The sequence below is a fragment of the Arachis hypogaea genome, chromosome 20 (genome assembly GCF_003086295.3).
Source record: "Arachis hypogaea cultivar Tifrunner chromosome 20, arahy.Tifrunner.gnm2.J5K5, whole genome shotgun sequence".
Classification (NCBI taxonomy): domain Eukaryota; kingdom Viridiplantae; phylum Streptophyta; class Magnoliopsida; order Fabales; family Fabaceae; genus Arachis; species Arachis hypogaea.
Window position 1 is genome coordinate 120,918,275 of NC_092055.1, and position 72,089 is coordinate 120,990,363.

Genomic DNA, 72,089 nt, shown 5'->3' on the forward strand with positions numbered 1-72,089 from the left:
TTAGACACTGCCTCAAAAGGAATCTGGACCTCCCGCTCAGGCTCAAACCAACATTTCAGATAACTCTCGAAACAATATCATTATGCACTCATTTGTTTGAGTTACAACTATATAAAAAATTAAACATTTTGTAAATAAGTGAAAAATCAATATTTACCAATATTAAAGATTTTATCAACAAAAAATTGAATTAATTAGCCATGTAAAACATAATATGCTCATCAGTGTGTTCCCAAGTGATTATAGTATTGCATTAAAATGTCTCGAACAGGAATTTGTTTAGTTGCGGTGGAAATGGCCTGTAACTTAAAACACCCTTTAAAGAAATTATATGAACACTACATAAACCAAAAAATATATCACAATAAAACTTTTATGCTAAGTTGCTTTATGACATTTGGATGATATTCACTTAGGAAATAGAGACTGAAAGTGACCAAGTACCGAAGCAGTGAAGGAAATATGAAACCTGTATGGATTCTTTCCCTTCTTTCGTTACCTGTTATAATAATGCCTATATAAATTTGGTGCCAGCCTGGGAATTATAATATATAGTTGGACTTGCCTCGTTAGATTACGCCTGAACCTACTGCAGTATTATTGCAGTTAATCTAATTTTAACAATTTCAGTGTCCCATAATGTCTGAGGGGTAAGTGCTACAGTTACTTCATTTAGATTCTATATTTTGCGCTGGGTTATTTTGTACTGCACAAATTTTTTAGGAAAATTTGGAAAAGTTGAATTTTGAAAAGAGATGATAGCAGTTGTGTCCTTATATACCAGAGACTAAAGAATATGTTGAGCCAGTTTAGAATATTACAAATTTGTTGCACTTCCTCAGAAATATAGCTCACCACGGAGTTGGGAATTCCAGAGTCCAATACATCAGTATAGAAATCATAGAAGGTAAATATTTTGATTCCCTCGTAACTCAGATAATAGTTTGGTTGAAATCTAGAATAATGTCGTGTTGTTCAAACCATGGTTTCAAACTGTGCAAATAGAAAACCAAATATGGAATTTGCAATATGAACTTTCAAATACCAGCTAAGGCAGCGTAACTGGATTCCCCAGATCTCTCCAGTATAAATACTTCAATGGAACAATGGTTTCAAAGATCATGCATACGATGCACTTTAACCTACATAATAGTGACAATAGTGGATCGCGGTTAACACTTTAATTTAAGATTTTTAATAGTGACAATAGTGACTAAGGGAATTTTTTCCATTTCCTTATAATTATTATCATTATTATTACTATTTGAAGACAAAACTCACTTGGAATATGGGAATTTTCAAAACTGACAATAAAGATAATAAATTGAGATTGTCAGTCACCTTGTCTTTCCAAAGGTAAAGAATCACATGCAGTAAATAGTTCCTGAATCTTCACACCCTTGAGCACTTCAAGTTTCCATTTATGGATTTTTTCCAGCAACATATTCATTTTCTACGGACAATTACAAATCCACAAGTTTCACCAGCCTCAGGTTATTGAACCATCCAGAAATCCTTAGATTAACAGCAAACCGAAACAATGAGCAAATAAGAAATAAAACAAAACATAGTCAACCAAAATGCAAGAAATTGAAATTTGGAAGCATTAGATCAAATGACCATCAAATATGTTATTCATACACATAGAACACATCAAGATCAAAATACAATATATCAATGGCATAGCATGAAAAAGATTAACAATAATAACAAAAATGATATAGCAGAATCAGATACCTGCTTATAATCGCCAAGAAATCTCAGTCATACACAAATCAATCAAGTGGTACAAACAAGTTATTCACCAAAGATGAGCTTCCAATTAGCCGACTTCTAATATCCAGATACAATCCGCATCTTTCAATGTTTGATGCACAAAGAATCAAGCAGAAGCACAGTCACATAATGACTGACCAGGGGAAGCCAATGCCAACTTTGGATACTGGAAGTAAAAAGTGGTTAGAACATATAACTTACAAATGGATAGCTATATTTTCAACAGTAACCAACTCATGGCTACTTAGTTCCCATTGGAAAATAATAATAGACACATGTCAATACTGTGAACTTTCCCAACTGAAAAAGCCATGGTATAGTATTAAATAACAAGCAAAACTGGCAGTGAAAAAATAAAAGAGTATTGAGGAATATATTTTACTTTGAAGATAATAAATAGATTAATAGAACATCCTCATCCTCGTCCTTCACTTCAATCAGAATAAACACATTTACTGATTTACATTTCATGAGATGAACCCACAAACCAAAAGAATGGTTAGAGTTCACTGATAAATATATAATTCATCACCAAAATGAAAAAAAGTAACAATAATATTGTGAATACAATGATTAAAAGTGATAATCAGATGCAAGTGTGTACAAATTTTCTGCCTTTAAAGTCAAATTCAGACATCCAGAAGCCCAGTAGGTTTAAGTTAAAAGAAGGCATAAAAAGGACCCCAGTATACAAGCCTGCACTGCATAAATTGTTCAGTTCTGACTCCTAACCCGTAGTAGCTAGCATATTTCAAAAAACCATTGCTAAAAAAAACCTAAGCTTTCCACATGCCTTCAACATACTAATTTAACTACTGTTTAGATCTATACAAGCTTTATGTCAAAAGACATGTCACAACAGGCATGAAAGACCAAGTTTTGCTCCTAAGCATTTTTTCATGCAGTTGAAATACAGTGCAAGGTATTGCATCATATGATATGTGATGGCGACGATTAAAAAAGGTTTATCATACATCCATGCCAAACTTCACTGTTCAGCAAAATTTGTGAGAGGATCTTCACTTCCATGTGGCAGACGTAAGAATAAGATGTCAAAATGATACCAGCTGAATCTCAAACAAATCTTCAGCACTTCATGAAACTGTTCTTCCATAACAAACAGACGCAATGTACAGGTTCTTTGCCCATTTTTCCTGAATACACAGAATATCAAATATAAGCACATAAGATCGGCTAAACACACTGGATTAAGTCAGGTGTACTACTAACCTTGACATGAGTACTGGGAAAAGCAGATGTGCGTAGCGTCTCTTGAGTTTCATCAGATGGTTTTCTTCTTGGGACACTAAGAATAAAAGCAGCTTGGTCCCATGTTGCAGCAGTTGAGGTGATTCGATAACCACCATCCCACCTATGGTGAATCCCTTCACTAGGATACAGGAAATCAAGCTCCACAACCTAACATTTAGTTTGGAAAGAAAAGTATATTCATCAGATGGCAATCTTCAATGTCACAGGGAATTTCAGTTTAAGATAATTTTGACAGGAGAAAAGACCTGATCTGAAAATCCAGCACCGCGGGACATTACAATTGCCCATTTACTGCCAGCAGTAGCCATAGCAGTGACATAAAATCCTTCTCTCCACTTTTTGTTGATCCACTTAAATGGAAATGAATCACTGACTTTATAGGATTGTTGCAAGTAATGGGTCCCTAAAAGGAACAAGCAAACAAGAAAAGTGAGAAAAAAGTTTATACACAATACTACTGGCTAAAATGCTAATTTATCCAAAACAAATTATCAACAAAATTCAAGCCAATATTTCCATCCCAAGCACAATCCCTAAAGAAGTTTCAACTATATTACCTTTAGACATTACAACCAAAGAACTTCCATTATTAGCTCCAGCTACAGCACTGATGTAATAATTTTTCTCCCACTGTTCCATAATCCATTCCTGTATATATTTTTTTTAAAAATTAAAAAAGAAAAATAAATTTGAAGTCTGTCAGCTTGCATCTAGCAAAAAACCAAATTCAGTACAGAACATCAGTGAGATCTCAAATTCACCAGAATCAGATGCACAATACAACAATTGGTAAGCTGTAAGAACCTGGCATCTAGTCTAACTAGAAGAATGAAACAGTAAGAGAATGGCAAAGGGGATTAGTGATATCAGTGAGATATCATCCAATTTCCCAGTATTTGTTATTATTTAGTAAAAGGAAGATAAAGCAAAGATATCAGGTATTCAAGAGACCAGATTCTCTCCTAAGAGTCTGATCCCTATCTTTTCCCTATTTTTCCATGGCCTCTCACTACTTCCCACAACCCTTTATAGTTCCTACCTCTCTCTCATAACAGAATGCTCACTCTCTCTCACTCACTTTCCAGCTAGGCAAGTTAGATACAAAACCCATAGTTCACTCAATTACAGTTAGGTCCCAAATTTCTAATCAGCTCGATACATAACGTAAGCTAACAAACCTTGTGAAGAAAATAGGGAGATAGTTCGTAAACTTGAGAAGTGAAACCAGTGCCAGCATCCATAATGAGTGCCCAGAGATTAGAACAAGAAGCTACACAACTGATATATAACCCATCCTCATTTCCCTTATCAATGTGTTGGGCAAGTCGCACATCAGCAACATTGTAATGGTACCTATACCCCAAGATTATATTTATATTAAAAAAATATGTAGAAATAAAATAAACCCAAAGCTTCTAAAATCAACCGGAAAAAACCATTCAAATCAAGTAAAAACCTTTGCTTCATTGGTCGGCGAGCATTGTAAACACTAATCCACTGCGTTGCAGGCATTCCCATTCTGACCTTCTTCTTTGGTTGTTCATCATCATCCTCTTCCATTGCCACTCGTCCTCGCTTTTGTCCAACCTGACATATAAGCTTCACACCACAGGGCCAGAGAAAAGACAACAAAGTCAAACTTTGAATCAGCAAAAATAGTCATTCTAAAGCAGTAATGGTGTTTTAAGTACCTTTTGTGCACCCTCAGTGTTTATTGGCCTGATGGCTGGATTTGGACCTACAATTCCATCAAAAAGGGATATGTATTTAGCGTAATTTGGCTCTTCATCAAACTTCAAATTCACCACATATTCAGCAAACTGCCGGAAAGGTTGAGGACAAAAGCAACATAAAGTTTCTGGAGAAGTGGCCATCTTCTTCTTGCAAACAAGAAATCCTTTGTTTTCTCCCTGCACCAACACTTTCATGACAACCATGCAATTTCACTAATTTGTAAGACTAACATGACAAAATTTGAAACCATGAAAAACCTGAAATCCTTGCCAAGGAAGCCGACCACGAAGAAGGAACACAAGTGTGTAAGCAAGAGATTCTAAGTCATCTCTCCTGCTACCAGTTCTACCAAGATGAGCATGCACACTAGCATAACGAACTGTACCCCTGTGGCAAGAATACAGTACACAAAACCAGTAAGAATGCACATGTTCACTAACACTAAGGCTTATAGTGAAACAAACAAGCAAATTACCTAAATACATCTGGACGCTGATCATACTCAACATGAAGTCCGGTAGAACTATCACGCCATCGAGTTGCTGCATAGAAAATGGATGTAAAACCAATATGAAGCTTCATGAGAAGTCAGGAATACCTTCATTTATAATGTAGTATGAAATATTCAAGGATAATGCGATATGTTTACCTAATCCAAGATCAACTAAAAACAGCTTCTTTGCATTTGACGTTCCCGGTGGGCCAAGCAAAAAGTTCTCAGGCTTTACGTCACCATGAACATACCTGCAATAATGGTAACATAATGATGACACCTTTCTTTTGGAGACAAAAACACCAGAATATGCTAGACTTGAGACTTCAGATATTTTAAATAAATCAAATTTTACTTGTCTAAAAGCACTAGCCAATTAGTTCCCCAAAAAAATGTAGACAAAAATCATAAACAGAATCAGGAAGATGGATATCACCCTCTCGAATGTATCTTCTCCAATATAGAGATAGCCTCAATCGCAATGCATGCCACCATTTCAGTGGACATCCTAAATCCAAAAGGAGTAGTCAAGGTTAGCAATCTAATATTCACGACAGTAAGAGAATTAAGACACACTATTTCAGCATTTCTGAGAAATCCTTACGTGTGTGAGTAGTTATTCCAGACATCCCATAGACTAGGGCCAAGCATATCCATAACCTGCATGCAACATCATGTTATGAACATATAAAGAAACACCACAAACTCCTAGAAGATGGGGAAACAAAAGAGAAACCTAAGAAGACATACCATAACATAGTAATCACCTTGCCGCCCTTTGTAATGAACTCGGGGAACACCATGACTGCCACCTAATGCACTACAAGATGTAATAAAACAGCAAAGTTAACACTATGATAAGCTTAGCTTTAAAATGCCAAAAATACCCTCTTGAGCATGTATCACACTCTTATTTATATCCATTCAATAATTATGTAACGCATCAGCAGAGACAGCTAACAGGATAAATTCAGGAAGAAGAAGAAGAAGAAGAAGAAGAAGAAGAAGAAGGACTTACTTGTAAACCTGCCACTCATATGGGGGTCCATAATTACAACCCTTACTGCTTCTGTGTTCAAATTTCAACGCTACCTGCAGTTATTTAAAGAACAATAAGAATAACATCATAACAAATAACTATATAACTTCATAACCGCAACAATGTCACTCGTATCAAACCTCAATAGCCCCAGCACCAGTTCGATCACCGTAGCTAGTGGCTCCAACGCGACGACCAACATAAACCTGTCCAAACCCTCCCTTCCCAAGTCTTCCTTCAACCCTGTACATCGGTGAACCACCAACCTGGACCTGTTATAAACCAAAAAAGGGGTTACTTTTTCCCAGTTCTTAGAGAAATAACAAAAACCTATTCTTAGAAAATACTAGCCCCTTTATTAATCTGAAGTTTCCTTCTTTGTATTCGCTTCTTTCTCAATATCATTCCGAAAACGAGACTCTTAAAAGAGACAATAACAGTTTCATGCATGTGTAAAAAAAACTGCAACAAACCTTCTCTGGGACTGGAGCAGTGGTTCCTTCCTCTTCAGCTCCCGGAGCCTTGTCGGCGCTTCGACCGCCGCTATCGTAATCATCCATGTCCTCCTCCCTCAAAACCCTAATACTTCCAGCGTTGTTCTTGTTCTTCTTGATTGCAACGTCGTTCACAACTTTCCCAACTTCATCGGCCGAGGCTTCAGCGGCGATCGCGTTTTTCTGCCTCCGATTCCTCCTGTTCGGTGCAGCAACAGATGTTCTCTTCCTCGGTTTGGATCCTCCGGCCACCGGCGGGTCCGGCAGAACAATCGGATTCGGATCAGCAGCGCCTAACAGTTCTTTGTTATTGTTCGTTGTGCGTTGTCGGGAACGGAGCTCAGGCATGGCAAGGATGCGGTGGTGGTGGTGGTGGTGGTTGGTGGTGGTCCATGAAGGATAAGAGAGACAAAGTTCAGGAAGGTTCTAGAACGACCGGCGTGTGTAAGAAGGTTAAAAAAATGGATGTGGTTACAAATAGCGAAAGAAAAAGTGTGTAGTTTGAAAAACAGAAATGGGTAAGATGAAGTGATAGTGAAGACGATCAAACGCCCCAAAAAAACACAAAAAAAAAAAAAATTAGGGTTGGGGATGCGAGGGAATTTTAGAGATCTGTGGAGGGAAACCGGTGAAAAATATATTAAAATAATTTTAATGAAATAATATGAAACAAAAAAAATACAATCAGAAACTAAAAGGGTAGGGAATTCTAGATTCTAGATATATCGTTCTATTTCTAGTAGGGAAATAGGGGTAAAGTTTGAGCCAAGAGAGAACTAGATACACTAGATAACTTTTTTCTACTTCTAATGGTTTTAGAATTTTCAATTTTTTTTTTTTTGTCTGAACAACGAGAAAGAAGACTAAGGAAGAGGAGGTGTTTTCTAAGGTTCTGAAAATCGAACCGATCATCAAATCGTTCTAATTATTAGTTTATTGGTTTATAAGTTCAATCGATTCGACCGTAGTTGAACTAAAAAATCGTTTTATAATAAAATAAAATATAATATAAATATATTTTGCGAAAAAATACCATCCAAAGTTCCTGTTTATGTATCTAAAACGAACATCACCAAACAAAGTCATATAAATCAATGACACCAGACATCCAAAGTTGTCTCTTGCTAAAATTTCATTTCATATTACAATATATGCAGACAACAAATCTGCAGGTGATATGGAAACTCTATAATGGTTATTGAACATGCATGCTTTCATGAACAATAATCAACTAATCAACTAATCAATGCCATCAATGCCGCAGGTGCTACTCCACACTGCACCATGGCTCCGATCTAGCAGCTTGCACTCAAAATTCTCAATTTGCATAATAGTTATATGTATGATCAATAATACTAGCTGCTAGTACCGTCCACAATGAAAAAAATTTAGGAGTCAACAATTTTAATTCATATTAACTAACACTTTTAGTCAACAGTTTAACGCCTTTAGTTTAATAGTCTAATACAATATTTTTAACTAACATTTTTAAATATTACTGACTAATTGTTCAATAATATTTTATACATAATTATATACTAGGAACTTAATTCTTACATATATATAACACAATAAAAAGTTTCCAGTAATGGTTTTTGTGAGGGTGTCTATTTAGTGATTCCAATGTAATATATACGATGAAAAATAATTTTTTGAGTCACAACAATAACCACTATTTCATTACATAGGATAGTAGCATTAGTATAAGATGTTGAAGACTCAAATTTCAACTACTCTTGACGTTAATTACTTGATTCAGCAGAATATTTTAGAAGTAGGAGAATGTGTATATATATATAGTATACCTCACAAAGCTGGACAGCAGTTATGTCTCTAATTCCCTGTTGATACCATATCACAAATGGGAAGTAATTAGGGTTGCTGCTACTCTCATCTATCTTGAATGTTATGTTCTCGTGTGGATAATTGCATGCAACCCTGCACACACAGATATAGAAAACTATAAATACTTTAATCTTAGCTTGCGTGTGTGCATATATAAGGATCTAATTAAGCAAAAATGTTAATTATTAAGGTTTAGCACCCAACAACTAATCAATTATCAATGCTTCAACAATTAATCATGCTTCAAGCAATTAACAACAAGGTTTAGACTTTAGAACCAATAATTAATCAATGCTTCAACAATTAATCATGTTTCAAGCAATCAGTTTCAACAATTAATCATTTAATCATGCTTCAAGCAATCAACAACTATATTTAGACTTTAGAACCAACAATTAATCAATACTTCAACAATTAATCATGCTTCAAGCAATCAACAGCAAGGTTTAGAACCGACAATAAATCAATGCTTCAACAATTATTATTAAAAAAAACAAAATTTATAGCTAGGGTTAGTGGAAGACACGGAAGAGTGCAGAGCTGGTGGCGACAGGGACAATGGCTGGGGTGGAAGGGTCAAACAGAGCTGGCGTCAGCGAGAAGACTGCGCGACGGCAACTGGCGCTGGCGGTGGCTGCGATTTCGACGGCTGAAAGGAAAGCTGGCTGCGCGAACGGAAAGCTGGCTGAGAGAAACTTGCGACGGTGAGTGACTTCCAAGGACCTTGCGACGGCGGCGGTGGTTGGACGGAGGTTGCGCCGGAAGCTCGCGGTGGAGACTGGACGTGGTGAAAGCAAAAGGTGAGAGTGGAGGGCTGGAGGGGAGGCTCGAGAGTGGCTCTATGCAGTGTGGGTGTCTGCGTGAAGGAGTCCTAGGGTTCACCTTTTAGGGGCCAAGTCAAAATGCGTGCGTTTTTTTGGCAAAATTCAAAAATCGGCCGGATCACGGGTCGGTTCGACCGACCGGTTCCTGGCCGGTTCAACAATCCAACTACGGTTTTTGAATTTGACGGTTTTACCTTCTGTCCGAACCGTATTTACCAACGATTCCCGGTTCGACCGGTTCAAACTGATTTTCAGAACATTGGTGTTTTCTGTTGAGTAAACTACCAACTCGACCCATGTTTATTTATCCGAATAATAATGCGATACTTGACTAAAAAATTATCCGTTTTGGACTCTGATCTTGTGCTCCGACTGCCAACACAGTCCTTCTATCACTTTTACAACGAAAGATTAACAGAAATTACTGACGTGTCTAGGTAAACGGATGAGGTGGATGGCTAGGTGGTTAGGTAGAAGATGGAAGCCCACGTGGTTTGTTGGAAAGGACAGGGGCTTATCTGTCCTCTTCCACGTCACACTAACGACGTCGTTTTGACCTCTCCAAAAGTTATTTCGTTTTGTGCTTTATATGTTTTCTCATAAAAATTTATTGACTTTCTATTACAATTACTTTCTAAACCCTAACAAAAAAACCTTCTTCTCCATCGAGGCAGTGGTGAGTGCTAACAAGGTTGCTGAGAAATTCTCTGACAATAAAGTTGCCAGTGGTTGTACGATGCTGTTGGCGGAACTTGAATGGTTCTGTAGACAGTACAGATTATTAAGGTTAGTGTCGCTATTGTCCATTTCTCTATTTTTGTGTGTGGTCCTCAGTTTGCCAAGTAACCATTGTTATCTATATTCAGCTGTGGTGTAGGGTTTAGAAAGGTTAAAATATTATTTCTGATACCATGTTCTATGAGTTTTATGTATTTAAATAACATAAAGTGTAGAGATGTGTTAAAAAATAATTTTTTTATGTAATAAATTAAAGAAAGTTGGAACATATTATTAGAATTCGGTGTTTATATTGATGTGAGATTAAAAAAATGTGTTACATGTTTAAATTTTTTAATTAGAATTTAACAAAAGTTCTTTTATTTTCCCAGATAACTAAATGTCTGGTTACCCTCGTGTTTCACCATGGGAGAAATTTTAAAAAGAATAGTGAAAATTTTTTTACCTATTTGGATGGAAAAGTCCATAAGTTTCCACCATTAGATGTTGACCTGATTAATTATTTTTATTTGGTGGCCTTGTTTAAAGAATTAGGCTACTTAGAGTATAACGCTATGTACTGGTGTAATATGACTACCTCTAATTTGGAGTCTAGACTTCATGCCATTAACGGGGATAAAGAGATTAATGAACTGAGAGAGGGTATTATTAAGAACAGGGAGACAGATGAATTTTATATCTACTTTAATCATCTTGTGAATCTACTAGAGGTAGTTGGTGATGGAGTTAGGGAGGAAGTTGTGGTTTCCAGTAAGGCCCATCCCCTGATTCATCATCATCTTCCTCTGATGGTAGATATGAAAGTGCTGAGGATGAGGCTTATAAGCCTCCTCCCCCTGGATATGAGTCTAATTATAGTAGCAGTGATGATAGTTTGAAGAAGAAAAACAAGCAGAAGAATTAGCTTAAAGAGAGGATGTCACCTAAAAGAAGCAATAATAGTGGTGTAGTTAAGAAGAAAAGGCTTAAGTCAGTAGACAGTGGGCCAAAGATATCACCTAGAACTACTAAAAAAATAGTCACTAGAAAATACTCTGGTGCTAGGAGAAAACATGTGCTGAGGGATAGGTTTAATAAGTAAGGGATGTAGAGTGAGAACAGTGGGCCTGGGTTAAATGTTGGAGGCCTAAGAAGGACTAGGAGAACTGTGCTTGTTAGAGGGGATGCAACAAATATTGTTGATAGAGCTGAAGATCATGTACCTAACTGATGAGCGGATAATTTATACGCTTTTTGACATTGTTTTTAGTATGTTTTTAGTAGGATCTAGTTACTTTTAGGGATATTTTTAATAGATTTTGTGTTAAATTCATATTTCTGGACTTTACTATGAGTTTGTGTGTTTTTCTGTGATTTCAGGTATTTTCTGGCTGAAATTGAGGGACTTGAGCAGAAATCAGATTCAGAGGTTGAAAAATGACTGCTGATGCTGTTGGATTCTGACCTCCCTGCACTCAAAGTTGATTTTCTGCAGCTACAGAACTTGAAATGGTGCGCTTCCAATTGCGTTGGAAAGTAGACATCCAGGGCTTTCCAGCAATATATAATAGTCCATACTTTGGCCAAGAATTGACGACGTAAACTGGCGTTCAACGCCAGCTTTCTACCCAAATCTGGCGTCCAGCGCCAGAAAAGGATCCAAAACCAGAGTTGAACGCCCAAACTGGCACAAAAACTGGCGTTCAACTCCACAAATAGCCTCTGCACGTGCAACACTTAAGCTCAGCCCAAACACACACCAAGTGGGTCCCGGAAGTGGATTTATACATCAAATACTTACTCATGTAAACCCTAGTAGCTAGTTTATTATAAATAGGACCTCTTACTATTGTATTAGGCATCTTTGGATTACCTTATGATCCTTTGATCACGTTTTAGGGGGCTGGCCATCTCGGCCATGCCTGGACCTTCACTTATGTATTTTTAACGGTAGAATTTCTACACTCCATAGATTAAGGTGTGGAGCTCTGCTGTTCCTCAAAGATTAATGCAAAGTACTACTGTTTTCTATTCAATTCTTCTTATTTCGCTTCTAAGATATCCATTCGCACCCAAGAACGCGATGAAGGTGATGATTATGTGTGACGCTCATCATCCTTCTCCCTTATGAACGCGTGCCTGACAAACACTTCCGTTCTACATGAATTAAGCTAGAATGAATATCTCTTAGATCTCCTAACCAAAATCTTCGTGGCGTAAGCTAGAATGATGGCGGCATTCAAGAGAATCCGGAAGGTCTAAACCTTGTCTGTGGTATTCCGAGTAGGATTCAATGATTGAATGACTGTGACGAGCTCCTAACTCGCGATTGCAGGGCGTTAGTGACAGACGCAAAAGGATAGTAAATCCTATTCCAGCATGATCGAGAACCGACAGATGAATAGCCGTGTCGTGACAGGGTGCGTGAGCATATTATTCACTGAGAGGATAAGATGAAGCCATTGACAAGGGTGATGCCTCCAGACGATTAGCTGTGCCGTGACAGGGCATTGGATCATTTTCCCGAGAGATGACCGAAAGTAGCCATTGACAGTGGTGATGTATCACATAAAGCCAGCCATGGAAAGGAGTAAGACTGATTGGATGAAGATAGCAGGAAAGCCCTGGATGTCTAGAGGAATGAAAAGCATCTCCATTCGCTTATCTGAAATTCCTACCAATGAATTACATAAGTATCTCTATCCCTATTTTATTATATAATATTCGAAAACACCATTATCACTTTATATCTGCCTAACTGAGATTTACAAGGTAACCATAGCTTGCTTCATACCAACAATCTCCGTGGGATTCGACCCTTACTCACGTAAGGTATTACTTGGACGACCCAGTGCACTTGCTGGTTAGTTGTATCGAAGTTGTGACAATTATGAATTAAGATCAGAGCACCAAGCTTTGGAGCCATTACCAGGATTTGTTCAAGCCTGGAGATCACAATTTCGTGCACCAAGTTTTTGGCGCCGTTGCCGGGGATTGTTTGAGTTTGGACAACTGACGGTTCATCTTGTTGCTCAGATTAGGTAATTTTCTTTTTTGTTTTCTTTTCTTTTTCAAAAATAATTTCAAAAATCTCTCATCTGTTTTCGAAAAAAATAAAAAAATGTTTTCAAAAATAAATTATTCTATGGCTTCAGAATTTTTAAGAATGAATTCTAGTGTTTCATGAAGCATGTTGAAGCCTGGCTGGCTGTAAAGCCATGTCTAAATTCATTTGGACTGAGGCTTGCAATTTGTTATCAAGAGCAAGATAGTGTTGCTAATCAACCTGCTGCTGATCCTCAATCACCTGCTGAAGCTTGGCTGGCCATTGGCCATGTCTAGTGTTTTGGACCGGAGCTTTCATTGAAAGCTTGGCTGGCTAGTGAGCCATGTCTAGTTCCTGGACTGAAGCTTTAGACTAAGAATGCAAGATTCCTGGAATTCATATTAAAAATTTTGGAATCCTTATTTTTTTCTTTTTCATATAATTTTCGAAAAAAATTACCAAAAAAATTAGAAAATCATAAAAATCAAAAATATTTTTCTATTTCTTGTTTGAGTCTTGAGTCATATCATAAGTTTGGTGTCACTTGCATATGCATCTTGTATTTTTTCGAAAATATCATGCATTCATAGTATTCTTCATGATCTTCAAGTTGTTCTTGGTAAGTCTTCTTGTTTGATCTTGATGATTTTTTGTTTTGTGTCTTTTCATGTTTATCATATGCATTCTTGAATTCTTAGTGCGTAAGCATTAAAGAATTCTAAGTTTGGTGTCTTGCATGTTTTCTTTGCATTAAAAATTTTTCAAAAATATGTTCTTGATGTTCATCATGACATTCAAAGTGTTCTTGGTGTTCATCTTGACATTCATAGCATTCTTGCATGCATCACATGTTTTGATCTAAAAATTTCATGCATTGCATTTTTTTTGTGTTTTTCTCTCTCATCATAAAAATTCAAAAATCAAAAAAATATCTTTCCCTTTTTCTCTCATCAAATTCGAAAATTTGGATTGACTTTTTCAAAAAATTTTAAAATCAAATTGTTTCTCATGAGTCAAATCAAATTTTCAATTTGAAAATCTTATCTTTTTCAAAATCTTTTTCAAAAATCAAATCTTTTTCAAAATTCTTAGTTATTTTCGAAAATTCCAAAAATATTTTTCAAAAATCTTTTTCTTATTTTTATACCAAATTTTCGAAAATAACATAATCAATTAATGTTTTGATTAAAAAATTTGAAGTTTGTTACTTGCTTGTTAAGAAAGATTCAAACTTTGAGTTCTAGAATCATATCTTGTGATTTCTTATGAATCAAGTCATTAATTGAGGTTTTAAAAATCAAATCTTTTTCAAAAACTAATTTCTATCATATCTTTTCAAAAATATCTTCTCATCTTATCTTTTTCAAAAATATCTTTTCAAAATATCTTTCCTAACCTCCTAACTTCCTATTTTTTCAAAATTTGTTTCAACCAACTAACTAACTTTTTGTTTGTTTCTTAACTTTTTCAAAACTACCTAACTAACTCTCTCTCTCTCTAATTTTCGAAAATATCTCCCCTCTTTTTCAAAATTTCTTTTTAATTTATTAATTATTTTAATTTTTAAATCTTAATTTTCGAAAATTACTAACACATTTTCAAAAACCAATTTTCAAAAATCACTAACTCCTTTTCAAAAATAATTTTCGAAAATTCCCTCTCTCTCTCTCATCCTATTCTATTGATTCATTCATTAACTAACATCTCTTCCTCACATCATCACCAAATTCGAACCCCCCTCTTCTATCTGTGTTCGAATTTCTTCCTCTTTTCTTCTACTAACAATAAGGATCCTCTTTACTGTGACATAGAGCATTCCTCTTCTTTTCTTTTTCTCTCCTCTTTCTTATGAGCAGGGACAGAGAAAAAGGCATTCTTGTTGAAGCTGATCCAGAACCTGAAAGGACTCTGAAGAGAAAATTAAGAGAAGCTAAATTACAACAATCCAAAGACAACTTAATTGAAAATTTCGAACAAGTAAAGGAGATGGCAGCCGAACCCAACAACAATGCAAGGAGAATGCTTGGTGACTTTACTGCACCTAATTCCAATTTACATGGAAGAAGCATCTCCATTCCTGCCATTGGAGCAAACAACTTTGAGCTGAAACCTCAATTAGTTTCTCTGATGCAGCAGAACTGCAAGTTTCATGGACTTCCATCTGAAGATCCTTTTCAGTTCTTAACTGAATTCTTGCAGATATGTGATACTGTTAAGACTAATGGAGTAGATCCTGAAGTCTACAGGCTCATGCTTTTCCCTTTTGCTGTAAGAGACAGAGCTAGATTATGGTTGGATTCTCAACCCAAAGACAGCCTGAACTCTTGGGATAAGCTGGTCACGGCTTTCTTAGCCAAGTACTTTCCTCCTCAAAAGCTGAGCAAGCTTAGAGCTGATGTTCAAACCTTCAGACAGAAAGAAGGTGAATCCCTCTATGAAGCTTGGGAAAGATACAAAAAGTTGACCAAAAAGTGTCCTTCTGACATGCTTTCAGAATGGACCATCCTGGATATATTCTATGATGGTTTATCTGAGCTATCAAAGATGTCACTGGACACTTCTGCAGGTGGATCCATTCACCTAAAGAAAACGCCTGCAGAAGCTCAAGAACTCATTGACATGGTTGCTAATAACCAGTTCATGTACACTTCTGAAAGGAATCCTGTGAATAATGGGACGCCTATGAAGAAGGGAGTTCTTGAAGTTGATACTCTGAATGCCATATTGGCTCAGAATAAAATATTGACTCAGCAAGTCAATATGATCTCTCAGAGTCTGCATGGAATGCAAGCTGCATCCAACAGTACTCAAGAGGCATCTTCTGAAGAAGAAGCCTATGATCCTGAGAACCCTGCAATAGCAGAGGTAAATTACTTAGGTGAACCTTATGGAAACACCTATAACTCAACATGGAGAAATCATCCAAATTTCTCATGGAAGGATCAAAAGCCCCAACAAGGCTTTAACAATGGTGGAAGAAATAGGTTTAGCAATAGCAAGCCTTTTCCATCATCAACTCAGCAACAGACAGAGAACTCTGAACAAAATGCTTCTAATTTAGCAAATCTAGTCTCTGATCTATCTAAGGCCACTGTAAGTTTCATGAATGAAACAAGGTCTTCCATTAGGAATCTGGAAGCACAAGTGGGCCAGCTGAGTAAAAAGATCACTGAAATTCCTCCTAGTACTCTCCCAAGCAATACAGAAGAGAACCCAAAAGGAGAGTGCAAGGCCATTGACATAAGCGCCATGGCCGAACCTGTGAGGAGAGGAGAGGACGTGCCCAAGGAGGAAAACCCCCTGGGACGTCCAGTGGTCAATAAGGAGCTTCCCTCTGAGGAACCAAAGGAATCTGAGACTCATCTAGAGACCATAGAGATTCCATTGAACCTCCTTATGCCCTTCATGAGCTCTGATGAGTATTCCTCTTCTGAAGAGAATGAGGATGTTACTGAAGAGCAAACTGCCAAGTTTCTTGGTGCAATCATGAAGCTGAATGCCAAATTATTTGGCATTGATACTTGGGAAGTTGAACCTCCCTTGTTCATCAATGAACTAAGTGATCTGGATCAACTGACATTGCCTCAGAAGAGACAGGATCCTGGAAAGTTCATAATACCCTGTATCATAGGCACCATGATCTTTAAGGCTCTGTGTGACCTTGGTTCAGGAATAAACCTCATGCCCCTCTCTGTAATAGAGAAACTGGGAATCTATGGGGTGCAAGCTGCTAAAATCTCACTAGAGATGGCAGACAGCTCAAGAAAACAGGCTTATGGACAAGTAGAAGATGTATTAGTAAAGGTTGAGGGCCTTTACATACCTACTGATTTCATAGTCCTGGATACTGGAAAGGAAGAGGATGAATCCATCATCCTAGGAAGTCCTTTCCTGGCCACAGCAAGAGCTGTGATTGATGTTGACAGAGGTGAAATATTCCTTCAATGGAATGAGAACTCCCTTGTGTTTAAAACTCAAGGATCTCCCTCTGCAACCATGGAGAGGAAGCATAAAAAGCTTCTCTCCAAGCAAGAGTCAACCAGAGCCCCCACAGTCAAACTCTAAGTTTGGTGTTGGGAGGCCACAACCAAACTCTAAGTTTGGTGTTGAACTCCCATATCCAAACTCTAAGTTTGGTGTTGGAGAGTCTCAACAAAGCTCTGCACATCTGTGAGGCTCCATGAGAGCCCACTGTCAAGCTATTGACATTAAAGAAGCGCTTGTTGGGAGGCAACCCAATGTTTATTTATCTAACTATATTTTTCTTAATTATGTGTCTTTATAGGTTCATGATCATGAGGAGTCACAAAATAAATATAAAAATTGAAAACGGAATCAAAAACAGCAGAAGAAAAATCACACCCTGGAGGAGCATCTGTCTGGCGTTCAAACACCAGAACAGAGCATAGTTCTGGCGCTGAACGCCCAGAATGGGAGCATCCTGGCGCTGAACGCCCAGAACAAGCATGGTTCTGGCGTTCAACGCCAGAAATGGCAGTAAAGGGGCGTTGAACGCCCAAAATGGGCACCAACCTGGCGCTGAACGCCCAGAGTTGTGTGCAAGGGCATTTTACATGCCTAAATTGGTGCAGGGATGTAAATGCCTTGACACCTCAGGATCTGTGGACCCCACAGGATCATCTCAGAATCTGTGAACCCCACAGGATCCCCACCTACCTCATCATCTCTCTTTCCATTCATGATCATCCCTTCTGTTTTCCATTTACCACTCACATCATTACACCCACTTACCTTCAAAATTCAACATCTCTTCCCCACCCAATCCCACCCATATGGCCGAATACACACCTCCCTCCATCTCCTCTATATCTTCTTCTTCTTCTATTCTTTCTTCTTTTGCTCGAGGGCGAGCAACATTCTAAGTTTGGTGTGGTAAAAGCATAGCTTTTTTATTTTTTCCATAACCATTGATGGCACCTAAGGCCAGAGAAACCTCTAGAAAGAGGAAAGGGAAGACAAAAGCTTCCATCAAGGGTCTATAGCTCAGTGGTAGAACATTTGACTGCAAATCAAGAGATCCCTGAGATACCTCAGGGGATTCATTTTCTTCCACACAATTATTGGAAGCAACTAAGGGTGGAACATCAAGAGCACTCCATCATCCTTCATGAAATCAGAGAAGATCTAAAAAGCAATGAAGGAGGAGCAACAAAGGCAAGGAAGAGACATAGAAGAGCTCAAAAACATCATTGAAACGCCATCATCACTAAGGTGGATTCATTCCTTGCTCTTATTTCTTCTGTATTTTTTTCGATTTTCTATGTTATGGTGCTTATCTATGTTTGTGTCTTCATTACATGATCATTAGTAGTTAGTAACTATGTCTTAAAGATATGAATGTCCTATGAATCCATCACCTCTCTTAAATGAAAAATGTTTTAATTCAAAAGAACAAGAAGTACATGAGTTTCGAATTTATCCTTGAACTTAGTTTAATTATATTGATGTGGTGACAATGCTTCTTGTTTTCTGAATGTATGCTTGAACAGTGCATATGTCTTTTGAAGTGGTTGTTTAAGAATGTTAAATATGTTGGCTCTTGAAAGAATGATGACTAGGAGACATGTTATTTGATAATCTGAAAAATCATAAAAATGATTCTTGAAGCAAGAAAAAGCAGCAAAGAACAAAGCTTGCAGAAAAAAAAAATTCTGAAAACATAGGCGAAAAAAAAAAGAAAGAAAAAGAAAAAGCAAGCAGAAAAAGCCAAAAGCTCTTAAAACCAAGAGGCAAGAGCAAAAAGCCAATAACCCTTAAAACCAAAAGGCAAGGGCAAATAAAAAGGATCCCAAGGCTTTGAGCATAAGTGGATAGGAGGGCCTAAAGGAATAAAATCCTGGTCTAAGCGGCTAAACCAAGCTGTCCCTAACCATGTGCTTGTGGCGTGTAGGTGTCAAGTGAAAACTTGAGACTGAGCGGTTAAAGTCAAGGTCCAAAACAAAAAAAGAGTGTGCTTAAGAACCCTGGACACCTCTAATTGGGGACTTTAGCAAAGCTGAGTCACAATCTGAAAAGGTTCACCCAATTATGCGTCTGTGGCATTTATGTATCCGGTGGTAATACTGGAAAACAAAATGCTTAGGGCCACGGCCAAGACTCATAAAGAAGCTGTGTTCAAGAATCATCATACTGAACTAAGAGAGTCAATAACACTATTCGAAATCTGAAGTTCCTATAGATGCCAATCATTCTGAACCTCAATGGATAAAGTGAGATGCCAAAACTATTCAAGAGGCAAAAAGCTATAAGTCCCGCTCATATGATTGAAACTCTGTTTCATTGATAGTTTGGAATTTATAGTATATTCTATTCTTTTTATCCTATTTTGATTTTCAGTTGCTTGGGGACAAGCAACAATTTAAGTTTGGTGTTGTGATGAGCGGATAATTTATACGCTTTTTGACATTGTTTTTAGTATGTTTTTAGTAGGATCTAGTTACTTTTAGGGATGTTTTTAATAGATTTTGTGTTAAATTCACATTTCTGGACTTTACTATGAGTTTGTGTGTTTTTCTGTGATTTCAGGTATTTTCTGGCTGAAATTGAGGGACTTGAGCAGAAATCAGATTCAGAGGTTGAAAAAGGACTGCTGATGCTGTTGGATTCTGACCTCCCTGCACTCAAAGTTGATTTTCTGGAGCTACAGAACTCAAAATGGTGCGCTTCCAATTGCGTTGGAAAGTAGACATCCAAGGCTTTCCAGCAATATATAATAGTCCATACTTTGGCCAAGAATTGACGACGTAAACTGGCGTTCAACGCCAGCTTTCTACCCAAATCTGGCGTCCAGCGCCAGAAAAGGATCCAAAACCAGAGTTGAACGCCCAAACTGGCACAAAAACTGGCGTTCAACTCCACAAATGGCCTCTGCACGTGCAACACTTAAGCTCAGCCCAAACACACACCAAGTGGGCCCCGGAAGTGGATTTATACATCAAATACTTACTCATGTAAACCCTAGTAGCTAGTTTATTATAAATAGGACCTCTTACTATTGTATTAGGCATCTTTGGATTACCTTATGATCCTTTGATCACGTTTTAGGGGGCTGGCCATCTCGGCCATGCCTGGACCTTCACTTATGTATTTTTAACGGTAGAATTTCTACACTCCATAGATTAAGGTGTGGAGCTCTGCTGTTCCTCAAAGATTAATGCAAAGTACTACTGTTTTCTATTCAATTCTTCTTATTTCGCTTCTAAGATATCCATTCGCACCCAAGAACGTGATGAAGGTGATGATTATGTGTGATGCTCATCATCCTTCTCCCTTATGAACGCGTGCCTGACAAACACTTCCGTTCTACATGAATTAAGCTAGAATGAATATCTCTTAGATCTCCTAACCAGAATCTTCGTGGTGTAAGCTAGAATGATGGCGGCATTCAAGAGAATCCGGAAGGTCTAAACCTTGTCTGTGGTATTCCGAGTAGGATTCAATGATTGAATGACTGTGACGAGCTCCTAACTCGCGATTGCAGGGCGTTAGTGACAGACGCAAAAGGATAGTAAATCCTATTCCAGCATGATCGAGAACCGACAGATGAATAGCTGTGCCATGACAGGGTGCGTGAGCATATTATTCATTGAGAGGATAAGATGAAGCCATTGACAAGGGTGATGCCTCCAGACGATTAGCCGTGCCGTGACAGGGCATTGGATCATTTTCCCGAGAGATGATCGAAAGTAGCCATTGACAGTGGTGATGTATCACATAAAGCCAGCCATGGAAAGGAGTAAGACTGATTGGATGAAGATAGCAGGAAAGCCCTGGATGTCTAGAGGAACGAAAAGCATCTCCATTCGCTTATCTGAAATTCCTACCAATGAATTACGTAAGTATCTCTATCCCTATTTTATTATATAATATTCGAAAACACCATTATCACTTTATATCTGCCTAACTGAGATTTACAAGGTAACCATAGCTTGCTTCATACCAACAATCTCCGTGGGATTCGACCCTTACTCACGTAAGGTATTACTTGGACGACCCAGTGCACTTGCTGGTTAGTTGTATCGAAGTTGTGACAATTATGAATTAAGATCAGAGCACCAAGCTTTGGAGCCATTACCAGGATTTGTTCGAGCCTGGAGATCACAATTTCGTGCACCACTAACCTAACTGTAGCAGAATTGGATAGTGAGTATGAGAAACCTTATGACTATAAAAGTGGGGTGTTCAATAGTCTAATTTCATCTGGAGATGAGGGCAGAACAACTTATTACTCTTTCAATGAAGAAACTAAATATGGTGAGGTAGAATTTAAGGTTGGACAATTGTTTCCCACTATGGAAGTTTTCAAGAAAGCTTTGAAAGATTATTTTGTGTATGAGGGTTGATTGTGTACTAAAAATATGAAATTTTTGTACATAAATAATTTTAAAAATGACCCAAAAATATGGTAAAAAAAGAGTCAAGTTCCTCCTAAAGGTGTTGGGTAAAAAGATCGAACCCAAAAGAACACTTTGAGGAGTTGAATTTCTCTTTAGTGGAAGCTAAATTGGTGGAAGTGGATTGGTTATATTTGGAGTATAAAGAGTGTCATCAAGTTAAAAGAAAATCAAACTAGATGTCCCTTCACTAATGTCACATGTCATAAGCATCCCTTTTACCCATACACCTCCTTGTCATAGACACCCAGCAGAACTTTAGTTTAACTTGTGAAAATCAACTTCTTCCATTTCTAGTTAAAAAGATTTGAAGGGATGGGAACACCTAAAAATATTTTTTGTCAACTACCTTATTTAGTAAGAAGTCTTGGGGTAAAAGGAGTAGGTCAAACATCACACTATAACCATTGGATAATGGACTCCCTCCTCAAAATGGTTTTACACTATAAAAGGACTTCAAGCCACCTCTTTAAAGGACTTTTTTCTAAAACTTAGAAGCTTATGTCCATCTTTTTCTCTCCTCAAATTCCTCTCATTATCCTTCATTTCATTCGTCACCTTCACAAGTAAAATTGGCATTTGAGTGTTCCACCAGAACACCCAACAGCAAGATTAATTAACCCCTGTCCACTCTGACAAAGCTTATTCATCCTCTTGTGGCATTAGTAGAGATCTCAACACTTGTTCTCCACCTCTATTTCTCATCACTAGTTCTTGTATTGCTCATTTGTCATTAATAAAAGTGTTTTCTCACAAGTTTACTTACCCCGAATCTCTCATCTTAATCATTTTTCACTTAATCTATTTTTCACAAAACTCACCCGAATCAAGGGTAAAAGTGTATTATATATTAAAAATAAGAAGCATAGGTTGAGGGCAATTTGTGCAAGTGAAGACTGTCTTTGGTTGATTTTTATCTCTTGGAATAGTGCAAAAGGTTGCTTCCATATTAAGACTTTATATAATGAACACTCTTGTGGAAGGAATTTTGGTAGCAACTTGGCTGACAAAACTTGGGTGTCTGATAAATTGGTTAAGAAGCTTCTCACACAACCAGGCCTAAAACCAAGTGTAGCCATGGATCACATGATAGAGGAGTACAATATTCAACTCAACCCAAAAATAATAGCTAGAGTATTGAAGGTTGCCAGAGAGGTTGTGATCGGGAGTGAAAAGGCACAATATGTAAAGACACGTGATTACCTTATGAAATTGCATGAAAGTAACCCAGGATCAATTGCCTTGATGGAGATAATTTCTTAACCTGAATCCCTACCACTATTTGATAGGTTATACATTAGTTTGGATGCCTGCAAGAAGGGGTTTAAAGAGGGATGCAGGCCATTAATTGGTTTGGATGGTCTCAAAGGGCCGTTTTGGTGGGCAGCTTCTAAGTGCAGTGGGGTAAGATGCCAATAACCACTTCTATGTCATTGCATATGCAGTGGTTTCTAATGAATGCAAAGAAACATGGAAGTAGTTTTTGACATTACTCCAAGAAGACTTAGGTGAAGTTCCACAATATGAGTAGAATTTTATTTCAAACCAATAAAAAGTAAGTTTTTTCACTTAACAAATGTTAACGGTTATTTTTTATTTAATTACATCTTGTGTTAAAGGTTACATATTTGTTGAGGGGTTTGGTACTAGCAATGGAGTTTATTTTTTATTTAATTACATCTTATGTTATTGTTTATATAATTGCTAAACGGTTTGGAGCTGGCAATGAAGGAAGTGAATCCTAATGCGCATCAGCAAAATTGCATTCTTCATATTTAGAAGAACTTCATAAAACATTTTAAGAATGAACAAACTAAGAAGATGGTTTGGGAGTGCTCTAGATGTACACCATTTCAAGAATTTAGCAATGCCATGGAGAAGTTAAAGAAGCTGAATGAGGGAGCCTAGGAGTATATGCAGAGGTTTGAACCTAGTATGTGGTGCAAGGTCTATTTCAGTTATAGGTCCAAGGTTGACAACATAACAAATAACATGTGTGAAGTGTGAAACGCCAAAATTGTTGAATACAGGAAGAAGCCAATTCTGACAACGCGTGAAGACTTGAAGTGTTATATCATGAGAAAAATGACTATGCACAAAAAGAGGTTAGAGAACCACATTAGTATCTTGCCCCTGTACAACAGAAGAAACTTGATTAGTTTATCAAGCCTAAAAGTATCAAGTGGAGAGCAGTCTGGGCTGGTGATAGTGAGAGGGTACTGTTTGAAGTCCAAATGCAAGGACACAAAGTTGGAGTAAACTTGCAAAATAGGACATGTACCTGCAATGTCTGGCAACTAACTGATACAGTTTTATCTTCGTACATGGTTAGTCTATTTGATATAACTCAATCATGTGATTTGGTTGGTTTGTTTAAGACTCTTTAAATATCTTCTTACATAAAATGGTGTGTTTAATACAACTCCATCTTTTTTAATTGGTTGGTTTGTTCATTTAATATAAATATCTTCTTACATGGTTGGCCTGTTTAATAAATGTATATCTTCTTACATAGTTGGTCTGTTGGATATAAATATCTCTTTAAATAGTTGGTATTTTTATGTATTTCTTTGCAGGAATGCCTTGTAGACATGCAGTTGCAGCCATGACTAAGATGGGGTTGAGGCTAGAGGACTTTGTGCACAAATGGCTCACAATGAATACTATCAGATTAGCCTACTCACATTGCATTAAACCAGTTAAAAGTAAAAAATACTAGATCCTAACTAATTCATGAAAATCATTACCTCCCACATATAAAAAAGCTGCTCATTGTCCAAAAATAAAGAGAAGAATCAATTCTATTGAGATGGAGATGTATTCCAACAAAGCCAAGAAGATATTTGAAATCACTTGTAACAAGTGTGGCCAAATGGGTCATTACTACAAAACTTCCTACAATCCATGATGAGTAGATATTTTATATGCTTTTTGGCATCATTTTCATATTGTTCTATTTATATTTTGTTTAAGTTTTATTATGTTTTCATAGGTTTTAGAGCAAAATTCATATTTTTTTATTCTAATTTGAGTTTTTGTGTTTTATGAGGATTTCAGGTAATATCTGGCAAAAATTGAGGAGCTTTGGCAAAGTCTGATTTAAAGGCAAGGAAAACATAATAGATGCTGTCAGAATTTGAACTTCGTGCACTCAAACAAATATTTCTGGAGCTACAGAGGTCCATATGACGCGTTCTCAACGGCGTTGGAAAGCTAACCTTCAGAGCTTTCCAGCAATATATGATAATTTATACTTTTCTTCGAAGGAGCCTGCCCATGCTGGGCGTTGAACGCCAAGGAACTACCCCATGGCTGGCGTTCAACGCCCCAAGGAGACAAGCCAGCGTTGAACGCCCAAGAACCACCCCATTCCTGGTGTTCAACACCCACTAAGAAACAAGGCAACGCCAATCACCCCCTAATGGGTGTTCAACGCCCATTCCTCAAAGCTAGACGCCAAGCTCAGCCCAAGTACTCAACCAAAGTGGGCCTAAGAATGGATTTCGCACCTCTAGTCTAGCTGTCATATTTTTTGTACTTCTTAGTCATTAGATTAAAATTTAAAGGAGAAGATCACCCATGTTTAGGATCTTCGGCCTCATCTTTACCTTTTCACGTTTTACTTTTCGTAACGCATGAGCAACTAAACCTCCTAAGTTAGGGTTAGGAGCTGTGCTGATTCTCATGGATTAATAATATTACTGTTCTATTTCAATACATGTTTGATTCTATTCTCTTGTGCATTTTCGTTCTTCATCTCATGAATTGAGGATGACCTGTGACAATCATCCTTGTTCTACATGGGTTCCGTGTGAGTCCTGCCCGGATAGCATTGAACCACTAGCTAGAGAATGCACTGTGGATTCCAAGAGCGTGCCTGGACGACTTTGGATATGTGACATATAATCCCGTTGACCGTAGGTTACTAAGGTTTCTGTGTCATTAAGGCTAGATCATGAGAAGCAGCGTTTCCTGATCCGGAAGATCCGACCTTGTCTGTGGCATTTTGAGTAGGATCACGAAGGAGAGTGAATTGCTTAGGTGTTCACCTTCGACTATGGTGGGAAGCCATGAGTTAACTTGATGAGGATGCTACATGAGTTGCTCAGATATGGTGGACTGGTATGGTTTAGAAGAGACTCACTTGATGAGGATGCTACATGAGTTAGTCAATTATAGCTGCCATTGAATGAATCATTTGTTGTTGAAGTAGACACAGTAAGAAAGGTTAATCCGGAAAGAATACGCATCTCCGAAACCTTAACTAATTATCCATCATTGCTTTTACACTAATCTGGTATTTTGTTCCTTACTTTTCATTTATGCTTCTTAACAAACAACCATCTTTTCTAATCGCCTGACTAAGATCTACAAGATAGCCATTGCTTGCTCAATCCAACAATCTCCATGGGATTCAACCCTCACTCACTTGAGGTATTACTTGGACGACCCAGTGCACTTGCTGGTTCAATTGTGCGGAGTTCAATTTCGCACACCAAGTTTTTGGCGCCGTTGCCGGGGATTGTTCTAAGATTGACAAACTACCGAACTATCTTGTTGCTTATTTTAGGTACTTTTTAAGGTTTATTTGCTCTCTTGTTTGTATCCTTTGTTTTCTTTCAAAAAGATTTTTCAAAACCTTTTCTTTTCTTTAGTAATCTTTTTCTTTGTTTGAGTCTTGTGTCAGTTTTTAAGTTTGGTGTCCCTTCCTGTGTTCATATTTTCTTTAAAATTTTCGAAATTATCCTTAAGTGTTCATCTTAGTATTCGAATTGTTCTTGGTAATTTTTCTTGTTTGATTTCAAAAATTTTAAGTTTGGTGTCTTTTTGGTATTTTTCCTTTAATTTTCAAAAATTAGTGTCCTTTGATTTTAAAATTTTTAAGTTTGGTGTCTCTTAGTTGTTTTTCTTTTTCCTTAAAATTTGAAAATAAAAAAAAGAAAATTTTTCTTTTATCTTTCTTTAATTTTTCAAAAATCTTGACTAACTTTCCCTATCTTGATTTAAAAACTTTTAAGTTTGGTGTTTTCTTGTTAGTAAAATTTAAATTTTGAATTTCAAATCTTTATCTTATCTTTTCATCTTTCTTTAAATTTCAAAAGTCCTATCTTATCTTACTTCAATTTCAAATTTTAAAATTCAATTTCAAAATTAAAAATTTAAAAATTCAAATTTCAAATTTCAAAATTAAATATTTTTCAAAAATTAAATTTCAAGTCTTATCTTTGCAAATCTTTTTCAATTCTCTATCATATCTTCTTGCTTTAAGTCCTTTCTATCTTATCTTCTTTTAAATTTTAAAACTTTTAAATTTCAAATCTTTGCCTTCTTTTAAAATTAAATCTTTCAATTTGTTTTCAATTATTGTTAGTTGGTTAGTTACTTGTTTTATCTCATTTTAATTTTGAAAGTTTGGTATCTCTCTAATTCTTCTTTCTCTCTCTTCTATTTTCAAAACTTTCTACTTCTTTCTCTCTCATTTTTCGAAAATTCTTACCTCTCTCTCTCTCTCTCTCTCTCTCTCTCTCTCTCTTCTATTTTCGAAAATCTTCTTTTTCTTTTTCTATTCATTTTTCGAAAACTTTTTCAATCTAAAAGATATCTTTCTTTTCTTTTCTTCTCATCTAACTCTCTCAAATAGAGAATCCTTTTCTTCTTGCATTCTTCCTTCTTGTTTATGAGTAGGAACAGGGATAAAGAACCTCTCTTTGATCCTGATCCTGAACCTGAGTGGACTCTAAGGAGGCGTTTACAACAAGTAAGAGCACATCACTCCAGAGGAAACCTTACAGAGCTTTTCGAATAAGAAGATGAAAATACAAACATGGTAGCCAATCCTAATGGTGGAGGAGACGCAAGAAAGGTCCTAGGTGACTTTACTGCACCCACTTCTGACTTCTATGGAAGAAACATCTCTATACATGCAATTGGTGCAAATAACTTTGAGCTGAAGCCTTAACTGGTCACTTTGGTTCAACAGAACTGCCAGTTTCATGGACTTCCACAGGAAGATCCCAACAAATTTATCTCTAATTTCTTGCAGATCTGTGATACTATCAAGACTAATAGAATGGATCCTGAAATCTACAAGCTTATGCTTTTTCCCTTTGCTGTAAGGGGCAGAGCTAGGTTATGGCTGGATTCTCAACCTAAGGAAAGCCTAAACTCTTTGAAAAAGGTAGTCAATGCATTCTTGACCAAGTTCTTCCCACCTCAGAAGCTGAGCAAGCTCAGGGTGAAAGTTTAGACCTTTAGGCAGAAAGAGGGTGAATCCCTCTATGAAGCCTGGGAGAGGTACAAGCAATTGATCAGAAAGTGCCCTCCTAACATGATTTCAAAATGGACCATGTTAGATATCTTCTATGATGGTCTCTCTGAATTATTCAAGATGGCTTTAGACCACTCTACTGGTGGATCACTCCACTTGAAGAAAACGCTTGAAGAGGCACAGAAACTCATTGACATGGTTGCTAACAACCAGTTCATGTACACTTCTGAGAGGAACCCTCTAAGCAATGGGGTAGCTCAGAAGAGAGGAGTCCTGGAAGTTGACACTCTGAATGCCATATTGGCTCAGAACAAGATCTTGACCCAACAGGTCAATATGATCTCTCAGCATTTGACTGGATCACAAGCTGCAGCTGACAGCACTCAAGGAGCCTCCCATGAAGGAGAGGCATATAATCCAGATCAACTCATGATGGATAAGGTTAACTATTTAGGAAATCCCAATAATGAGTCTTTTGGAAACACCTACAACTCATCATGGAAGAATCATCCAAACTTTTCCTGGAGGGATCAGCAGAAGCCTCAGCAAGACTTTAATAACAATCAAGGTGGAAGAAACTAGAATAGGTTTCTTAATAAACCATCCCCATCTTCTCAGCAACATATGGAGACTTCTAAGTCGAGCTTCTCTGACTTAGCCACTATAGTCTCCAATCTCTCTCAAACCACTCATAGTTTCATTAATGAAACAAGATCATCCATTAGGAATTTAGAGGTACAGATTGGTCAGTTGAGTAAGAGAATCCCTGAGACTCCTCCTAACACCCTTCCTAGTAACATTGAAGTAATCTAAGAGAAGAGTGCAAAGCCATCACTGCAGAAGTTGAGGCCGAAAATGAAGAGGAGAAGTTGGCATTGAACGCCAACAAGGGAGTAGCTGGGCGCTCAACACCCAAAGAGGAGCAGTTATTGGCGTTGAACGCCAGTGATGGAGTAGAGACTGGGCGTCCAACGCCCAAAAAGGCACAAATTCTGGTGTTGAACGCCACAATAGGAGTAGTTGGGTGTTCAACGTCCACTAAGGATCCCTTTGTGGAAGAACTAGAGGAAACCACTTGATCCAGCCACGAAGACAACCCCCACAAGGACCAAGATCTGTTCGCAAAAGAGATCATGAAGGCTAAAGTCCCGAAGGATTTTAAAGCCCCCGAGATGACTCTGTATGATGGTACGTCTGATCCAAGCCATCATCTCAGCAATTTCAGAAGTCGAATGTATCTTACGGATGCCTCAGATGCAATCCGTTGTATAGCTTTTCCGACCACTTTGACCAAGACAGCAATAAAGTGGTTCAACAGTCTGCCGCCAAGATCAAAAGCAAGCTTTAATGATCTCACCAAGAAGTTCCTAGCCAGATTCTCCATCCAAAAAGACAAAGCCAAACATACCCCAAGCCTGTTAGGGATTAAGCAAGGAGATCGGGAGAGCCTCCGCAACTAGATAGAAATATTCAACAAGGCATGTCTGGACATACAAAGTCTGCCAACAGAAGCAGCCATCATGGGTCTCATCAATGGTCTACGAGAAGGACCCTTTAGCCACTCCATATCCAAAAAGCACCCAACATCTCTAAACGAAGTACAAGAATGGGCTGAAAAATATATTAATATAGAGAAGAACTCCTGATAAACCATTATTTTATGATTCATATTGTGTTTAATTGTGTGGTTTTATCAAATCTTTACCCACTTATTCATATTATAAGCATGTATTTACAATTCCTTCCCAAAATCACTCCATGGTTGAAAACTTGCTTCCCAGAGAATTTTAATTATGTATTTTAATTCTCCTTTATCCCATTCGATGCCGTGATTTATGTGTTAAGTGTTTCAGGCTTCATAGGGCACGAATGGCTTGGAAATTGGAGAGGAGGCTTGCAAAAATGGAAGGAACACAAGAAACTAAGGAGATGACCAGCGAGCAATGACCCGAGCGCATGGCTCACGCGAACGCGTGAAGTGAAGAATTCACAGCAACGCAGACGCGTGCCTGACGCGAACGCGTGGATTGGAGTCTGCACGAGTGACGCGAACGCGTGAATGACGCGAACACGTGACAAGAAAAATCGCTGACTGACGCGAACGCGTGGACGACGCGTACGCATGACCTGCACGATCTGCAAAAATAACAGAATATGCTGGGGCGATTTCGGGCTGCTTTTTGACCCAGTTTTCAGCGTAGAAACACAGATTAAACCTAGAGAACATGCAGAGACTCAGGAGGCATCCACACAGATTCAGATTCATCACATTAGAATTACACTTAGTTTCAGATCTGAGTTTTGAGAGTTACATTACATTGATAGTTTTATGCTTTTGCTTGGATTTTTGGATGCTGAAAGTCATTACCTCCATTGAAGACATTACTTTAGTTTGTTTCCTTATTCCTTTAATTTTTAATTAGTTACTCATTGACTCTATTCAATTAAGTATGTTATATTTTGAATTTATTAATATATGAAGTTATTTTTATTTTAATTAATTTTAATTCTCTATTTTAATTTAATTAATTATGTCTTCTCGTATTTTTATGATTATTAATTTCATGTCAATAGAGTAGAATTTCTACTTGACATGGGGATTGATTAAGAGATGATACTTGAGTTGGAATGCTCAAGTGCTTGGTTAAACTGGACGTTGTTGGCTAATTCCATACCTACTAACACTAGACCTCCCCAAGGGAGAGGGCTAGACCTGAGGGTAAGAGTTAATTCAATCACCATACCTTTCCTTACTTAGTAAGGGAAAATCGAGTGAGAACAACAACCTTTTTATACCACACTTGAGAAGATCCCAACAACGATAGAAGTTCCACTTAATTATTTCCCCAGTCAAGGCCTTTTATTCAGAATATCAATAATGATTTTCAGTTTATCTTTTTATTGCCTTAGTTCACAATTATTTTAATTACTTATTATCGAACTCAACTTTCTGGGAATTTTTTGATTAATAAATTAGCACTCTTTCTTGCAACTCGTTGGGAGACGACCTAGGACTCATACTCCCAGTATTTTATTTCTAAAATTTGTGACAACCCTTTTTAAATTGGTGAGGCAGATCTTAGCTAGTTAAGAGCTATACGTGCAACGCTGTTCTCTTAATTGAAATCTCTTAATTGGTTAACCTCTGCCACACATCAATTTTTGGCGCTGTTGCCGGGGAGTTGTAATAGTGTGCTAAATTATTAATTAGTGTATATATTTTATTCTATTTGCACATTTTATTTTTATTTCTGTTACCATAAGTTACATGTCTTTCTCATTGAATGACACGTACATTGCCTAATCCAAGTTTAGTCCCATTTGATCCTGAAATTGAAAGAACTCTTTCACATATTAGACGAACTCGACGTCGGTTAGCCTCCGAGGGTGGTGAAGTGATTATTATCAATTCACCAGTCTCATATGAGGGCGAATCTGAACCGCCATCTGAGAGCGAGACAAGCTCATTTACTACTGATACAGTTGATTTACGTGCAGGAAACATGGCAGCACCTAGGAGGATTACTCTTTAGGAGGTAGGAGCCCCAGATTTTACACTGCAGCCATATCAAGTGCATCACCCAACTGCAGCTGCAGATTTTGAACTAAAAACTGCACTGATCAACTTGATGCCCAAGTTTCATGGCTTACCTGCTCAAGAGCCTATCAAGCACCTTAGGGATTTTCAGACAGCCTGTTCTACTGTTAGGCGTCATGGTGCAGATGAAACTTCTATTTTGTTAACCGCTTTTCCATTCTCTCTTGAGGGAAAGGTGAGAGAGTGGTACTACTCCCAACTTGAAGCAACTGTTACCAACTGGGATACACTCAGGAGAGAATTTTTGGAAAAATACTTCCCAGCTAAAGTCACAGATAGACTGAGAAAAGAGATCTCCTACATTGTTCAAAGTGAATCAGAGACTCTCTATAAATATTGGGAGTGCTTCAACAATCTCCTAGACGCATGTCCCCATCACATGATTGGTAAACTATTATTGATTAGCTACTTCACTCAAGGCATGAACCCCCAGGATAAGACTACACTGGAAGGTGCCAGTAATGGTTCTCTGAAAAAGTACAAAACCCCGGATGAAGCATGGCAACTGATCAGCGACTTAGCTGAGTCCACTAGGAATCACAGATAGAGGCGCAACCCCAAAGCTATTGCAGAGATTTCCACTAGCAAAGATACTACTGCTCTCACCCAGAGTATATGTGAAATGACCAACCTACTGAAGCAAATACAGTTGAATCAACAACAAGCACAACAAACTCAGCCTTCACCACAACAGAGCCAACAATTAGTTCCACAAAGAGTATGCAGGATCTGTGCTAATTATAGTCATTATACTGATGAATGTTCGCAGCTCCAGGAAGACAACACTGTGGCAGCAACTCACAACTTCTATGACTGTCCGAATCAAGGATACAATCAACAAGGTGGCAACTACAACCAAGGTGGCAACAATAGCCATGGATGGCAAGACAACTCCAACCAAGGTTGGAGAGATAATTCTAACCATGGCTGGAGGGATAACTTTAACAGAGGAGGCAGAGACAATAATGGAAACCAGAGATGGAACAATAATAACAACAATAGACAGCAGAATCAGAACCAACCTTACAGAGCACCTCACCTAAGACAATCACAAGGACCCCAGCAAACCCAACAACAAGTTTCTTAGACTGCTTATTCTAGGTCCTCATCAAATGACGAGATGCTCCATTCTCTTGCACAGGGACAACAAGACATGCATGCTCAGCTGAATTCTAGTATGAATGGCTTAACTGCCATTTTACAAGCTCTCGTCTCCCGGATGGATTCCTCACTTAATCCCACACATCAACCTTCAAGCTCTAATGGAATTCCTTCTCAACCACTGCTTAATCCCAAAAGTAGCATCAACGCCATCACTTTGAGGTCCGGAACTACACTACAGGAGAGGAACCATAAGGAGCCAAACCCATCAGAAAACGTGCCAACAGAGGATGTGGTGGAAGTAGAAGATGCTGAAGAAGAAGAGAACGTACAAGACATAGTTGAAGAAGAAGAAGCTCAACCACAGAATGAAGCACCAAGGGATGCTGAAGCTACAAATCGCACCCCTCCTATTCCATTTCCACAACTTGCAAGGAAGCCCAGAAAACAGATGGAACTTGACCCCAAAATGGTAGAAATATTCAAAAGGGTCGAGGTAACTGTTCTCCTTTTTGATGTTATTCAACAGGTACCTAAATACGCAAAGTTTCTAAAAGATTTGTGCATACATAAAGATAAAATTAATGAATTAGAAACTATTCCTTTAGGTAGTTCTATATCTGCTTTAATGGGAAATATACCTGAAAAATGTAGTGATCCAGGTCCATGTATGGTTAGCTGTACCATTGGAGGTGTGATATTTTCTGACTGTATGTGTGATTTAGGAGCATGTGTTAGCATAATGCCTTTGTCCATATATGATACTTTAAGGCTCCCTCCCTTAAAAAGGTCGGCAGCTCATTTTGTGTTAGCAGATAAAAGCATTATTACAGTAGTTGGAATTGCTGAAGATGTACTAGTGAGCATTAAGGGGCTCACGTTTCCCATTGATTTCTACATCCTGAAAATGCCCCCTAATGACTCAAGAAGACCATCATCAATCCTGCTTGGAAGACCATTCCTGAAGACTTCAAAGTTCAAACTGGATGCATTCTCAGGAACTTACTCCTTTGAGATAGATGGCAGAACAGTGAGTTTCAGTTTGAATGAAGCTATGAAGCATCCTCTGGAAGATCATTCTATCTTCCAATGCAACATTATTGATGAAACTGTAGTTGAAGTTCACCAGGAAGAATTAGAAGAAAAGTACATGGAGCAAGGTCCAAGTGTGGGGACACTTTCTGAAAACCATGAGAAGACTTTACCATTATCACCAGCCCCGGATGATCCAGAGCCTAGCTATGAGCAGAAATTAGAGTTAAAGCCTTTTCCTCCACACCTCAAGTATGCTTACCTTGAAGACAAGCAGAAGTTCCCAGTCATAATTGCAAGGGAACTCACTTTTCAACAAGAAGAACAACTACTCAGTGTGCTGAGAAAACATAAGAAAGCAATTGGATGGAGCTTGGCGGATATAGTAGGCATCAGTCCTCAAGTTTGCGAACTGATGAGCGGATAATTTATACGCTTTTTGGCATTATTTTTAGTATGTTTTTAGTATATTTTAATTAGTTTTTATTATATTTTTATTAGTTTTTAATTAAAAATCACATTTTTAGACTTTACTATGAGTTTGTGTGTTTTTCTGTGATTTCAGGTATTTTCTGGCTGAAATTGAGGGACCTGAGTAAAAATCTGATTCAGAGGCTGAAAAAGGACTGCAGATGCTGTTGGATTCTGACCTCCCTGCACTCAAAGTGGATTTTCTGGAGCTACAGAAGCCCAATTGGCACGCTTTCAATTGCGTTGGAAAGTAGACATCCTGGGCTTTCCAGAAATATATAATAGTCCATACTTTGCTCAATATTTGATGGTCCAAACAGGCGTTCCAAGTTAGCTCAAGAATTCTGGCGTTTAACACCAAAACTGGCACAAAAGCTGGAGTTAAACGCCCAAACTGGCACAAAAGCTGGTTTTTAACTCCAAGAAAAGTCTCTACACATGGAAGCTTCAATGCTCAGCCCAAGCACACACCAAGTGGGCCTGGAAGAAGATTTCTGCATTAATTAGTGATTTCTGTAAACCCTAGGCTACTAGTTCTCTATAAATAGGACCTTATACTATTGTACTTTGGATCTTTAAAAAGTATTATGCTATCTTAGACACGTTTGGAGGCTGGCCATTCGGCCATGCCTAGACCTTGTTCTTATGTATTTTCAACGGTGGAGTTTCTACACACCATAGATTAAGGTGTGGAGCTCTGCTGTTCTTCATGAATTAATACAAAGTACTATTGTTTTTCTATTCAACTCAAGTCTATTTCTTCTCCAAGATATTCATTCGTTCTTCAACTTGATGAATGTGATGATCCGTGACACTCATCATCATTCTCACCTATGAACATGTGCCTGACAACCACCTCTGTTCTATTAGCAATGGCTTGAATGCGTATCTCTTGGGTTTCTAATCTAAGAATGGAACCTTCTTGGTATAGGCTAGAATTATTGGCGGCCATTCCTGAGATCCGGAACGTCAAAAGCTTGTCTGTGGTATTCTGAGTAGGATCTGGGAAGAAATGACTGTGACGAGCTTCAAACTCGCGATTGTGGGGCGTGTGACAGACGCAAAAGGATCAATGGATCCTATTCCGACATGATTGAGAACCGACAGATGATTAGCCGTGCGGTGACAGTGCATTTGGAACGTTTTCACTAAGAGGACGGGAAGTAGCCATTGACAACGGTGATGCCCAACATAAAGCTTGCCATGGAAAGGAGTATGAATGATTGGAAGAAGGCAATAGGAAAGCAAAGGTTCAGGGGGAACAAAGCATCTTCATACGCTTATCTGAAATTCCAACCAAAGAATTACATAAGTATCTCTATCTTTATTTTATGTTTTATTTATCTTTTAATTATCAATTCTCCATCACCATCTGAATTCGCTTGACTGAGATTTACAAGGTGACCATAGCTTGCTTCAAGCCGACAGTCTCCGTGGGATCGACCCTTACTCACGTAAGGTTTATTACTTGGACGACCCAGTGCACTTGCTGGTTAGTTGTGCGGAATTGTGACAAAGTGTGATTCACGTTTAAGAGCTCCAAGTCCTTTGGCGCCATTTTTGATGATCACAATTTCGCATACCAAGTTTTTGGTGCCGTTGCCGGGGATTGTTCGAATTTGGACAACTGACGGTTCATCTTGTTGCTTAGATTAGGTACTTTTCAGAATTTTTAAGAATGGATTCTAGAGTTTCAAGGTGATGTTCTTATCATCACAAAAGCTGATTGATTCTCATCAATTTAGCTGCTGAATGTAATGTCCTACTGAAGCTTGGCCAAACATGTCTAATCTTTTTAGACTGAAGCTTTAGACTAACATTGCATGATTCTTGGAATTCTTATTAAAAGTTTTGATTCTCTTTATTTTCTTTTCCATATAAGTTTCGAAAATCACAAAAAAATTTATAAAACCATGAAAATCAAAAATATTTTATGTTTCTTGTTTGAGTCTATTATCAATTTTTAAGTTTGGTGTCAATTGCATGTTTCTATTCTTCTTGCATTTTTCAAATATATGCATTATGTTCTTCATTGATCTTCAAGTTGTTCTTGATGATTTCAGTGCTCTGATCTTTAAATTCTCTTGTTTTGTGTGTTTTGTTGTTTCTTACATGCATTTTCAATTTGTTATAGTCCTTAGTATACAAACTTCTAAGTTTGGTGTCTTGCATGCATTGTTTATTTGATCTTAGTTGCATTTTTTATTATTTCTCATCATTAAAAATTCAAAAATATTTTCAAAATTGTGTCTTTTCAAGTCAATAATACAAAGAATTGAAGATTCAGAACAGTCAGCAGAGAAATCAAACAGAAAAAGCTGGGCGTTCAAAATGGTCAGTGAAGAAGGAAAACTGGCGTTTAAACGCCAGCCAGGGTACCTGGCTGGGCGTTTAATGCCCAAAAAGGTAGAATTTTGGGTGTTAAACGCCAGAATGGATGCCATTCTGGGCGTTTAACGCCAGGATGACACTAGAGGGAAGATTTTGTTTTTAATTCAAATTTTTTTCAAATCTTCATAATCTTTCAAAATCAAATCTTTTTCAAATCATATTTTTTCAATCATATCTCTTCAAAATCAATTTCTTTCTATTTTTTTTATTTATTACTATTTTTGAAAATTAATGATTTACTTCAAAAATTTTCAAGTTGTTACTTGCCTATTAAGAAAGGATCAAATTTTAAAATTTTAAGAATCATATCTTTTAATTTCTTGTTAGTCAAGTAATCAACTTTAATTTTAAAACTTTCTCTTTTTAAATTGATTTTCAATCATATCTTCTCAATCACATATTTTTCAAAATTAACTCTCAATCATATCTTCTCAATCACATCTTTTTCAAAATTAACTCTCAATCATATCTTCTCTCAATCACATATTTTTCAAAATTAACTCTCAATCATATCTTTTTGATTTCTAATTTCAAAATCTTTTTCAAAATCACTTAATGTCTTTCCCAATTTTAGTTTTCGAAAATCATCAATCAAATTTTCAAAATTTCTTTTAATTATTTCAAAATCTTTTACTTTAATTTCGAAAATTCTTTCCCTCTTCTCACATCCTTCTATTTAAAGGACTAACACTCCTCCTCAAGGTACAATTCGAACTCCCTCCTTCTTTGTATGTTCGAATTCTCTTCTATCCACCTCCACCTCCTCCTTCTATTCTTCTTTTCATCTGAAACCTCAAGGAATCTCTATACTGTGACATAGAGGATTCCCTACTTTCTTGTTCTCTTCTCTTTCATATGAGCAGGAACAAAGATAAAGGCATACTTGTTCAAGCTGATCCTGAACCTAAAAGGACCTTGAAGAGAAAGCTAAGAGAAGCTAAAGAACAATTCTCTTTAGAGGGCCTAACAGAGCTTTTCAAGGAAGAAGAAACCATGACAGCCGAAAACAACAATGCCAACAATGCAAGGAAGGTGCTTGGTGACTTTACTGCACCTACTTCCGATTTCTATGGGAGAAGCATCTCAATCCCTGCCATTGGAGCAAACAACTTTGAGCTTAAGCCTCAATTAGTTTCTCTAATGCAACAGAATTGCAAGTTTCATGGACTTCCATTGGAAGATCCTCATCAGTTCTTAGCCGAATTCTTGCAAATCTGTGACACTGTCAAAACCAATGGGGTTGACCCTGAAGTCTACAGACTTATGCTTTTTCCTTTTGCTGTAAGAGACAGAGCTAGGATATGGTTGGATTCACAACCTAAAGAAAGCCTGAACTCTTGGAAAAAGCTAGTTAACGCCTTCTTGGCAAAGTTCTTTCCACCTCAAAAATTGAGCAAGCTTAGAGTGAAAGTCCAAACCTTCAGACAGAAGGAAGGAGAATCCCTCTATGAAGCTTGGGAATGAGTATGTCAGGCGTGTCATGTCTGAATTACATGCTGAAGCTTGGCTGGCCATTGGCCATGTCTAGTGTTTTGGACCGGAGCTTTCATTGAAAGCTTGGCTGGCTAGTGAGCCATGTCTAATTCTTGGACTGAAGCTTTAGACTAACAGTGCAAGATTCCTGGAATTCATATTAAAAATTTTGGAATCCTTATTTTCATTTTTCAATTAATTTTCGAAAAAAAAATCCAAAAAATTAGAAAATCATAAAAATCCAAAAACATTTTTTGTGTTTCTTGTTTGAGTCATGAGTCATGTCATAAGTTTGGTGTCATTTGCATGTGCATCTTGTATTTTTCGAAAATTTCATGCATTCATGGTGTTCTTCATGATCTTCAAGTTGTTCTTGGTAAGTCTTCTTGTTTGATCTTGATGATTTTTTGTTTTGTGTCTTTTATTATTTTTCATATGCATTCTTGAATTCTTAGTGTCTAAGCATTAAAGAATTCTAAGTTTGGTGTCTTGCATGTTTTCTTTGCATCAAAATTTTTCAAAATTGTGTCTATGATGTTCATCTTGACATTCATAGTGTTCTTGGTGTTCATCTTGACATTCATAGCATTCTTGCATGCATTCATTGTTTTGATCTAAAAATTTCATGCATTGCATAATTTTCATGTTTTTCATAAAAATTTCAAAAATCAAAAAAATATCTTTCCCTTTTTCTCTCATCAAATTCGAAAATTGAGTTGACTTTTTCAAAAATTTTTAAAATCAAGTTGTTTCTTATGAGTCAAATCAAATTTTCAGTTTGAAAATCTTATCTTTTTCAAAATCTTTTTCAAAAATCAAATATTTTTCAAAATTCTTAGTTATTTTCGAAAATTCCAAAAATATTTTTCAAAAATCTTTTTCTTATTTTTATATCAAATTTTCGAAAATAACATAATCAATTAATGTTTTGATTCAAAAATTTGAAGTTTGTTACTTGCTTGTTAAGAAAGATTCAAACTTTGAATTCTAGAATCATATCTTGTGATTTCTTATGAATCAAGTCATTAATTGTGATTTTAAAAATCAAATCTTTTTCAAAAACTAAATTCTATCATATCTTTTCAAAAATATCTTCTCATTTTACCTTTTTCAAAAAGTTGGTTTCAAAATATCTTTTCTAACCTCCTAACTTCTTATCTTTTCAAAATTTGTTTCAACTAACTAACTAACTTTTTGTTTGTTTCTTAACTTTTTCAAAACTACCTAACTAACTCTCTCTCTCTCTAATTTTCGAAAATATCTTCCCTCTTTTTCAAAAATTTCTTTTTAATTAACTAATTATTCTTATTTTTATTTTTGATTTTAAAAAAAAAATTTTCGAAAAATACTAACATTTTTCAAAAACCATTTTCGAAAATCACTAACTCTTTTTCAAAAATATTTTTCGAAAATTATCCCTCTCCCATCTTATTCTATTTATTCATTCATCTACTAACATCTCATCTCACATCTCAACCCTCCTCACAGTTGTGTTTCTTCCATTATATTACATTCTTTGTCTCCCCCTTTTCTTCCACTTACAAAGGGATCCCTATACTGTGGTATAAAGGATCTCTATTATTATTATTATTTTTCTGTGCCCTCTTCTTTGTCATATGAGCAGGAGCAAGGATAAGAACATTCTTGTGGAAGCAGATCCAGAACCTGAAAGGACTCTGAAAAGGAAACTAAGAGAAGCTAAAATACAACAATCCAGAGATAACCTTTCAGAAATTTTTGAACAGGAAGAGGAGATGGCAGCCGAAAATAATAATAATGTAAGGAAGATGCTTGGTGACTTTACTGCACCTAATTCCAATTTACATGGAAGAAGCATCTCCATTCCTGCCATTGGAGCAAACAACTTTGAGCTGAAATCTCAATTAGTTTCTCTGATGCAGCAGAACTGCAAGTTTCATGGACTTCCATCTGAAGATCCTTTTCAGTTCTTAACTGAATTCTTGCAGATATGTGATACTGTTAAGACTAATGGAGTAGATCCTGAAGTCTACAGGCTCATGCTTTTCCCCTTTGCTGTAAGAGACAGAGCTAGATTATGGTTGGATTCTCAACCCAAAGACAGCCTGAACTCTTGGGATAAGCTGGTCACGGCTTTCTTAGCCAAGTACTTTCCTCCTCAAAAGATGAGCAAGCTTAGAGCTGATGTTCAAACCTTCAGACAGAAAGAAGGTGAATCCCTCTATGAAGCTTGGGAAAGATACAAACAGTTGACCAAAAAGTGTCCTTCTGACATGCTTTCAGAATGGACCATCCTGGATATATTCTATGATGGTTTATCTGAGCTATCAAAAATGTCACTGGACACTTCTGCAGGTGGATCCATTCACCTAAAGAAAATGCCTGCAGAAGCTCAAGAACTCATTGACATGGTTGCTAATAACCAGTTCATGTACACTTTTGAAAGGAATCCTGTGAGTAATGGGACGCCTATGAAGAAGGGAGTTCTTGAAGTTGATACTCTGAATGCCATATTGGCTCAGAATAAAATATTGACTCAGCAAGTCAATATGATCTCTCAGAGTCTGCATGGAATGCAAGCTGCATCCAACAGTACTCAAGAGGCTTCTTATGAAGAAGAAGCTTATGATCCTGAGAACCCTGCAATAGCAGAGGTGAATTACTTAGGTGAACCTTATGGAAACACCTATAACTCATCATGGAGAAATCATCCAAATTTCTCATGGAAGGATCAAAAGCCTCAACAAGGCTTTAATAATGGTGGAAGAAACATGTTTAACAATAATAAACCTTTTCCATCATCCACTCAGCAACAGACAGAGAACTCTGAACAAAATGCTTCTAATTTAGCAAATCTAGTCTCTGATCTATCCAAGGCCACTGTGAGCTTCATGAATGAAACAAGGTCTTCCATTAGAAATTTGGAAGCACAAGTGGGCCAGCTGAGTAAAAGGATCACTGAAATCCCTCCCAGTACTCTCCCAAGCAATACAGAAGAGAACCCAAAAGGAGAGTGCAAGGCCATTGACATAAGCACCATGGCCGAACCTACAAGGGGAGTAGAGAATGCAAATCCCAAGGAGGAAGACCTCCTGGGACGTCCAGTGATCAATAAGGAGCTTCCCTCTGAGGAACAAAAGGACTCTGAGGCTCATCTAGAGACCATAGAGATTCCATTGAACCTCCTTATGCCCTTCATGAGCTCTGATGAGTATTCCTCTTCTGAAGAGAATGAGGATGTTACTGAAGAGAAAACTGCCAAGTTTCTTGGTGCAATCATGAAGCTGAATGCCAAATTATTTGGCATTGATACTTGGGAAGTTGAACCTCCCTTGTTCATCAATGAACTAAGTGATCTGGATCAACTGACATTGCCTCAGAAGAGACAGGATCCTGGAAAGTTCATAATACCCTGTACCATAGGCACCATGATCTTTAAGGCTCTATGTGACCTTGGTTCAGGAAGAAACCTCATGCCCCTCTCTGTAATAGAGAAACTGGGAATCTATGGGGTGCAAGCTACTAAAATCTCATTAGAGATGGCAGACAGTTCAAGAAAACAGGCTTATGGACAAGTAGAGGACGTGTTAGTAAGGGTTGAAGGCCTTTACATCCCTGTTGATTTCATAGTCCTGGATACTGGAAAGGAAGAGGATGAATCCATCATCCTAGGAAGACCTTTCCTGGCCACAGTAAGAGCTGTGATTGATGTTGACAGAGGTGAAATAGTCCTTCAATGGAATGAGGACTCCCTTGTGTTTAAAACTCAAGGATCTCCCTCTGCAACCATGGAGAGGAAGCATGAAAAGCTTCTCTCAAAGCAGAGTCAACCCAAGCCCCCACAGTCAAACTCTAAGTTTGGTGTTGGGAGGCCACAACCAAACTCTAAGTTTGGTGTTGAACTCCCATATCCAAACTCTAAGTTTGTTGTTGGAGAGTTTCAACAATGCTCTGAACATCTGTGAGGCTCCATGAGAGCCCACTGTCAAGCTATTGACATTAAAGAAGCGCTTGTTGGGAGGCAACCCAATTTTTATTTATCTAACTATATTTTTCTTAATTATATGTCTTTATAGGATCATAATCATGTGGAGTCACAAAATAACTATAAAAATTGAAAACGGAATCAAAAACAGCAGAAGAAAAATCACAGCATGGAAGAGCATCTGTCTGGCGTTCAGCGCCAGAACAGAGCATGGTTCTGGCGCTGAACGCCTAAAATGGGCAGCTTCTGGGCGCTGAACGCCAGAACAGGCATGGTTCTGGCGTTCAACGCCAGAAATGGCACACAAATGGGCATTGAACGCCCAAAATGGCCACCAACCTGGCGCTGAACGCCTAGAGTTGTGTGCAAAGGCATTTTTACATGCCTAATGGGTGCAGGGATGTAAATCCTTGAACACCTCAGGATCTGTGGACCCCACAGGATCCACTCAGGATCTGTGGACCCCACAGGATCCCCACCTACCTCCACTCACTTCTTCTCACCACTTTCTTTCACACAACCCCATAAACACTCTTCCCCAAAAACCTTCACCAATCACCTCAATCTCTCTTCCCCATCACCTCTTCACCACTCACATCCATCCACTCTTCCCCATAAACCTACCTCATAAACTCCACCTACCTTCAAAATTCAAAACCAATTTTCCACCCAAAAACTTGGTACGCGAAATCGTGATTACACTTTAATTATGTAAAATTCATTGCTCTTTCTTTCCCTGGAAATGGCGCCAAAAACATGATGCCAAGACCATGGTTCACAACTCCGTGTAACTAACCAGCAAGTGCACTGGGTCGTCCAAGTAATACCTTACGTGAGTAAGGGTCGAATCCCACGGAGATTGTTGGTATGAAGCAAGCTATGGTCACCTTGCAAATCTCAGTTAGGCAGATATAAATTGATAATGGTGTTTTCGAATAATAATTAATAGAATAGGGATAGAAATACTTATGTAATTCATTGGTGAGAATTTCAGATAAGCGAATGGAGATGCCTTCATTCCTCTGAACCTCTGCTTTCCTGCTATCTTCATCCAATCAGTCTTACTCCTTTCCATGGCTGGCTTTATGTGATACATCACCACTGTCAATGGCTACTTTCGATCATCTCTCGGGAAAATGATCCAATGCCCTATCACGGCACGGCTAATCGTCTGGAGGCATCACCCTTGTCAGTGGCTTCATCTTATCCTTTCAGTGAAAATGGTCAACGCACCCTGTCATGGCACGGCTATTCATCTGTCGGTTCTCGATCATGCTGGAATAGGATTTACTATCCTTTTGCTTCTGTCACTAACGCCCTGCAATCGCGAGTTTGGAGCTCGTCACAGTCATTCAATCATTGAATCCTACTCGGAATACCACAGACAAGGTTTAGACTTTCCGGATTCTCTTGAATGTCGCCATCATTCTAGCTTACGCCACGAAGATTCTGATTAAGAGATCTAAGAGATACTCATTCAGTCGAAGGTAGAACGGAAGTGGTTGTTAGGCACGCGTTCATAGAGAATGATGATGATTATCATGTTCATCACATTCAGGTTGAAGAGCGAATGAATATCTTAGAAGCGAAATAAAATGAATTGAATAGAAAATAGTAGTACTTTGCATTAATCTTTCCATTACCATTGATGGCACCTAAGACCGGAGAATCCTCTAGAAAGGGGAAAGGGAAGACAAAAGCTTCCACATCCGAGTCATGGAAGATAGAAAGGTTCATCTCCAAAGCCCATCAAGACCACTTCTATGATGTTGTGGCCAAGAAGAAGGTGATCCCCGAGGTCCCTTTCAAACTCAAAAGAAATGAGTATCCGGAGATCCGACATGAAATCCAAAGAAGAGGTTGGGAAGTTCTAACAAATCCCATCCAACAAGTCGGCATCCTAATGGTTCAAGAGTTCTATGCTAATGCATGGATCACCAAGAACCATGATCAAAGTAAGAACCCGGATCCAAAGAACTATGTTACAATGGTTCAGGGGAAATACTTAGATTTTAGTCCGGAGAATGTGAGGTTGGCGTTTAACTTGCCCATGATGCAAGGAGATGAACGCCCCTACACTAGAAGGGTCAACTTTAATCAAAGGTTGGACCAAGTCCTTATAGACATATGTGTAGAAGGAGCTCAATGGAAGATTGACTCCAAAGGCAAGCCGGTTCAACTAAGAAGATTGGACCTCAAGCCTGTAGCTAGAGGATGGTTGGAGTTCATTCAATGCTCAATCATTCCCACTAGCAACCGGTCTGAAGTTACTATAGACCGGGCCATCATGATCCATAGCATCATGATTGGAGAAGAGGTGGAAGTTCATGAGATTATACCTCAAGAACTCTACAAGGTGGCTGACAAGTCCTCCACTATGGCAAGGTTAGCCTTTCCTCACCTCATTTGCCACCTATGCAATTCGGCTGGGATTGACATAGAGGGAGATATCCTCATTAAAGAGGACAAGCCCATCACTAAGAAAAAGATGGAGCAAGCAAGAGAGCCCAGTCATGGAGCTCAAGAGGCGCAAGAAGCTCATTTCCATGAGATCCCGGAGATGCCTCAAATGCACTTTCCTCCACAAAATTATTGGGAGCAAATCAACACCTCCCTAGGAGAATTGAGTTCCAATATGGGACAACTAAGGGTGGAACATCAAGAGCACTCCATCATGCTTCATGAAATAAGAGAAGATCAAAAAGCAATGAGGGAGGAGCAACAAAGACAAGGAAGAGACATAGAAGAGCTCAAGGACATCATTGGTTCCTCAAGAAGGAAACGCCACCATCACTAAGGTGGATTCATTCCTTGTTCTTGCTTTCTCTATTTTTCGTTTTCTATGTTATGTGCTTATCTATGTTTGTGTCTTCATTACATGATCATTAGTAGTTAGTAACTATGTCTTAAAAGTTATGAATGTCCTATGAATCCATCACCTCTCTTAAATGAAAAATGTTTTAATTCAAAAGAACAAGAAGTACATGAGTTTTGAATTTATCCTTGAACTTAGTTTAATTATATTGATGTGGTGACAATATTTCTTGTTTTCTGAATGAATGCTTGAACAGTGCATATGTCTTTTGAAGTTGTTGTTTAAGAATGTTAAATATGTTGGCTCTTGAAAGAATGATGACTAGGAGACATGTTATTTGATAATCTGAAAAATCATAAAAATGATTCTTGAAGCAAGAAAAAGCAGCAAAGAACAAAGCTTGCAGAAAAAAAAAATAGACGAAAAAAAATAGAAAAAAAATATAGAAAGAAAAAGCAAGCAGAAAAAGCCAATAACCCTTAAAACCAAAAGGCAAGGGCAAATAAAAAGGATCCCAAGGCTTTGAGCATCAGTGGATAGGAGGGCCTAAAGGAATAAAATCCTGGTCTAAGCGGCTAAACCAAGCTGTCCCTAACCATGTGCTTGTGGCGTGTAGGTGTCAAGTGAAAACTTGAGACCGAGCGGTTAAATTCAAGGTCCAAAGCAAAAAAAGAGTGTGCTTAAGAACCCTGGACACCTCTAATTGGGGACTTTAGCAAAGCTGAGTCACAATCTGAAAAGGTTCACCCAATTATGTGTCTGTGGCATTTATGTATCCGGTGGTAATACTGGAAAACAAAGTGCTTAGGGCCACGGCCAAGACTCATAAAGAAGCTGTGTTCAAGAATCATCATATTGAACTAGGAGAGTCAATAACACTATTCGAAATCTGAAGTTCCTATAGATGCCAATCATTCTGAACCTCAATGGATAAAGTGAGATGCCAAAACTATTCAAGAGGCAAAAAGCTATAAGTCCCGCTCATATGATTGAAGCTCTGTTTCATTGATAGTTTGGAATTTGTAGTATATTCTCTTCTTTTTATCCTATTTGATTTTCAGTTGCTTGGGGACAAGCAACAATTTAAGTTTGGTGTTGTGATGAGCGGATAATTTATACGCTTTTTGATATTGTTTTTAGTATGTTTTTAGTAGGATCTAGTTACTTTTAGGGATGTTTTCATTAGTTTTTATGTTAAATTCACATTTCTAGACTTTACTATGAGTTTGTGTGTTTTTCTGTGATTTCAGGTATTTTCTGGCTGAAATTGAGGGACTTGAGCAAAAATCAGATTCAGAGGTTGAAGAAGGACTGCTGATGCTGTTGGATTCTGACCTCCCTGCACTCAAAGTGGATTTTCTGGAGCTACAGAACTCGAAATGGCGCGCTTCCAATTTCGTTGGAAAGTAGACTTCCAGGGCTTTCCAGCAATATATAATAGTCCATACTTTGGCCAAGAATAGACGATGTAAACTGGCGTTCAACGCCAGATTTCTGCCCAAATCTGGCGTCCAGCGCCAGAAAAGGAGCCAAAACCAGAGTTGAACGCCCAAACTGGCACAAAAGCTGGCGTTCAACTCCAAGAAGGACCTCTACACGTGAAACACTCAAGCTCAGCCCAAGCACACACCAAGTGGGCCCCGGAAGTGAATTTATGCATCAATTACTTACTCATGTAAACCCTAGTAGCTAGTTTATTATAAATAGGACCTTTTACTATTGTATTAGACATCTTTGGTCTCAGTTTTAATCCATTGTTCATCTTAGGAGACTATTGATCATGTTTTAGGGGGCTGGCCATCTCGGCCATGCCTGGACCTTTCACTTATGTATTTTCAACGGTAGAGTTTCTACACTCCATAGATTAAGGTGTGGAGCTCTGCTGTTCCTCAAAGATTAATGCAAAGTACTACTGTTTTCTATTCAATTCATCTTATTTCGCTTCTAAGATATTCATTCGTACTTCAATCTGAATGTGATAAACGTGATAATCATCATCATTCCCTATGAACGCGTGCCTGACAACCACTTCCGTTCTACCTTCGACTGAATGAGTATCTCTTAGATCTCCTAACCAGAATCTTCGTGGCGTAAGCTAGAATGATGGCGGCATTCAAGAAAATCTGGAAGGTCTAAACCTTGTCTGTGGTATTCCGAGTAGGATTCAATGAATGAATGACTGTGACGAGCTTCAAACTCGCGATTGCCGGGTGTTAGTGACAGACGCAAAAGGATAGTAAATCCTATTCCAGCATGATCGAGAACCGACAGATGAATAGCCGTGCCGTGACAGGGTGCGTTGACCATTTTCACTGAGAGGATAAGATGAAGCCATTGACAAGGGTGATGCCTCCAGACGATTAGCCATGCCGTGACAGGGCATTGGATCATTTTCCCGAGAGATGACCGAAAGTAGCCATTGACAGTGGTGATGTATCACATAAAGCCAGCTATGGAAAGGAGTAAGACTGATTGGATGAAGATAGCAGAAAAGCAGAGGTTCAGAGGAACGAAAAGCATCTCCATTCGCTTATCTGAAATTCCTACCAATGAATTACATAAGTATTTCTATCCCTATTCTATTATTTATTATTCGAAAACACCCTTATCAATTTATATCTGCCTAACTGAGATTTGCAAGGTGACCATAGCTTGCTTCATACCGACAATCTCCGTGGGATTCGACCCTTACTCACGTAAGGTATTACTTGGACGACCCAGTGCACTTGCTGGTTAGTTACACGGAGTTGTGAACCATGGTTTTGGCATCATGTTTTTGGCGCCATTTCCAGGGAAAGAAAGAGCAATGAATTTTACATAATTAAAGTGTAATCACGATTCCGCGTACCATTGATGATCATGTGAAGTCACAAAAACAATTGAAAAAGCAAAAACAGAAGGAAAAATAGAATGAAAAATAGAACACCCTAGAGGAGAAACTTATTGGCGTTTAAACGCCAGTAAGAGTAGCAGAATGGGCGTTAAACGCCCAGTCTGGCACCATTCTGGGCGTTTAACGCCAGAAATGGGCACTAGACTGGCATTTAACGCCAGGAATGGGCAAGAAGCTGGCGTTAAATGCCAGAAATGGGCAGCAGCCTGGTGTTTAACGCCAGGATTGGCATAAAGGGGCGTTTTGCATGCCACATGGTGCATGGATGAGAAATCCTTGACACCTCAGGATCAGTGGACCCCACAGGATCCCTACCTACCCCACCTCTCTCTCTCTTCTTCACCCATTCACCAATCACCTCAATACCTCTTCCCCAAAAACCCCTCACCTATCAAATCCCACCATTCTCTTCACCACTCACATCCATCCTTCATAACACTTCACCTACCTCACCATTCAAATTCAAACCACTTTCCCACCCAAACCCACCCATAATGGCCGAACCACACCCCCTCTCCACTCCTATATAAATCCATCTTCACTCCTTCATTTTCACACAACATACATACTACCCATCCTCCTTGGCCGAAACACATAGCCCCCTCCATCTCCTCTGTTTCTTCTTCTTCTACTCTCTTCTTTCTTCTTTTGCTCGAGGACGAGCAACCTTCTAAGTTTGGTGTGGTAAAAGCTAAAGCTTTTTTGTTTTTCCATAACCATTTATGGCACCAAAGGCCGGAGAAACCTCTAGAAAGAGGAAAGGGAAGGCAAAAGCTTCCACCTCCGAGTCATGGGAGATGGAGAGATTCCTCTCAAGGGTGCATCAAGACCACTTCTATGAAGTTGTGGCCAAGAAGAAGGTGAACCCCGAGGTCCCTTTTAAGCTCAAAAAGGGCGAATATCCGGAGATCCAACATGAGATCTGAAGAAGAGGTTGGGAAGTTCTCATCAACCCCATTCAACAAGTCGGAATCTTAATGGTTCAAGAGTTCTATGCCAATGCATGGATCACCAAGAACCATGATCAAAGTGTGAACCTGGACCCTAAGAATTGGCTTACAATGGTCCGAGGAAAATACTTGGACTTTAGTCCAGAAAATGTAAGGTTGGCATTCAATTTGCCTATAATGCAAGGAGATGCACACCCATACACTAGAAGGGTCAATTTTGATCAAAGGTTGGACCAAGTCCTCATAGACATCTGTGAAGAGGGCGCTCAATGGAAGAGAGATTCAAGAGGGAAGCCGGTTCAACTAAGAAGGCATGACCTCAAGCCCGTGGCTAGGGGATGGTTAGAGTTCATCCAACGCTCAGTCATTCCTACTAGCAACCGATCTGAAGTTACTATAGACCGGGCTATTATGATTCATAGCATCATGATTAGAGAGGAAGTAGAAGTTCATGAGATTATATCCCAAGAACTCTACAAGGTGGCGGACAAATCCTCCACTGTGGCAAGGTTAGCCTTCCCTCATCTCATTTGTCACCTCTGCAATTTAGCTGGAATTGACATAGAGGAAGACATCCTCATTGATGAGGACAAGCCCATCACTAAGAAAAGGATGGAGCAAATGAGAGAACCTCACCAAGAGCATGAGGAAACTCCTCATCATGAAATTCCTGAGATACCTCAAGGGATGTATTTTCCTCCACAAAACTATTAGGAGTAAATCAACACCTCCCTAGGAGAATTAAGTTTCAACATGGGACAACTAAGGGTGGAGCACCAAGAGCATTCCATCCTCCTTCATAAAGTTAGAGAAGATCAAAGAACCATGAGAGAGGAGCAACAATGGCAAGGAAGAGACATTGAGGAGCTCAAGCACTCCATAAGATCTTCAAGAGGAAGAACAAGCCGCCATCACTAAGGTGGACCCGTTCTTTAATTTCCTTGTTCTTTATTTTTTGTTTTTTCGAAAATTGTGCTCTATGTTTGTCTATGTTTGTGTCTTTATTACATGATCATTAGTGTCTAAGTGTCTATGCCTTAAAGCTATGAAAATGAATCCATCACCTTTCTTAAATGAAAAATGTTTTTAATTGAAAAAGAAAAAGAAGTGCATGAATTTCAAATTTTAAAACAGTTTAATTATTTTGATGTGGTGGCAATACTATTGTTCTTCTGAATGAATGCTTGAACAGTGCATATTTTTGAATTTGATTGTTCATGAATGTTAAAATTGTTAGCTCTTGAAAGAATGATGGGAAAAGGAGAAATGTTATCTGATGATCTGAAAAATCATAAAATTGATTCTTGAAGCAAGAAAAAGCAGTGAAAAGCTTACAGAAAAAGGATATATGCGAAAAAAAAAGAAGAAAAGAAAAAGAAAGAAAAATAAAAGTAAGCAGAAAAAGCCAATACCCCTTTAAACCAAAAGGCAAGGGTGATAAAAAGGATCCAAGGCTTTGAGCATCAGTGGATAGGAGGGCCCACAGGAATAAAATCCTGGCCTAAACGGCTAAACCAAGCTGTCCCTAACCATGTGCTTGTAACGTGAAGGTGTCAAGTGAAAACTTGAGATTGAGCGGTTAAAGTCGAGGTCCAAAGCAAAAAGAAGAGTGTGCTTAAGAATCCTGGACACCTCTAATTGGGGACTCTAGCAAAGCTGAGTCACAATCTGAAAAGGTTCACCCAGTTATGTGTCTGTGGCATTTATGTATCCAGTGGTAATACTGGAAAACAAAGTGCTTAGGGCCACGGCCAAGACTCATAAAGTAGCTGTGTTCAAGAATCAACATACTTAACTAGGAGAATCAATAACACTATCTGGATTCTGAGTTCCTATAGATGCCAATCATTCTGAACTTCAAGGAATAAAGTAAGATGCCAAAACTGTTCAGAAGCAAAAAGCTAAAAGCCCCGCTCATCTAATTAATACTGATCTTCATAGATATTTTTGGAATTCATTGTATATTCTCTTCTTTTTATCCTATTTAATTTTCAGTAGCTTGGGGACAAGCAACAATTTAAGTTTGGTGTTGTGATGAGCGGATAATTTATACGCTTTTTGGCATTGTTTTTAGTATGTTTTTAGTATATTTTAATTAGTTTTTATTATATTTTTATTAGTTTTTAATTAAAAATCACATTTCTGGACTTTACTATGAGTTTGTGTGTTTTTCTGTGATTTTAAATATTTTCTGGCTGAAATTGAGGGACCTGAGCAAAAATCTGATTCAGAGGCTGAAAAAGGACTGCAGATGCTGTTGGATTCTAACCTCCCTGCACTCAAAGCGTATTTTCTGGAGCTACAGAAGCCCAATTGGTACGCTCTCAATTGCGTTGGAAAGTAGACATCCTGGGCTTTCTAGCAATATATAATAGTCCATACTTTGCCCAAGATTTGATGGCCCAAACAGGCATTCCAAGTCAGCTCAAGAATTCTGGCGTTTAACTCTAAAACTGGCACAAAAGCTGGAGTTAAAAGCCCAAACTGGCACAAAAGCTGGCGTTTAACTCCAAGAAAAGTCTCTACACATGGAAGCTTCAATGCTCAGCCCAAGCACACACCAAGTGGGCCCGGAAGAAGATTTCTGCATTAATTACTGATTTATGTAAACCCTAGGCTACTAGTTCTCTATAAATAGGACCTTATACTATTGTACTTTAGATCTTTAAAAAGTCTTATGCTATCTTAGACACGTTTGGAGGCTGGCCATTTGGCCATGCCTAGACCTTGTTCTTATGTATTTTCAACGGTGGAGTTTCTACACACCATAGATTAAGGTGTGGAGCTCTGCTGTTCTTCATGAATTAATACAAAGTACTATTGTTTTTCTATTCAACTCAAGTCTATTTCTTCTCCAAGATATTCATTCGTTCTTCAACTTGATGAATGTGATGATCCGTGACACTCATCATCATTCTCACCTATGAACATGTGCCTGACAACCACCTCTGTTCTACTAGCAATGGCTTGAATGCGTATCTCTTGGGTTTCTAATCTAAGATTGGAACCTTCGTGGTATAGGCTAGAATTATTGGCGGCCATTCCTGAGATCCGGAACGTCTAAACCTTGTCTGTGGTATTCTGAGTAGGATCTGGGAAGGGATGACTGTGACGAGCTTCAAACTCGCGATTGTGGGGCGTGTGACAGACGCAAAAGGATCAATAGATCCTATTCCGACATGATCGAGAACCGACAGATGATTAGCCGTGCGGTGACAACGCATTTGGAACATTTTCACTGAGAGGACGGGAAGTAGCCATTGACAACGGTGATGCCCAACATAAAGTTTGCCATGGAAAGGAGTATGAATGATTGGAAGAAGGCAATAGTAAAGCAGAGGTTCAGGGGGAACAAAGCATCTTCATACGCTTATCTGAAATTCCAACCAAAGAATTACATAAGTATCTCTAACTTTATTTTATGTTTTATTTATCTTTTAATTATCAATTCTCCATCACCATCTGAATTCGCCTGACTGAGATTTACAAGGTGACCATAGCTTGCTTCAAGCCGACAGTCTCCGTGGGATCGACCCTTACTCACGTAAGGTTTATTACTTGGACGACCCAGTGCACTTGCTGGTTAGTTGTGCGGAATTGTGACAAAGTGTGATTCGCGTTTAAGAGCTCCAAGTCCTTTGGCGCCATTGTTGATGATCACAATTTCGTGCACCACGAACATAGAATATTCTTAGAAGAGGGAGCAAAGCCTGTCCGTCAGCCTCAAAGAAGATTGAATCCCACCATCTTAGAAGTTATCAAGAAGGAAGTAACCAGGGTACTTGAAGCATATATTATCTACCCGATTTCAGATAGTGAATGGGTCAGCCTAATACAAGTAGTGCCCAAGAAGTCTGGAGTCACAACAATAAAGAATGAGCATGGAGAGCTTCTGACAACGAGAGTGCAGAATTCATGGAGAGTTTGCATTGACTATAGGCGTCTCAACCAAGCCACTCGCAAGGATCATTACCCCTTGCCATTCATTGATCAAATGCTTGATCGCCTGTCAGGTAAATCTCATTATTGTTTCTTAGATGGTTATACAGGCTACTTTCAAATTCATATAGCTCCTAAAGATCAGGAAAAGACTACTTTTACATGTCCTTTTGGGACTTATGCTTATAAGAGAATGCCTTTTGGCTTATGTAATGCACCTGCTACTTTCCAAAGATGCATGATGAGTCTTTTCTCTGATATTATTGAGAACTGTATGGAAATTTTTATGGATGATTTCAGCATATATGGTGATTCATTTAGCCTTTGCTTGGATAGTTTATCTAGAGTGTTAGACAGATGTGTTAGTACAAACCTGGTATTAAATTTTTAAAAATATCACTTTATGGTCAAACAAGGAATTGTACTAGGACATGTTGTATCTAATGCTGGCATTTCTGTAGATCCAGCAAAGGTGGATGTTATTTCTAGTTTACCTTACCCCTCCTCCATGAGGAAAGTCCGTTTGTTCCTTGGCCACGCAGGTTTTTACAGGAGATTCATTAAGGACTTCCGTAAGGTAGCGTTACCTTTATCCAGATTGCTGCAGAAGGAAATTGAGTTCGAGTTCAGTGAGAGTTGTATGCAAGCATTTGATAAGCTGAAGACCGCCCTGACTCAAGCTCCAATTGTGAGAGGACCTGACTGGAGCCAGTCATTTGAAATCATGTGCGATGCTTCCAACCATGCAGTAGGAGCGGCGCTGGCTCAGCGCGAAGGTAATGACCATTTTGTAATCGCTTATGCATCTAAAACTCTAGATGCTGCTCAGTCTAATTATACTACTACTGAAAAAGAGCTTCTTGCTATTGTTTTTGCTCTGGATAAATTCCGAGCCTATTTACTTGGTACTAAGGTAGTAGTGTACTCAGATCATGCAGCTCTAAAATACTTATTAGCGAAAAAGGAGTCCAAACCAAGGCTAATACGTTGGATACTGCTGTTACAAGAATTTGATTTAGAAATTAAAGACAGGAGTGGTAACCAGAATTTAGTGGCAGACCACTTGAGTCACCTTGAGCACATTACGGGTGACTCCACTCCTATAAATGATAATTTCCCATTTGATAACTTACAGGCAGTATCTGAAGTAGTTCATTGGTATGCACTTGTAGCTAATTATCTAGTTAGCCACACTTTTCCTCCAAATTTACTAAGCACCAAAGAGACAAGCTGAAAAGCGAGTCCAAATATTATATATGGGAGAATCCATATTTATGGAGGTGTGGTGCTGACCAGGTAATTAGACGGTGTGTGCCTCAATCAGAATTCTAGTCCATCTTAGAGGCCTGCCACTCATCTGAGAGTGGAGGACATTTTGGCCCTCAAAGAACAGCCAGAAAAATTCTAGACTGTGGATTTTAGTGGCCTACTCTTTTTAAGGATGCTGCTGAATTTTGTAAATCTTATTCCCCATGCCAAAGGTTTGGTAATATATCCAAGAGGTATGAGATGCCTCAACAGCTTATGCTTTTCTGTGAAATTTTTTATGTTTGGGGCATTAACTTCATGGGTCCATTTCCAAATTCTAATGGTTACTTTTATATACTGTTAGCCGTAGATTATATTTCTAAGTGGGTGGAAGCAATTCCCGCCTGTACTGATGATGCTAACACTATTGTTTCCTTTGTTAAAAATCATATTATCTGTCGCTTTGGATCACCACGAGCAATCGTGAGTGATCAAGGCACTCATTTTTGTAACAGGAGACTAACAGGATTACTGAAAAAGCATGGGATAATTCACAAAGTAGCAACAGCTTATCATCCCCAGACCAATGGACAAGCAGAGGTCTCTAACAGAGAGATAAAATGTATTCTAGAGAAGATAGTAAAACCTCATAGGAAGGACTGGAGTGCTAGGCTACAAGATGCACTCTGGGCATATAGAACATCGTACAAGACACCCATTGGGATGAGCCCCTTCCGCTTAGTATACGGAAAGGCTTGCCACCTCCCCGTGGAGGTGGAACACAAGGCTTTCTGGGCTGTAAAAGAGTGCAACATGAATCCTACAAAAGCTGGTGCTGAAAGAAAGCTACAACTAGCAGAACTAGAGACCCTCCGCCTAGAAGCATATGACAACTCCAGGCGTTACAAGGAGAAAATGAAGGCTGTCCATGACAAGCATATAAAAAGGAAAGAATTCAGACCAGGGGAGTTAGTCCTACTATATAACTCCAGACTGAGGCTCATGCCAGGTAAACTGAGATTAAGATGGGAAGGTTCATACAGAGTAGAAAAGGAAGAGCCATACGGAGTTTTCCACCTACGTCATCCTGTTAACTCCAAATTTCTTAAGGTTAATGGACATCGCCTAAAGCTTTACCATGGTGAGAAGATGAAGAATCAAAAGGAACTAGAGATCTTCCTCTTGGAAGATCCACCAAGAGACGCTGAATGAGCCTAACGAGCGTCCAACTTAAGTGCTAGGTGGGAGACAACCCACCATGGTATGATCGTTCCGTTTCAATCTTAGTTTTATTTTTCCTTTATTTTTATGATGTTAATGACTCTTCTCATCATCCCTGCATTTAGCTACATACAGTTTGCATGTGCATTTTGCATAATAGTTTTTCATTTAAAAAAAAAAGGAGAGCACGCGACGCGACAGCGTCGCTGACGTGTCCTCGTCACCAGTGCAATATGAAGAAAAGGAAGTTGACCAGTAAGTCACGCGAAAGCATGCCTGGAAGCATGCCTTAGGCACAAACGTGCCCACGCGTCCGCATCACCCACGCGGCCGCGTCGTTTACGAAATAGCCTCCCCATGCGTTCGCGTCACCCACGCGAACGTGTGGCCCTGTAAATTTGACGTAAATAGGTGTATGGCAGCATGTTGCAATGGAGCTGGGCTGGACTGATGCTAGAAGCACCAGGTACATCACGCGACTGCGTGCCCCATGCGGTCGCGTCGTTTTCAAAACATCACCATTCACACGATCGCGTCAACCACGCGATCGCGTCACCTTAAAAATTTTGGCAAAAATTGTTTGAAACAGAGAGTCGCGCGAACGCACGGCTGCTCTCGCGCCATTCGCACAATTCAAGTGACGCGACCGCGTGACCCACGCGTCCGCGTCATTTGACACATTCACATGCCACGCGACCACGTGACCCATGCGTCCACGTCACATGCAGCGCACAGAATATTCAGATCAGCCAAAATATCTTATCTTTTCTTCCCCAAATCCTAATTTTTCTTTTCCTTTGTTATTTCTTTCTTCCCCCTCCACCCTTCTCTACTCATTCTCACTTTTTACCTTCTTCTTCCTTATTTTTCATATCCATCATCAAGGTTCTTTTTTTTCTTTCTTTACTTTTTACTTCCCCTTATCATTTTTATTTATGTTTTAAATTTTTCTTTTCACCTTCATTATCTCTATTTCTCCTTATTTTCTTTTTATTCCATTTTATTGGTATTGAAAATTTATTTTGGTCTTTGTTTTTTATATTTTGCTTGTGGATTATCATGGAATTGTTTGACAATTATTATCAATTTTTAAAGGGTTACTTGCATGTCTACTTTATATTTTTAAAAACATATTTACCATGCATGCTATGTGTTTGTGAAAAAGTCCGTATGGCATCATGCACTACCTTCATGTTATCATACTATCTTAATGCCTGCCTTTCACAAAACCCCTTTTATATTTTATTAATTTAATTTAATTGTCAATACAAACAGGTTATTAGTTTGAAAGACTTGGTAATCTAACTTGGACATTGAATGCTTGTTCTATGCTACTCATGCCTTTGCCAGCATGCCAATAAACATCTTGCATTTAATTACCATCACATGCATTTACTATCTTACCTTTGATGACCTTTTCACATGTAGTCTAGACCATGTGTTAACGACATCCTTCTTTACCATGCATTGATTACCACTCATAATATTCGCTCCCTTGCTCAAACCCTTCACTTTACACATTACTATCTCTTTCTTTTTTCAGGATGGCCACCAAGAAAGGAAAAGAGAAAGCTATTTCCAAACCACCAGCAAGGAGAGGAACAAAAAGAGCATTAGTGGCTGAGCCATCTTCAACAGCAGTAAAGCCCTCAACAAAAAGAATCAAGAGGATCATCAAGGTCGATAAAAAAGAAAAAGCCTTTCTAGCAAAGGACACTACGTGGTTTCCTAACCGCTACTGTGAGCAGATGTTCCCCATCCTAGCAGAGAGGAATTAAAACAATGAATACCTTCTTATCCTCCCAACCCGCATTGCTGAATTTGTTGAGCCACAAATTGAACGAAGATAATGGGAATTCCTATGGAGACAGCCACGGCAGGTCAATCTCTCATGGGTAGTAGAATTATACTCCAACTTTCACGTGCCTACCATGCAGTCTGTCTATGTCCGTCAGAAGCAAGTCCCTATAACTGAAGAGGCCATTCAACAAGCTTTAGATCTTCCCCCTGCTCCAGAAAAATTGGACGCATTCTAAGAAGCCCCACTCAAGTGCCAGACATACCAATTTGACTGGGACGTCGTTCTCAGAGTTATAGCACAACCTGGCAGCAGATTGATCTATGGATACCATCGATCTCGACCAAAAGGGATCTCGGCTTCAGCACTTACCTTGGAGGCTTGAGTATGGGCACAAATCATGTCCCATTATGTATTTCCGAGCACTCACGAGTCCTCCTTTACTGCAAATATGGCTATTTTACTCTGGTGTATCCTTACAGACCAGCACCTAAACTTACCAAGACACATCCAGAATGCAATGGGACACGTACAAATTGCAGGCAACTTACCTTTTCCTGCCTTGGTTTTAGATTTCGTCTAAGTAGCCGGAGTCTCCTACAGAGCTGGGGACACCAAAGCATACTCCCCCGGGATGATCAGTACGTCCCTAACGGGAAATATATCAGACCACCAGCAGCCACTACAAGCCAGCCTACAGAACCGGCTGAAGACATTCCTCCTTCAACACCACAAGCACCTACAATAAACAACTGCTCCATCAAATACTTGAAAGGTTGGATCGGCAGGAACACAAAGCAAAGCTAAGAGAGCGCCGTAACAAGTGCCGATTCACATACCTCAAGGAGCTACTTTTGGGAAACTACAAAGACCCAGACACCTCGGAGTCCACTTCATTTACCAGCACAGGGAGCCATGATGATCCCGATGGTGGAGCCCCTGCTACCAGCCCCCCTCTGTTCCTGACAGATGGCACCGAGGACGGTGCAAAGCCTTAAGTGTGGGGAGGTCAGTCAGTACCTGACTTCCGGAGGTAAATTCTCTTCCCTAAACACCAATAAAATAGGATATTTAGTTAATTTTTCTTTTGTTTAGGATAGAATAGATTGCATAATAATAGGTTAATTGCATGCATGTTCTACTTGGTTGAAAATAATAAGTTTCTTCTAAGACCCTATTTTCTGAAAAATTTCACTAATTTAAATCAAAACCTTTGTGTAAACTTGTTTGAAGTTGTATTTGGAACATAGTTTAAAAAGCTAAGAACACACAACCCGTGAGATTTTGAGCCTAATTACATGGTTACATTATTTAACCATAAATATTTTATTCTTGTGTGTTTACTTCTCTATGATTGTGATTTTTATTTTGTTTCATCCTATATGTCCAATGTTTAATGTATTTACATGCTTGCATATGATTGAGGCCATTTTTTGATTTTAACTCACTTATCCCAAATAAGCCTACCCTTTAAATTATCTTTGTCAGCCACTTTGAGCCTTTTAATCCCATTTGTTCTATATTTTACCACATTACTAACCTTAAGCGGAAAAACAATTAAATATCTCAATTGAATCTTTAGTTAGCTTAAGATAGGGATGGTGTGTTAATTGAGTATGGGAAAATTGTGGGAACAAGGGTTAATAAGGGGATGCTTCATGATAAAATAATGGGAATTTGGGTACCTACTCATGTGAAACTATGAAAATTCAAAAAATCCATGTGCATTGATAATGTTATGTTTATTTTTATTCCAATTAAAAAAAATCCAAAAATATTCAATAAATAAATAAATAAGGGGACAAAATTACCCCAATGTTAAGTTAATGAAAAATCAATGCATATGTGACAAAATTAAAGAAAGGTTGATACATGAGTATGTAATGCAAAAGTGAGAATTTTGGGTAGCTAGGCATGATTCTAGAGTTATATAGAGTGTATGTATGTTAGGTGAAAGCTTAGGTTAATTAAAGCTCACTTAGCCATATACATATACCCTTACCCTTACCTTAGCCCCATTACAACCTTGAAAAAACCTCATGATGTTTGCATTGGTATGTTAAATATTGTTGATTGGTTAGGTGAAGAACAAATTTTAGAAAGCATGACTAGAGAAGAGTAGAGTGATTACCCTATACACTTGAGAGAATAGAGTGCACATACACCATCAGTGAGGGTTCAATGCTTAATTCTATGTTCCCTGCTTTCATGAGCTATCTTCTTACAATGTTACCTGTATTTACTATATAAATTGAGTTAGTGAAATCTAATTTATATTTGTCTTGAAGGGCTCACTTACTTTTAACCAAGTAGACAAGAAGCATATAGTTGCATTTACATATATATATAGGTTGCATTGCATTGCATGAGTTTTACATGTCCCAACTCATTTACTTTATCTCCTTCAACTAAGCATGAGGACATGCTAATATTTAAGTGTGGGGAGGTTGATAAACCATTATTTTATGATTCATATTGTGTTTAATTGTGTGGTTTTATCAAATCTTTACGCACTTATTCATATTATAAGCATGTATTTACAATTCCTTCCCAAAATCACTCCATGGTTGAAAACTTGCTTCCCAGAGACTTTTAATTATGTATTTTAATTCTCCTTTATCCCATTCGATGCCGTGATTTGTGAGTTAAGTGTTTCAAGCTTCATAGGGCATGAATGGCTTGGAAATTGGAGAGGAAGCTTGCAAAAATGGAAGGAACACAAGAAACTAAGGAGATGACCAGCGAGCAATGACGCGAGCGCATGGCTCACGCGAACGCGTGAAGTGAAGAATTCACAGCGACGCGGACGCGTGCCTGACACGAACGCGTGGATTGGAGTCTGCACGAGTGACGCGAACGTGTGACAAGGAAAATCGCTGACTGACGTGAACGCGTGGACGATGCGTACGCGTGACCTGCGCGATATGCAAAAATAACAGAATACACTGGGGGCAATTTCGGGCCGCTTTTTGACCCAGTTTTCGGCCCAGAAACACAGATTAAACCTAGAGAACATGCAGAGACTCAGGAGGTATCCACACAGATTCAGATTCATCACATTAGAATTACACTTAGTTTCATATCTGAGTTTTGAGAGTTACATTACATTGATAGTTTTATGCTTTTGCTTGGATTTTTGGATGCTGAAAGTCATTACCTCCGTTGAAGATATTACTTTAGTTTGTTTCCTTATTCCTTTATTTTTAATTAGTTACTCATTGACTCTATTCAATTAAGTATGTTACATTTTGAATTTATTAATATATGAAGTTATTTTTATTTTAATTAATTTTAATTCTTTATTTTAATTTAATTAATCATGTCTTCTCGTATTTTTATGATTATTAATTTCATGTCAATGGAGTAGAATTTCTACTTGACATGGGGGTTGATTAAGAGGTGATACTTGAGTTGGAATGCTCAAGTGCTTGGTTAAACTGGACGTTGTTGGCTAATTCCATACCTACTAACACTAGACCTCCCCAAGGGAGAGGACTAGGACCTGAGGGTAAGAGTTAGTTTAATCACCATACCTTTCCTTACTTAGTAAGGGAAATCGAGTGAGAACAACAACCTTTTTACACCACACTTGAGAAGATTCCAACAAGGATAGAAGTTCCACTTAATTATTCCCCCAGTCAAGGCCTTTTATTCAGAATATCAATAATTATTTTCAGTTTATCTTTTTATTGCCTTAGTTCACAATTATTTTAATTACTTATTATCGAACTCAACTTTCTGAGAATTTTCTGATTAATAAATTAGCACTCTTTCCTGCAACTCGTTGGGAGATGACCTGGGACTCATACTCCCAGTATTTTATTTCTAAAATTTGTGACAACCCTTTTTAAATTGGTGAGGCAGATCTTAGCTGGTTAAGAGCTATACGTGCAACGCTGTTCTCTTAATTGAAACCTCTTAATTGGTTAACCTCTGCCACGCATCAACTCCCGACTAGGAGAAACTTCAAAATCCGGATTCTCCTACCCACCTCGCGACAAGGATAAAGAGTCCAGGAAAAAAAAACCAGCCTACTAAAAAACCTAGAAAATACCATAATTACACTCCCCTTAGGGTGTCCCTTGTGGATGTTTACAGAGAGATATGCAACACTGAGAAGATCTCACCCCCTGGCCCGATTAAGCATAAAAGAGGAGGAAGTCGGACGGAGTACTACGAATACCACCGAGTCTACGGGCACCCCACCAACGAATGCTACGACCTAAAGAACGTCATAGAGAAGCTAGCCCGGGAAGGAAGACTAGACAGGTTCCTAGCCAACAAAACAGACGAACCGAGGAAAAGAAGAAGGGACGAAGAGGTTGGACGAGCTGAACGTCCCCCTCACCCTCCTGAGAGGCATGTTCACATGATAAATGGTGGATTCACAAGAGGAGGGATCTCTAAATCGTCTCGCAAAAGACATCTTAAAGAGGTATATCATGTCGAAAGAGACTGGTCACCCGACCTCCCCACTATTACTTTCACCAAAGAAGACGCCATGGGCATCATCCCAGGGCACGATGATTCCATGGTCATTACCATAATACTTGCCAACGCCAACCTCTACCGAACATTAATCAATCAGGGAAGCTCTGCGAATATACTGTTCAAAACCACCTTCGACAAGCTCGGTTTATAAATAGCCTATTCGGGCTAGGAGACGCTCCAATTCAACCATTAGGGTACATCTCATTACACACAACCTTTGGAAAAGGAATTCGGTCTAGGACGTTGAGCATAAACTACATTGTAGTTAACGTGAGCTCAGCCTACAACACTTTAATAGGTCGGACAACGCTAAACCAGCTCACCGCCGTGGTCTCCACTCCACATCTATGCATGAAGTTCCCCATTCCAGAAGGAATTGTTACCATAAAAGGGAGACCAAAAACTAGCGCGACGCTGTTACAACGAAAGTCTGAACCTCAAAGGTGACCCCAGAGGAAAAGAAACCAATCCTATAGAACTCGGGGGAATCTAAGCTCATGAAGAACTCCGCCCTCAGCCAGAAGGTGAAACCCAAGAAGTTCAAATTGGAGACGCCCCAGATAAAATAACAAATATAGGAGCAAATCTGAGAAAAGACTTAAAGGAACTGCTAATAAAGCTCCTAAAGGATAACTCCGACCACTTTGCATGGAAGGCCGCCGACATGCCTGGTATTGATCCCGGACTAATGTGCTACAAGTTAGCCGTATATCCAGTGTCTCGGCCAGTACAGCAAAAATGTAGGAAGCTCGGCCTAAAAAGGTTGCAAGCTGTAGAGGAGTAGGTACAGGCCTTGTTGGAGGCAGGGTTCATAAGGGAGGTAAAATACCCATTATGGCTAGCCAATGTAGTGTTGGTCAAAAAGTTAAATGGGAAGTGGCGGATGTGCACCGATTACACCGACCTCAACAAAGCCTGCCCAAAAGATCCCTACCCACTCCCGAACATCGACACACTAGTTGATGCTTCGTTAGGCTATCAGTACCTCTCCTTCATGGAAGCTTACTCGGGATATAATCAGATACCAATGTATCAACCCGACCAAGAGAAGACATCATTCTTGACCCCAAAAGCAAACTATTTCTATATAGTTATGCCCTTCGGACCAAGAACGCAGGGGCTACCTACCAAACACTGATGAACAAATTCTTCACTGACCAGATCGGAAAGCTAATGGAGGTTTATGTAGACGACATACTGCTAAAATCACAAAGTGAGGAATCGTTGTTATCAGACCTCACTAAAGTATTCAACACCATAAGAAAGCATGGTATGCGACTTAACCCCATAAAGTGCACCTTCGCGGTAGAAGCTGGCAAATTTCTGGACTTCATGCTCACCAAAAGAGGAATCGAAGAAAACCCAGATAAATGCCAGGCCATGAAAAGTCCAACCTGTATCAAGGAGGTCCAGCAGCTCAATGGAAGACTAGCGGCTCTGTCTAGGTTCCTAACTGGATCAGCCTTAAGATCTCTCCCCTTCTATGCAACATTAAGGAAGGGAAAGAGGTTCGAGTGGACCCCAGAATGCGAACAAGCCTTCCAAGATTTCAAGAAATTTCTGGGGTAACCACCTGTCCTTACTCGACCTCGGGAAGGTGAAGAGCTCATATTATACCTCGCCGTAGGAAGTCGGGCAATAGCATTAGCACTAGTAAGAGAAGACAAAAGTGGGCAACAACCCATCTACTTCATCAGTAAGGCTTTACAAGGGGCTGAATTAAACTATCAAAAGATAGAAAAGTTCACCTACTCCCTCATACTCACTTTTCGACGACTCCGACCATACTTTCAAGCTCACACCATCAGAGTACGGACCAACCAACCCATAAAGGGGATCTTACAAAAAATAGACTTAATTGGAAGAATCCTACAATGGACAGTCGAGTTATCTGAATTCGACATCAAGTATGAAGCTTGGACAGCTATTAAATCCCAATACCTGGCCGATTTCGTGGTAGAGTATACTGACACCCCGGGTACCCCCACAAAGTGGAGCCTTTATGTAGATGGCTCCTCAAACAAAATCGGGAGTGGTGCATGCGTCATTTTAGAAAGCGATCAGGGAACCCAAATTGAGCTCTCCTTAAAGTTCGAGTTTCCTGCCTCAAATAACCAGGCTGAATATGAAGCACTACTGGCTGGTTTAAGGCTGGCTAGGGAAGTGGGATCTCAAAGGCTTACCATCTTTAGCGACTCCCAAGTAGTCACTTCGCAAATAGAAGGGAGCTACCAAGCTAAGAATCCCACTATGAAAAAATACCTTGACAAAACCAAAGAACAACTTAGACAATTTAAGGGATATGAGGTCTGACACATACCCCGAAAACAGAATGCCCGAGCTGATGCACTCTCAAAACTAGCCAGCACCAAACCAGGGGGCAACAATAGAAGTCTCATCCAAGAAACACTCTGAAGTCCATCAACCTTGGAGGAAGAAAAGATCCTAGCCATATCAGGACAGGATCAAGGATGGATGACTCCCATAATCAACTACCTCAAGTCAGAAACACTTCCCGCAGACAAAAAGGAGGCAAAAAGGCTAGTACGAGAAGCACAGTACTACACCATAATACAAGATGTCCTATATAAGAAAGAAATCTCTACACCTCTCCTAAAATGCGTCCCGACCTCCGCTACAAGGGAAGTCCTTGAAGAAGTCCACAGTGGCATGTGTGGCAATCACCTTGGGGAACGAGCCCTTGCCAAAAAGGTACTCCGAGCTGGGTTCTACTGGCTGACCTTGCAGAGGGATGTAACAGAGTTTGTCAAAACATGCCCACCATGCCAGACGCACGCCAACTTCCACATAGCTCCACCTGAGGAGCTCATCTGCGTTTCTTGGTGTGGTATTTATTACCCACAAACTAACCGGCAAGTGCACCGGGTCGTACCAAGTAATACCTCAGGTGAGTGAGGGTCGATCCCACGAGGATTGAAGGACTAAGCAATAATGGTTAATTGATTTACTTAGTTAGGCAAACAAAAAGTAGTATTTGAGAGTTCAAAGACATTAAACAATATAAAGAATATTAAAGAAAGACAAGTAAATAAGCTGGGAATAAAGTATGGAGAAATAGTTAAGGCTTCAGAGTTATCTATTTTCTGAATTGACTTTTCTTATTAATTTATTTTAATCATGTAAGATTTAATTCATGGCAACTATATGTGACTAGACTCCAATTCCTTAGACCTTTCTAGTCTCCTCTAAAATTCATCAACAGCCAATTCCTTGGTCAATTAATTCTAATTAGGGGGTAAAGTTTAATTCTAGTTATATGCCACAGAAATCCTAATTATCCAAATATAAGAGGATTATATGTCACGTGTCCCGTTAAATCTAGATAATTAAAATTTAGGAGAATATGTTTTCAAGCTGTTGTTCAAGTAAAGAGCTTTTTCAAGTTATACAAGAATGCAATTAGAAAGAGGGTCATACTTCAATTCCACCCAAATTCATAAAATAAAGAACGAAAATAATTCTTGAAATATAAATCAAAACATGAATTAAAATATAAAAACAATAAAATCAATTCATACAATAGATAGAGCTCCTAACCTTAACAGTGGAGGTTTAGTTGCTCATCGTAAAGAGAAAATAAGGATTCTGATAAAATATATTTTTGGTAGTTTGAATGGAATAATGTTGTTCTGGAATCCCCCTGTTGGAATCCCCTTTTATATCTAATCCTCATTAATTTAAAATCTATCTTCTTCAACTAAAATAATATCTTTTTCTATTTTATAATAAAAATTAAAGTTTAAATTAGAATTAATTAAAGAAATCAGCATGTCTTCAATTGATGGATGGGGACCACTTGCTTCGTAGGGTCCACGCCTAACTTGGAGTGGGCATAATCATTCTTGTGTGAATCTCCCTTGAGTCTCTGCTATCCCCTGACTCTAGTTTGTGTTTTTGGGCTGAAAACTGGGTTGAAACTTGGCCTGAAATCGCCCCAGCGTTTTCTGTGAATTCTGCATGTCGCGTATGTCACGCGTACGCGTCAGTCATGTGTATGCGTCGATGGTCTTTTTCACGTGTCATGCGTACGCGTTAGGTACGCTCACGCGTCGCTGAGCATCTTCGCTTTTCACACGTACGCATCAGGTATGCGTACGCGTCGCCATGGACAGCTTCAAATCACGCGCACGCGTCAGGCATGCGCACGCGTTGCTCCTTGCTGGTCAGCTCCTTGGTTCATTCTCTTTCTCTGCAGAAACTCCATCAAATCCATCTGAATGCTACCTAGAATAAACAGAATTGTATAAGACACAAAGCAGCATCCATAGTTGTTAAAAGATAATTAATTCTTGATTAAACTCAACAATTTAAATGCAAATTCACTAGGAAAAGATAAGAAAGCTGCTCACGCATCATTTTTCCATCTTGGCCATTCGCAAAGTGGGGGCTCGACCTCCTTGGACCCTTCCCCCAGGGGTCCGAACAAGTCAAATTTCTCATTGTAGGCATAGACTACTTCACAAAGTGGATTGAAGCAGAGCCATTAGCTAATGTCACCGCCCAAAGAAGTCGGAAATTTCTATACAGAAACATTGTCGTAAGGTTTGGGGTCCCATGCTCCATCACCACATATAATGGTACTCAATTCACTAACACAGGCTTTAGAAATCTGGTAGCTGATTTAAAAATCAAGCACCAGTTCACCTTTGTAGAGCACCCACAAGCCAATGGACAGGCGAAAGCCGCCAACAAAGTCATACTGGCTGGGTTAAAACGGAGATTACAGGACGCCAAGGGAGCTTGGGCAGAAGAGCTCCCACAAGTCCTATGGGCATATCGGACAACACTACATTCAACCACTGGAGAATCACCATTCCGACTTGCTTAAGGAATGGAGGCAATGATTCTCGTGGAGTTAGTAGAAGGATCTCCTAGGACAATCCTCTACAATGAAGATACCAACCCCCAAGCTCAAAGGTAGGAGCTCGACCTACTTCCAAAAGTCCGAGAAAGAGTTCGGATTAGAGAGGAAGCCCTAAAGCGTTGAATGGCTCTGAGGTATAATCGGAAGGTAGTCCAGCGAAGCTTTGCCACTAATGACCTCATTTTAATCCGAAATGATATCGGAGCAGGTCAGTTAGGAGAAGGAAAGCTAGCAGCTAACTGAAAAGGACCCTACCGAGTAGCAGAGGTATTGGAAAAAGGTTACTACAAGGTGTCCGACCTCGAAGGGCGAGAGCTACCAAGGTCATGGCATGCTTGTAACCTAAGAAGGTACTATAGCTAGAGAAAAGTAAAGATCTTAGGTCAAGGGGCACTCTTTTTCCTGAAAAGGTTTTTTTAATGAGGCGCCAGGCCGAGATCTAAGAAACTGCCCGACCTCTCAGGGTAACCACTTAGATGTACATACTTATATTTATGCTTTTATTTCATTTATTATTCAAATAAAAGTTGCCAACTCCCTAAAAAGTTTCCTACCAAGACGCATTAATCTAAGCTCGTAAAATGCAAAATTCATCGTCTGATTACAAAGAGGTCGGCAAGGTGAACCGATAGGAGAAACTTAATGCAAGAAGTTATAAAAAGTAGACCATAAAAAGCGACCTGACGAGGTCTGACTAAAAATGGACTACTAAAAATAACTTAAGAAGGCCCAACACAGAAGTCGGACCAATGAAAGGATCACTGAAAAAGGGACGAAGACACCTTCCAAAGGCCAAGGAAAGGTTAAAAAATTAAAGGCCAAAAGTGCTTCGCTGAAAGGTACAAGTCTTGCGAAAAAGACATTACTTAAAAAGCGAAAGCACAAGTCGAAGCGGCGCTAAAAAGTCTTCCAAACAAACTATAAAGAAAAGGTTTCTCATCAGGAACACTACCTAAAAAGTTGTTGGAATATGACTAAAAAGCCCAAATAACAAGGTCGTACGGGTCGACGTCAGAGGGGCACAGGTACGATCTCAAGAAAAGATAAAGCCAAAAAGGTTGAAAAACGACTTAAGGCTCAAAATTGCTTAAAAGGGATGCAACTCCACTCAAAAGAAAGCACGATCTCAGAACAGGGCTACAGAAAAGTCATCCGAAACTAAAAAGGTTATATCTAAGGAACACTAAAAAGTTATCAGACGAATCACCGAAAGCCCGGATATCAAGTCGCAAGGATAACTTCGCTAAAGCAGAGGGTTGTCAACACAAACTCAAATCAAGGCGTAATCCAAAAGGCAAGGGTAGAAAACCCAAACTACCACTCAAAATAGGTCGGACTCGGAAGTACCAAACCTCTAGAAAATCTACAAGGATTGCAAAGCAATGAAGGAACAAGCCAGACAGATGCTTGAGCACGACTTCCTCAAAGGGATCGAAGCTAAGAAGCACGACCTCACAAGGAAGATCGAAGCTTAAGCAGGGGCACTGTTCTTACCCTGGGTCGAGCTATGCAATCTGGGTTGGACGAAGATTAGAACGACCGACTTCTTGAAAGGTTGGTCCATTACTAACCTTTTGAAAGGTTGGTCCATTATCGAACTCTTGAAAGGTTGGTCCATTACCGACCTCTTCACAAAGAGCTCGGCCAAATCGCTATAAGGCTCAAAACAGGCCCAAAGCAAAGGATCCTCGCTCACCAAAAGGCGGTGGACTAAAAGATAAAGATCTCCTCCACAAAAAGATAAGATAAGATAACAAACTTATCTCAAGGAAGATCACTCCCCACTACTATAAATACACTGGAGCACCCAGGTATAACTCATACTCTGATTCTACACAAAAAAACCTGCTTAAAGCCTGTGCTATCTTAAGCATCGGATTCTCTTGCAGGTACCACCACCCTCCGGTGATCAAGAATCAGCAACATCTCAAGGCTCAGAAAGTTGGACACGACAGCTCCGGCCACCACAACAGATCTCTCCGAGATCGAGCTTCAGTTTTAGGTAATCCTCGGAACATTGGCGCCATTGCCGGGGAACCTGGAAGTCATCCCATAATCATGGAGGATAACCTTGACAACGATCACAACTCTGGCTTAGAGGACAGAACGCCACATAAGAACACGGAAGCCACACTAAAAGATACACCTCAAAACAAGGAGGATAAACAACCCCCAAATACGGAAATCTTGGAAGCTATTCGAGAACAACAGCGTCGCCTTAAACAATTGGAACAAGAAGCCGACCGACAGCGGGAGGCCGAGCGAGACCTTCGTAGAGAAACAAGACGATGTTGAGAGCTAGAGGACAAGCTCCTAAAGCTCGAAGATGACCTCAAAACTAAGGCCACTCGATCCAGCCATGAAGATAATCCCCACAAGGACCAAGATCCATTCACAAAAGAGATCATGAAGGCTAAAGTCCTGAAGGATTTCAAAGCCCCCGACATGACTCTGTATGACGGTACGTCTGATCCAAGCCATCATCTCAGCAATTTCAGAAGTCGGATGTATCTTACGGATGCCTCAGATGTAATCCGTTGTAAAGCTTTCCCGACCGCTGTGACCAAGACGGCAATAAAGTGGTTCGACAGTTTGCCGCCAAGATCAATAGTAAGCTTCGATGATCTCGCCAAGAAATTCTTAGCCAGATTCTCCATCCAGAAAGACAAAGCCAAACATTCCCCAAGCCTGTTAGGGTTTAAGCAAGGAGATCAGGAGAGCCTCCGCATCTACATAGAAAGATTCAACAAGGCATGTCTGGACATACAAAGTCTGCCAACAGAAGCAGCCATCATGGGTCTCATCAATGGTCTACGAGAAGGACCCTTTAGCCACTCCATATCCAAAAAGCACTCAACATCTCTAAACGAAACATATGAACGGGCTAAAAAATATATTAATATAGAGGAGAACTCCCGACTAGGAGAAACCTCAAAATCCGAATTCTCCTACCCGCCTCAGGACTAGGATAAAGAGTCCAGGAAAAAAGAAGACCAGCCTACTAAAAAACCTAAAAATTACCACAATTACACTCCCCTCAGGGTGTCCATTGTGGATGTTTACAGAGAGATATGCAACACTGAGAAGATCCTGCCTGCTCACCCGATTAAGCATAAAAGAGGAGGAAGTCGGATGTAGTACTGCAAATACCACCGAGTCTACGGGCACCCCACCAACGAATGCTACGACCTAAAGAACGTCATAGAGAAGCTAGCCCGGGAAGGAAGACTAGACAGGTTCCTGGCCAACAAAACAGACAAACCGAGGAAAAGAAGAAGGGACGAAGAGGTCGGACGAGCTGAACGTCCCCCCCCACACTCCTGAGAGGCATGTTCACATGATAAATGGTGGATTCACAAGAGGAGGGATCTCTAAATCGTCTCGCAAAAGACATCTTAAAGAGGTATATCATGTCGAAAGGGACTGGTCACCCAACCTCCCCACTATTACTTTCACCAAAGAAGACGCCATGGGCATCATCCCAGGGCACGATGATCCCATGGTCATTACTATAATACTTGCCAACGTCAACCTCTACCGAACATTAATCGATCAAGGAAGCTCTGCGGATATACTATTCAAAATCGCCTTCGACAAGCTCTATTTACAAGAAAAAGAGCTCAGAGCATATTCAAATAGTCTATTCGGGCTAGGAGATGCTCCAATTCAACCATTAGGGTACATCTCATTACACACAACCTTTGGAAAAGGAATTTGGTCTAGGATGTTGAGCATAGACTACATTGTAGTTGACGTGAGCTCAGCCTACAACGCTTTAATAGGTCAGACAACGCTAAACCAGCTTACCACTGTGGTCTCCACTCCACATCTATGCATGAAGTTCCCCACTCCAGAAGGAATCGTTACCATAAAGGAAGACCAGAAACTAGTGCGACGCTGTTACAACGAAAGTCTGAACCTCAAAGGTGACCCCAGAGGAAAAAAAAACCAATACTGTAGAACTCGGGGGAATCCGAGCTCGCAAAGAACTCCGCCCTCAGCCAGAAGGTGAAACCCAAGAAGTTCAAATTTGAGATGCCCAGACAAAACAACAAGTATAGGAGCAAATCTGAGAAAAGACTTAAAGGAACTGCTAATAAAGCTCCTAAAGGATAACTCCGACCTCTTTGCATGGAAGGCCGTCGACATGCCTGGTATTGATCCCGGACTAATGTGCCACAAGTTAGCCGTATATCCAGGGTCTCGGCCAGTACAGCAAAAACGTAGGAAGCTCGGCCCAGAAAGGTTGCAAGCTGTAGAGGAGCAGGTACAGGCCTTGTTGGAGGCAAGGTTCATAAGGGAGGTAAAATACTCATTATGGCTTGCCAATGTGGTGTTGGTCAAAAAGTCAAATGGGAAGTGGCGGATGTGCACCGATTACACCGACGTCAACAAAGCCTGCCCAAAAGATCCCTACCCACTCCCGAACATTGACACACTAGTTGACGTTTCATCAGGCTATCAGTACCTCTCTTCATGGACGCTTACTCGGGATACAATCAGATCCCAATGTATCAACCCGACCAAGAGAAGACATCATTCTTGACCCCAAAAGCAAACTATTGCTATATAGTTATGCCCTTCAGACTCAAGAACGCAGGGGCTACCTACCAAAAACTGATGAACAAAGTCTTCGTTGACCACATCGGAAAGCTAATGAAGGTTTATGTAGACGACATGCTAGTAAAAACACAAATTGAGAAATCGTTGTTATCAGACATCACTAAAGTGTTCAACACCATAAGAAAGCATGGTATGCGACTTAACCCCGCAAAGTGCACTTTCGCGGTAGAAGCTGGCAAATTCCTGGGCTTCATACTCACCCGAAGAGGAATCGAAGCAAACCCAGATAAGTGCCAGGCCATACTATGTCCGACTTGTGTCAAGGAGGTCCAGCAGCTCAATGGAAGACTAGCGGCTCTGTCTAGGTTCCTAGCTGGATTAGCCTTAAGGAAGGGAAAGAGGTTCGAGTGGACCCTAGAATGCAAACAAGCCTTCCAAGATTTCAAGAAATTTTTGGGGCAACCACCTGTCCTTACTCGACCTCGAGAAGGTGAAGAGCTCATATTATACCTCGTCGTAGGAAGTCGGGCAATAGCATCATCACTAGTCAGAGAAGACGAAAGTGGGTAACAACCCATCTACTTCATCAGTAAGGCTTTACAAGGGGCTGAATTAAACTATCAAAAGATAGAAAAGTTCGCCTACGCCCTCATACTTACTTTTCGACGACTCCGACCATACTTTCAAGCTCACACCATCAAAGTACGGACCAACCAACTCATAAAGGAGATCTTACAAAAAACAGACTTAGTTGGAAGAATCCTACAATGGGCAGTCGAGTTGTCTGAATTCGACATCAAGTATGAAGCTCGGACAGTTATTAAATCCCAATACCTGGTCGATTTCATTGCAAAGTATACTGACACCCCGGGTACCCCCACAAAGTGGAGCCTTTAAGTAGATGGCTCCTCAAACAAAACTGGGAGTGGCACATGCGTCATTTTAGAAAGCGATCAGGGAACCCAAATTGAGCTCTCCTTAAAGTTCAAGTTTCCTGCCTCAAATAACCAAGCTGAATATGAAGCACCACTGGGTGGTTTAAGGCTGGCTAGGGAAGTGAGAGCTCAAAGGCTTACCATCTTTAGCGACTCCCAAGTAGTCACTTCGCAAATAGAAGAGAGCTACCAAGCTAAGGATCCCACTATGAAAAAATACCCTGACAAAACCAAAGAACAACTTGGACAATTTAAGGGATATGAGGTCTGACACATACCCCGAGAACAGAATGCCCGAGCTGATGCACTCTCAAAACTAGCCAGCACCAAACCAGGGGGCAACAATAGAAGTCTCATCCAAGAAACACTCCGAAGTCCATCAACCTTGAAGGAAGAAAA

The 72,089-nt window shown here is 39.3% G+C and overlaps 1 protein-coding gene and 3 non-coding genes across 5 annotated transcripts; all 4 read right to left on the minus strand.

The window, feature by feature from the left end:
* Positions 1 to 808: 808 nt before the first annotated feature.
* Positions 809 to 7,663, minus strand: LOC112786834 (casein kinase 1-like protein HD16). 2 transcript variants are annotated; one of them, XR_003194348.3, is made up of 19 exons: positions 6,788 to 7,663; positions 6,455 to 6,586; positions 6,294 to 6,367; positions 6,026 to 6,095; positions 5,880 to 5,935; positions 5,712 to 5,783; positions 5,432 to 5,526; positions 5,258 to 5,324; positions 5,040 to 5,169; positions 4,740 to 4,958; positions 4,505 to 4,647; positions 4,227 to 4,401; positions 3,606 to 3,696; positions 3,294 to 3,451; positions 3,007 to 3,195; positions 2,751 to 2,930; positions 1,738 to 1,942; positions 1,342 to 1,515; positions 809 to 1,142 (listed from the first exon to the last, which is right to left on the minus strand). XR_003194348.3 is itself a non-coding variant. In XM_025830199.3 (16 exons), the coding sequence occupies exons 1-16, from the start codon at positions 7,154 to 7,156 to the stop codon at positions 2,871 to 2,873; spliced, it is 2,100 nt and encodes a 699-aa protein (XP_025685984.1). In that variant the 5' UTR covers positions 7,157 to 7,663; the 3' UTR covers positions 2,314 to 2,870. The 2 variants fall into 2 exon arrangements, 1 of the variants encoding a protein (XP_025685984.1); XM_025830199.3 differs by lacking the exons at positions 809 to 1,142; positions 1,342 to 1,515; positions 1,738 to 1,942 and having other exon boundaries at positions 2,314 to 2,930.
* Positions 7,664 to 15,622: 7,959 nt separating this feature from the next.
* LOC112787008 (small nucleolar RNA R71) lies at positions 15,623 to 15,730 on the minus strand. The gene has a single exon (XR_003194447.1). It is a non-coding gene; the product is annotated as a small nucleolar RNA R71 (small nucleolar RNA).
* A 12,150-nt stretch (positions 15,731 to 27,880) lies between these two features.
* On the minus strand, positions 27,881 to 27,989 carry LOC112788742 (small nucleolar RNA R71). The gene has a single exon (XR_003196092.1). It is a non-coding gene; the product is annotated as a small nucleolar RNA R71 (small nucleolar RNA).
* Positions 27,990 to 40,138: 12,149 nt separating this feature from the next.
* Positions 40,139 to 40,246, minus strand: LOC112787438 (small nucleolar RNA R71). Its single transcript, XR_003194853.1, has one exon. It is a non-coding gene; the product is annotated as a small nucleolar RNA R71 (small nucleolar RNA).
* Between the last annotated feature and the right edge of the window lie 31,843 nt (positions 40,247 to 72,089).

Excerpts from the sequence above, each read along its gene's own strand:
- LOC112786834 (XM_025830199.3), bottom strand. The coding sequence starts at position 7,156 with ATGCCTGAGCTCCGTTCCCGACAACGCACAACGAACAATAACAAAGAA. Across the intron at positions 6,587-6,787 it reads CTGCTCCAGTCCCAGAGAAG|GTCCAGGTTGGTGGTTCACC; the intron begins GTTTGTTGCAGT and ends GGTTTATAACAG. Across the intron at positions 3,697-4,226 it reads CTCCCTATTTTCTTCACAAG|GAATGGATTATGGAACAGTG; the intron begins GTTTGTTAGCTT and ends AAATATATACAG.